The sequence below is a fragment of the Prenolepis imparis genome, unplaced genomic scaffold (assembly GCF_030444845.1).
Source record: "Prenolepis imparis isolate NDT839.2.m4 unplaced genomic scaffold, iyPreImpa1.0 SCAF_99, whole genome shotgun sequence".
Classification (NCBI taxonomy): Eukaryota; Metazoa; Arthropoda; class Insecta; order Hymenoptera; family Formicidae; genus Prenolepis; species Prenolepis imparis.
This window is the reverse complement of record NW_028141257.1, coordinates 25,176-96,899: the sequence shown is the minus strand read 5'-3', so window position 1 is coordinate 96,899 and position 71,724 is coordinate 25,176. Positions and strand designations below refer to the sequence as shown.

General features: G+C 48.2%; 4 protein-coding genes and 1 pseudogene across 4 annotated transcripts; 4 read left to right on the top strand and 1 right to left on the bottom strand.

Moving 5' to 3' along the window:
• Positions 1–19,348: 19,348 nt before the first annotated feature.
• LOC145947561 (uncharacterized) lies at positions 19,349–20,777 on the top strand. Its single transcript, XM_083057356.1, has 3 exons — positions 19,349–19,593; positions 19,642–20,198; positions 20,266–20,777. Exons 1-3 carry the CDS (start codon positions 19,349–19,351, stop codon positions 20,775–20,777), a joined length of 1,314 nt encoding a protein of 437 aa, XP_082913482.1.
• Positions 20,778–38,061: 17,284 nt separating this feature from the next.
• Positions 38,062–38,670, top strand: LOC145947560 (uncharacterized). The gene has a single exon (XM_083057355.1). The coding sequence runs from the start codon at positions 38,062–38,064 to the stop codon at positions 38,668–38,670; it is 609 nt and encodes a 202-aa protein (XP_082913481.1).
• A 1,750-nt stretch (positions 38,671–40,420) lies between these two features.
• Positions 40,421–40,786, top strand: LOC145947559 (uncharacterized). The gene has a single exon (XM_083057354.1). It carries the CDS (start codon positions 40,421–40,423, stop codon positions 40,784–40,786), a length of 366 nt encoding a protein of 121 aa, XP_082913480.1.
• Positions 40,787–42,741: 1,955 nt separating this feature from the next.
• Positions 42,742–43,152, bottom strand: LOC145947558 (uncharacterized). The gene has a single exon (XM_083057352.1). The coding sequence runs from the start codon at positions 43,150–43,152 to the stop codon at positions 42,742–42,744; it is 411 nt and encodes a 136-aa protein (XP_082913478.1).
• An 11,872-nt stretch (positions 43,153–55,024) lies between these two features.
• On the top strand, positions 55,025–58,060 carry LOC145947554 (uncharacterized; annotated as a pseudogene).
• Positions 58,061–71,724: the final 13,664 nt, after the last annotated feature.

Sequence of the window (71,724 nt, the reverse complement as noted above, 5' to 3'; positions counted from 1 at the left end):
AACATTTATAATATTTTGTGCTGTATGAGTAGCAGACGATATCCATAACGAATTGCAATAAAATTGGATGATCAGAATATTCATCCAATAGATATAATGTTAAGTAGATTAAGTTTTAGGAATTATTTTCTATATCATTTTATTATTGCTCTCCTCTTTTCACGTTTTCACAAGTTACAAAATAATTTAAATCTGTTCTCTATCTGTCTTATAAATAGAATAATATGCAATAAATATGTGTGTTTAAAGATGTTTCTAAAATATTAGTTTGGTTACAAAATTCAATTAATGTAATCACGTTTTCAAATTTAAACACTTTAACGAGAATAGAAACGATATTATAACAGAGATATCGAAGATAAAAGTGTGGCCAACATTCTTGAAAAGCCTCGAACATCAAGCCAGTTCAATAGTTTCATCGCCTTATATACTTTCTTCGCCAAATTCTTACTACGGAAAGATTTGTGGCAACTTTACCGTTAATGAAGAAATCATACTTATCGATTTTACCGATTCAGTTTTATTTACCGTCATTATACATTTATACAATTCATTGTTTTATTGATTTAATATTGATTGGCAACGATTTTCTTATTTATTGAAAACATAATTCATATTATATATTCATTCTTTGTTTGCTTACAGTCCTGTAAAGACATGTTATTAAGTTGTTTAAATACATATATCTAAATTACAAAAGTCTCTATCATTTACGAACAAATTCCACAGATTGTTTGCCGGGGAGCCATCTCGCAGTACAATGGCGGTACTAACTGTACCAGCGTAAAGCACTCGCGAGAAACTCACTTTAAAATGCAAAATCAATCTAATATTGAATTTCTAAACAAACTAATAAATATTGACATTAAAAATTATTTATTAAATATTAAATTTCGAAATAATTATTTATACTCTGAACGAGTTTATTAAGGTTATAATATTTTATAATAAAAATAAAGAAAACACGAATTTATAGAAGATTCAAATGTATTAAAGGTATATGTATATATATATATAAAGGTAGTTATATATATATATATATATATATATATATATATATACCGGGTGTTCAAAATAAAGCGTTACAAATTTTTATCTCCAAAAATATTGTTTTTAGAAAAAAATGTTTCAAATAAAAGTTGCAGTATTTCAAGGGCGAGATAAGTTGATGTTATAGAAATGTTTGTAGAAGACGGTTTTCAAGGTTATTTTAAGGTCAACTTGATTTTTTAAAATGGAATTACCCTAAATATTTTATATAAATAGATTCCTTGTAAGAAAGAAAATACATACTTGTTTTTGAGAAAAAATATGTAATGCATGTTGCAAATTGTATATTTTTTCTGTAAAATAAGTATGTATTTTCATTATATCAATTGACTTGTCTAATTATTCTATATATAAAAGTATTAAGGTAAGATAATTGAAAACTAAATAATTCACGAGATATTTTGTATTTTATATCAAAATATGTCATTCCTTGTAAGAAAGAAAATACATACTTGTTTTTGAGAAAAAATATGTAATGCATGTTGCAAATTGTATATTTTTTCTGTAAAATAAGTATGTATTTTCATTATATCAATTGATTTGTTTAATTATTCTATATATAAAAGTATTAAGGTAAGATAATTGAAAACTAAATAATTCACGAGATATTTTGTATTTTATATCAAAATATGTCAGATATTAAGATGTAAATATCTCGTGAACCGTTCGATTTTGACTATCTTACCATTATAATTTTTTATGCAGAATGTTACAAGAAATCTATTTACATAAAATATTTAGGGTAATTCCATTTTAAAAAATCAAGTTGAGCTTAAAATGACCTTGAAAACCGTCTCCTACAAACATTTCTATAACATTACCTTATTTTCCCCTTAAAATAATGCAACTTTTATTTGATACATTTTTTTCTAGAAACAATATTTTTGGAAATAAAAATTTGTAACGTTTTATTTTGAACACCCGGTATATATTAAAAAGTATTAATATAACGAGCTAATTAAATTATAAAAATTAGAATAGCAATATGTTATAATACATTTGCCTCGATTATTATTTTTTAACAGAAATCAGCTGATTAAAACGTTAATTTGTTAATTAAATTTAAAAATAATAGTATGTAATAAAAATTATAAAATAAAAATATGCTTTAAATAAAATATTATAGTACTTTAAACTTGATTAATATTTTTTGACAGTTATCAGCTAATTTCTGTCAAAAAATATTATTCGAGTTTATAGTATTATAACATATTATTTATAAGATTATTTTAATTTTTATAACATTTTTATTTTAAAATTTAATTAGCAAATTAATGCTTTAATCAGTTAATTTCTGTCAAAAAATATTAATCATGTTTAAACAAACTTTATATAAAAATATCATTTTTTTAATATAAAATCGAAAAATGGCGCGCGCCTAGCGCGCGCTTGTGTTGTTCTAGTACGTACAAAAAGTGCGGTGTCCTTTATTATTGCAATGTTCTTCACGTAGGAAATAACAAATAATTAAAGACTGAAACAGTGAATAGATCGTCAAAACAATTTTACGAAAAGGATTTACATTTTATACATTTACTACGTTTACGCGAGTGCTACTTCTGTAGAAACTTACTCAATAATTTGAGTAACTTACGATAATTCACTTCGCGTCATGAAGTACAGACTAGACCCCCATTTACGCGAAGTGAATTATCGTAAGTTACGATAATTTAAGTTACTACAGAAGTAACACTCGCGTAAACGTAGTATAATTATATTATAAACACTTATCTGTTATAAGTTACAGATTGCAGTTCTTGCTACTATTTCACTATAATTATCGATTACGAGTGAATATCTGTCAAATGTCTTTCTGGCTCAAAGTCTCTCAGACGACTAATTCGAGATTTTTGTTTACATTGCTGAACGTGTGGATTAATAGGAGAATAATGTTGTGAATGTTTTGATGCTCAAGCGGTACGGTAGTAATTGCAATGTCATGCGGTCACGCAATGATGATAAACCTCCCAAAGCACATCTTTTAATTCAAAACATTCAATTGAAAATTAAATTTTTTATTACATTAAAATTTTAATTATAATATTTACTCACAATCCTGCGCGACGGTGCAACTCTTAACTCTCCTTCAGTATCCGCCTATACTCTTATCTCACTACTGCCGCTACATTAATTGAGTTCGCTCCTTATTGCATGATTCTCTTAACCTGTAAATAACCACAACTTCAGACTGCTATATAGAGGAAATAATTATTATATAAAGAACTTTTTTATACTTATCTAATTATAATCCAGTCTTCTGTTAATAATTTTATCCATCTACGCGCGCCTCTCACAGGGCGTCGTACTGCTCCAATCCATCAGAGCGCCTCCGAAAGGGCGAGCGATCCTTGACATTCTCCTGCTCTATACCCAACTCTCGGGAAGCGCCTGTATAAGGGTGAGCCTCCGGCTATCCTCAAGGTCACGTCTCTCTCAGGGCGCAACGCACTTGCTTCTCTACCTGCAATTAATAAAAGACTGAACTAATTATATACTAATAAATAAAGTCAGTAAATACACACACACACACATATATATACAGGGTGATTCAAAACAACCGTTTGTCCTTAAAATGTCGTATTCCTGACTGGATTCTAAGACGATTTTTCCTTTGCCAAAATTTGATCCGAAGCTTAGTTTTCAAATTATTAAAAGAAATATTAAGCGAATTACGGCACGAGTACGGGCGGTAGGCAGGAGCGGCGCAACTCATTATCCGACGCGGGCGACTGTGTGAGGCACTCACTGCGATCAGCTGTTCGCTACACGCGATGTGTTAGTGTTTGTTTGTGTCTGTGTTTTGCGTGTGTGCGTACATACACACACACACACTCTCTCTCTCTCTCTCTCTCTCTCTCTCTCTCTCTCTCTCTCTCTCTCTCTCTCTCTCTCTCTCTCTCTCTCTCTCTTTCTCTCTCTCTCTCTCTCTCTCTCTCTCTCACTTACTCACTTTTATTCTTACCTTGTAGAGGTGTTTGATGACTTTTACTTCTGATGAATAATTGTTGCACGACTGTTAACAATGAGATATTCCCATCTGACACACCGAATAATAAACAAATTTTTCTTCTTTCAGAAATTGTATCCACATTTAGAACGAATACACTCACGCACTTGATCGAAAATAAAGAATTTATTTATCGATTGTAACAGTTAATCACAATCTCGGTTACTACTGATTGATTATTAAAATCACTCACAAAAACGCGTTAAATGCAAAGCGCACGTTACTCGATGCGGATGACAATAGTCTGCGACGATGACAACAGACTGCAGTGACGCGACGCGACGCGATGACGCGACGCGACGCGACGCGACGATAACAATCACGGCGTTGCCGAACGTGAACGTGTACATGTACATACATACATTACATGTGATAATAATATGTATAATTTATAAGTTATTAAAAAAAAACATTATAACGTAATACGTTATACTTTTTTTTTTAATAACTTAACATTATCTACTGTTTTGCTATTTTTCGCAAGCGAGATATGAGAAAAATTAATTTTATGTTTTTGCGAACAAGATGTTCCACGTATGAATGTGTTGGTCGCTATGAAAAGAGCGAGTTGTTTTTTGGTCGCTCTGAAAAGAGCGGATTGACTTTGGTCGCTCTAAAAAGAGCGGATTTTTAGTTTCAAAAAAATTTATAATAAGTGCTCAAAATGACCACCATCGATTCTAACGCAAGCTCTCAGGCGTTTTAATAGATTTCTTTGGACGTTCTCCATTACTAATAGGAGACTTCTTTTAAAAAATCCGATATTTGGAATGTCGAAGAAGAAGTAATGGAGAACGTCCAAAGAAATCTATTAAAACGCATGAGAGCTTGCGTTAGAATCGATGGTGGTCATTTTGAGCACTTATTATAAATTTTTTTGAAACTAAAATTCCGCTCTTTTCAGAGCGGTCAAAAAATAACTCGCTCTTTCCAGAGCAACCAACACATTCATACGTGGAACATCTTGTTCGCAAAAACCTAAAATTAATTTTTCTTATGTTTCGCTTGCGAAAAAAAGGCAAAACAGTAAATGTTGTTATTAAAAAAAAAAAAAAGAAAAGCATAACGTATTATAATACGTTATAATATGTTTTTTTTTAATAACTTAAAAATTATACATATTATTATCACATGTAATGTATGTACGCGTTCACGTTCGGCAACGCCGTGATTGTTATCGTCGCGTCGCGTCGCGTCATCGCGTCGCGTCGCGTCACCGCAGTCTGTTGTCATCGTCGCAGACTATTGTCATCCGCATCGAGTAACGTGCGCTTTGCATTTAACGCGTTTTTGTGAGTGATTTTAATAATCAATCAGTAGTAACCGAGATTGTGATTAACTGTTACAATCGATAAATAAATTCTTTATTTTCGATCAAGTGCGTGAGTGTATTCGTTCTAAATGTGGATACAATTTCTGAAAGAAGAAAAATTTGTTTATTATTCGGTGTGTCAGATGGGAATGTCTCATTGTTAACAGTCGTGCAACAATTATTCATTAGAAGTAAAAGTCATCAAACACCTCTACAAGGTAAGAATAAAAGTGAGTAAGTGAGAGAGAGAGAGAGAGAGAGAGAGAGAGAGAGAGAGAGAGAGAGAGAGAGAGAGAGTGTGTGTGTGTGTGTGTGTGTACGCACACACGCAAAACACAGACACACACACACACAAACACATCGCGTGTAGCGAACAGCTGATCGCAGCGAGCGCCTCACATAGTCGCCCGCGTCGGATAATGAGTTGCGCCGCTCCTGCCTACCGCCCGTACTCGTGCCGTAATTCGCTAAATATTTCTTTTAATAATTTGAAAACTAAGCTTCGGATCAAATTTTGGCAAAGGAAAAATTGTCTTAGAATTCAGTCAGGAATACGACATTTTAAGGACAAACGGTTGTTTTGAATCACCCTGTATATATATATATATATATATATATCTTACATCAATTTAACATTATTTCTTACCACAAGCAATAACATAGTATATAAGAGGTCTCGTATTTATTACTTACACTTCCTTCCATTGCAATCATACACGCACCCATACTTCAGCGTGCATATTAATTTTCACTCAAGAATAAATATGTCGTCCTGGCACGTCGCGTTCTCCACGTAAGCCCTGACCACGCGTGTTTTACCGCTTGGCCCGCGAGCCAGGCATACTATTGCGTACCTTTGTAGAGTCAGGTCAGAACGCGTTAAAAACTTCCCACTAGGCCGTAACATATCAAAATTGGTTACAGCGAGGTGAGATATCGACACTCATCCGAAATTATTAAAAACAAAATAAAATAATAATTTATTTTAACGCGATTCGACAAATCCTTAACACACATTTTTAATACATAATACATATACATTTATAAGTAAATTACATTATATATAATACACATAATATTAATTGACACTACATAATAACTAGTAATTATTTCGAATATTTATAACAAACATATACAAACGCGTAATTATAAAAAAATGGATTGTTCAGAGGACACTTCAAATTATTCCGCGAAAAACGAGGATCGTGTCAATTATGAAACCGCGTTCAAAGAAATGCACGAAAAAGAAATGGAGCTTAGCAAACGTACCGAAATGTTGGAAAATATGAATCTTACTTTTAATTTTCCAAATTCGCCAACGCAAACGGCAACCACGATGAATAGTATTCCTCAAACAACGGGATATCCGAAATCGTATCTCCGCGATGCTCTCAAACTAATAACAAAATATAATGGGCACAATATTCCCGTCTGGCAGTTCGCAAGAGCCTGTAAAAAAGCAAAAGAGTCAGTACCGTTAGTGGACAAAGCACTCTTCGTACGTATGTTACGTAATAAGTTAACTCACCACGCGTATCTCGCCGTAGAAGATGAAATTCACCCAACGGTAGAAAAATTCGTCGACTGTCTCAAACGCACCTTCGGACTCGGTAGAAGTTTCAATTATTATCGCGGACAATTAAGTATGACCTATAAGAAACCGAACGAATACATCCTTGATTACATTGGTCGAATTAAAGATTTAAGAACAGCTATAATTGAGAGAGATCAGACTAACCTTAACAGAACCTTAACAGAACACTAAACGAAGTAGAACTCGTGTTCATCGAGTCACTCTAGAAACTTTTTATAAAGGCCTCCCACGAGAATACAAAACTGAACTTCGCGCGGAAAGTTACAACGGCTTCCTCGACGCTTGCTCAAAAGTGCTCGTCATTAATAAACGCCTAGAAAGAGAAGAAGCGAGAAATAAAAACCCTCGCAATTCTCGAGATAACCGCGCACCTGTGAATTCAAAGCAAATACTGCATCGTAATCCTCCTACCTCCTCGAACGCACTATCTAGTCCTCCAGTCTCCGGGGCGCAGAAAATCTGTAGTTACTGCAAAAGATTCGGACATTTAGTACATGAATGTCGCACAAGACAATACCGCGAAAGATTCGGTAACAATAACCATTATAATAATACTAATCATAACAGGAATAATAGTTATAACCATAATAGCAATTATAATAACACTGGTCAACATTTTTCGACTTTTTTATGTCACAAAAGGAATGACAGGTGATTTCGATAGGATTTTTCCCATAGATTACGAATCTGAAATGCAAAATGTTCCATCACGTCACGTTTTTGAGAAAAATGGGGTCAAAGTGTCAAAAAACCCGTTTTTGGCACTTTTTGAACCTCTGTCACAAAGAAACGGCACGTGATAGAATACTTTCTGTGGGCTCAAATTAAAGCTTGAATCTTAAACTTTAATGTTATAAAGCAAAAGAACATGTGACAATACTGTGAAGTCGTGTAGCACAGGTTTTTTGACTGGCCGCGCGCCAATTTTGATCTCTTAAGTAAGTGGAGTTTTAATATGCTGGCTGACTACTGTTGGACTTAAAAGAGACTTTCCTGAACCAAAATACTTTAGAAAATCATAAAATTATAGTCCCGTAATTAAATTACGGGTCTCATCAATAAAATGATTTCTCTCGCCTCTCACTATTATTAAGTAAATCAAAAAAATTTATCAATTGAACAAACTAATTTAAGGCTATAATTTTATGATTTTCTGGAGTATTTTGCTTCAGGAAAGTTTTTTAAGTGTCCAACAGTAGTCAGCCAACATATTAAAACTCCACTTACTTACGAGATCAAAATTGGCGCGCGCCCAATCAAAAAAACCTGTGCTACACAACTTCACAGTATTGTCACATGTTTTTTTGCTTTATAATATTAAAGTTTAAGGTTCAAGCTTTAATTTGAGCCTACAAAAAGTATTCTATCACGTGCCGTTTCTTTGTGACAGAGGTTCAAAAAGTGTCAAAAACGAGTTCTTTTGACACTTTGACGTTTTTCTCAAAAACATGACATGATGGAACATTTTAGATTTCAGATTCGTAATCTACGGGAAAAATCCTATCGAAATCACCTGTCATTCCTTTTGTGACAAAATTAGTGTTGACCAGTGTAATCATAGAAATAATAATAATTATAATAATTACAACAATAATAATGATCATTATAACGCACCTCCGCGAAATACGGGAAACCGCTCAGAGGTTTCGGACAACAGGGCACTCCGAGACCTTGGCAAAGCCCTGTCAACGCATTACATGGAGAGCAACCCAGGTCCCTCCATATCCTCAGGGGAGACGACGAAACAGTACCCGCTGTCGAACTCGAATCTCCATCCTTCAGAGGACCCTTTGCCTTTATGCTCGACACAGGAGCACAGTCTAATATAATAAAAAAGGGTGTATTAACCCAGAAGTTTATATCAATAATAAAGATATAATTCAACTCACCGGTATCATTGAAAATGTTGTCAATGCTTTAGGCTCCATAGTAGCACATATCTCTTACGCACCGGTGACGTTCCACGTTGTACCCGATGAATTTCCTATAATAACACAAGGAATTCTAGAATCAACATTTTTTACAGAACATAATGCATGTATAAATTACGGTAATCAATTATATGGCACAATTGCTTATTTAAGAATAAAGAATCAGTAATTGTATCTCCGCGTACAAATTCATGAGTTACAATTCGTATTTCGAACTCAGAGATCAAAACTGGTTACATCCCTCGACTAAAAATAAATCGTGATGGAGTTTATGCCGGAGAATCGGTTGTAATCTGTATAAATGATAAAGCATACATTAGAGTCATCAATACTCTAGATGATCCAATTAAATTTTTCATACCAACAATTACAATTTTAGAAATTGCGGAAATCTAAAAAAATCCGCCTAATAATAATAATAATAATAATAATAATGATAATAATAAAAATTCAGAGAATTTATTTCAATCCGTAGCAGAGACTGCACACAAATACGCTGAATCCGCTACAAATATGCAAACCATGTCCAATCGACCTAAAAACAATTATAAAAATAACTATAAAAATAATTCTAAACAATCACGCACCAAAAACCAAACACTAAATAATAAATGCAATTGTAACCTTACTCCTTTTGGCGCGCAAACGCGAGCCGCTGATTTAGATCAGCATCTTCACGGGCAGGAGCACTGCTTTACTTTTGCCGCATTAAGGTGCGTCGTCGATTCAGATCCACATCCCAAAAATACCTCTCCACTCCTCGTATCCTCTCTTGAAACAAAAATGATTTCCAAATCAACAATTGTCTCCACACATGCAAACAAATCTTCCTCTATTCTTACTATTTCTTCACAAATTATCGCCGCAAAAGGCACCCCCTATCACGCCAGCAGACCACGCCGACGTACTCGCTCTGGTGCAAACTCTTTTTCAAGGTGATGACCTGATGAATCCAGGCACTCCTTCCCTTACTAATTATTCTTTTCACTCTCTCCCTCTACTCGCAATCGCGAACTATTCCTTTTCATATGTGGCTGCAAACAAAAAAGGAAATCAGTCTAATATAATTAATGAGAATTTGCAAACCTTTTCAGAAACGATCGTCGAAAACGAATCGAAAATTAATCAACATCAAACAAATATTACCGCCAGGAAAAAGGGTGATAATATCTTAGTAAATAAAAATAAAAATAAATATATCAATGTGTGTAATTACCAAGAAATTTTGCAAAATGACAGTAACGATAATAATAATAATATTAATAATTTCAGCGAACCGCTATTTAGTAACGATGCATATGATGAACAAATTGTAAAACCAATCAAGGCTAACGAGTATTGTAATAATCTACATGATAAAAAAATTGTAATCACGAAATACAATTTAGATCCCGGTGAAAATTGTAATATCAAAAGAATAGACAAAATCTTACAATTATTATGACTCGACCATCATAATGCTATAGAGAAAAATAATATCATTACATTAGTAAAAGAAAATAGCGATAGATTCTACTTATCAGACAAGTACTTGGGAGAAACAATAGACAAGATCTTACAATTATTACGACTCGACCATCATAATGCTATAGAGAAAAATAATATCATTACATTAGTAAAAGAAAATAGCGATAGATACTACTTATCAGACGAGTACTTGGGAGAAACAACCGCGATAAAATATAAAATAATTACCAGCTACGAAGTGCCGATACACACGAAGCAGTATCGATTTCCTCCGATACATCGTCAAGAAATAACTAAATAAGTAGATGAACTTCTCCAGAAGAAGATTGTGGAACCATCGACATCGCCGTATAATTCACCTGTATGGATTGTTCCAAAAAAATCAGATTCAATGGGAAACAAAAAGTGGCGCATGGTTATTGACTATAGAAAAGTAAAATAAAAAATCTTTAGGAGATGCTTACCCTCTACTAAATATCTACGACATATTGGATCAACTTGGTGGAGCGAAATATTTTTCGATACTCGATCTCGCCAGTGGATTTCATCAAATACCAATGGATCCAGCTGATGCTCACAAGACAGCATTCTCAACGCCACATGGTCACTATCAATTCTTAAAAATGCCGTTTGGTCTCAGAAACACACCCGCGACGTTCCAACGATTGATGGATCAAATACTGACCGGCCTGCAAGGAACAGAATTATTAGTTTACATGGATGACATTGTCATATATGCAAGCTCCTTACGCGAACATGACATTAAAATGGGAAAATTAATGCAACGACTCAGAGCAGCTAATTTAACTCTACAACCAGACAAATGCGAATTCTTACGACACGAAGTCGCTTACCTCGGACACATAATCACGGATGACGGAGATCGACCAGACCCGCAGAAAATTACTTCAGTCAAGAACTTTCCCGTTCCACGCAACTTGAAGAACGTACAATTCCTTAGCTGGATACTATCGACGCTTTATCCCAGACTTTTCAAGGATCGTCAAGCCACTATCAGATTTTCTGAAAAGGGACAAGAAATTTATATGGACCGAAAGAACACAAATCGCATTCGACTTTACGAGAATTATTATGCAAGGAACCAATATTGCAGTTCCCCGATTTTAATAAAGATTTTGTGCTTACCACAGACGCATCTGATTATGCAATAGCCGGTGTATTAAGAGTACTCAATGCAGCTGAAAAAAATTATTCGACTATAGAAAAAGAACTTCTCGCTATAGTATACAGCGTTAGTCATTTTCAACCATACCTACATGAGCGCAGATTTACTCTTGTCGCGGATCACCAACCTCTCACTTGGATACACAGAGTTAAAGATCCTACTTCTCGATTCATGAGATGGAGTCTGAAATTAGAAGAATATGATTATACAGTGATATACAAAACAGGCAACTCTAATAAAAACGCAGATGCCTTATCACGAAACCCGATAGATAACGTTACTTATCTTTCAATATGTACTGTCGAGAAACGATCCCGAATCCTATTCGAAACTGGAATGTTCGAAGATTTTGACGAAGAAACCGACGAAGAAGCTCTCGAACCGCCACTGAAGATTTCGACGAGCAATCTTCCCGCACTACATTGCGAAGCTCCAGACGAAAACTCTGATACATCGGAAGAAATCTTTACAGTTCCACGAGAACGACCGTCTGCGAAACCACTTGATAAACATATAACAATCTCGAAAACGGAAATGTCAAAAAAAATTCAAATAGGAAATTCGATAAAAGTTGTACACACGAATAAAATAAGAAAAGCGTACTATAGCGAACCAGGATGATATCTCCTTTGTTACAGATGCTTCTTCCAATTTGTTTCATTCTCCTGGCTTGTTTCAGCGACGCTCTTGTAGGATACGACTGTGAAACGTCGTACGATAATGGCACCACTGTGTCGTTGCTCGAAGATGATATTTGTTATTTTGGCGAAGGAAATCTTGTATTCCGCGATGTATATATTGTTGTGTGCCGCGTAACGGCACTGGGGTTGCGCCGAATTTAAGCATAGGGACTCTCAGGTCGTGCAGGACTTCGTAGGAAGTTAGGAGTGTTGTACTCTTCTTGTTCTTTTAAAATACACTTTTATTTGAGTTGAACAGGTTTACACTTTATTGGTTCTTCTTTCCAGTTAAATAAATATATAATAATCGGTGATTAATTAACAAGCGTAGGTCTTTCCTAGCGTTTCTCCGTCTTAGTCTTTTAGATGCTAAGTCTGTTAGCAACTGCCCTCGCGGGCTGACTCTCGGTCTTATATATTCTTTGTTTCTTGGATTTCTTTTGGGAGAGGCCCTTGGAAACAGGTCTCTGATTGTTTAATAGTATTCACGCGTTTTTGGTCTAAGTGCAAGCGAAGCAGGTCGAAGTCGCAGGTCTTTGCATCTCGCGATTTCCGGTGCTTAGCGCGTGTCTCGCTGCGTTAGCGTTTTCGCGCGACGAGCGTTTGGCGAGAGCGCTCTTTTATAAGTAAAAATATTTTATAATGCTTTATAATAAATTCTTAGTTCTAATACTATTTTAATATTGGTTATAGGGCTATAACAATATAGAATTGCTTTATCACCCCAGAGTCATTACGGTAGATGTATTAACCTGCAGAATCGAAATCAAATATGTTATAAATGACTCTGATTATAAAAATATTAATACATTAAGAAGAAATTCTTAGTTCTAATACTCAATATTTTAATATTGGTTATAGTTCGGGCTATAACATCCCTCCCCCGTAAAAAAAAGAAAAACGGAGGTACGAAGTTTTTCGCTTTCTTTCTTATTTTACGTTAAAATTATTTCAAATGCTACGTACAATTATAATTCCCGTTTACACTATAGTATTATAATCGTTTTTTATTCCTAAAATCTAGTACTTTGACTTTTTTTAAATATTGATCTTGGTATGTCAAAGTCATCGACTACCGCCGTGACCCTGGTGAGGAGGACGATTAAGTAAGTATTAGTTTTCTATAAATAGCTTTAATCTATTTGTATGCATGCGCGCTGCTTTTCTTCCCTTTTTTGGGACTGTGTAGTTTACGTCGGAATTCTTTCCGGTTATTACGTATGGTCCTGTCCATAGCGCGTCTAATTTTTTCGATCGTCCCCGTCGGAGCGTCTCGTCGTATACGAGTACTTTGTCGCCTATCTTAAATTTTGTTTCTTTGCGGATTTATCGTAGTACTCTTTGGCTTTTATTTTTTCTTCTTTAATATTTTCTTTCGCGAGCTGGTTTGTCGCCCGTATTCTCTGTTTTAATTCTTGCGAGTAGTCATCGTAACTATATGTTAGTTTAGGCGGTCTCGCTAGGGCTGTCGGTAGGTCCGCTTGATGTCCGTATACTAATTCGAAGGGTGTATACCCCGTAGCCGTGTGTGGGGTCGTATTATACGTAAACATTGCGTAGGGAATCCACTCGTCCCAGTCTGTCTGGTCGGCATTTATATAGTGTCTTAAATATTCGGCTAAAGTACGGTGTGAACGCTCTAATACTCCGTTGCTTTCGGGGTGATAAGCTGTTGTCTGAATTTTATCTATTTTAAATAATTTGCATGTATTTTTAAATATTTCACTTACTTTGTTCCTTGGTCGGTTAGAATTTTTTCGGGAATCCCGTATTCAAAAATTATTTTCGTGGCAAATTCTTTCGCGATCGTGTTAGCTTCTTGGTTTGTGATCGGTATCGCTTTGCTAAATTTGGTTAAATTATCTTGAAAAGTTAGTAAATATTTATTTCCGTTATTAGTAATTGTTAACGGTCCGACTATATCTAGCGCGCATTTCTCGAATGGTTTACTCGGCGTGTCCGTAATAATGAGGAGTGCTTTTACTCGTCGCGATGATTTATTTTTCTGGCAAGATTCGCATTTCGAGATATATTTTTCGACATCTCTTGTCAACCCTGGCCAGTTATGATTTAATCGAATTCTTTTTATTGTACGTTCGATACCCTGATATCCTCCTGTGGGCGCATCGTTATATTCGTAGAGTATTTGTTGCTTCTCCTCTTCGGTATATATTCTTGCGTTATCGGCGAGTTTTTCCTCTTCCTCGTCTTCCTCTTCTTCTACTTTGAAGATTTCTCTCTTTCTTCCCTCGGTGATATCTCGAGTTACGTGTCGGCTTAGCGCGTCGGCGTTCGCGTTTGCCTGTGCGGCCTTGTGAATTATCTCGTAATCATACTCTTCTAATTCTAATCTCCAGCGGATGAGTCTTGATCCGGGGTCCGTGACGTTAAATAGCCAAATTAGAGGTTTATGGTCGGTTATTATTTTAAATTATGTTCCATAGACATACGGTCGAAAATGTTTAACTGCCCATACGATCGCTAACAATTCTTTTTCGGTCGTATTATAATTTTGCTCCGCGCGAGATAACACTCGGCTGGCGTAAGCGATAGGTCGGTCATTGCCTACCGGTCCCTGTGACAGCACGACTCCGATTGCATAGTCGGAGGCATCGGTGGTCACGTTGAATTCTTCGTTGAAGTCCAGATATTTTAACACTGGCGCGGTCATTAATTTTTCTTTTAGGGTGTCGAACGCGATTTGTTGTTCGTTTCCCCATACGAAAACTTCCGTCTTTTTTGTTAGTTTTGTTAACAGTTTCGCGATTCGCGAGAAATCTTCAATGAATTTGCGATAGTAGCCCGCTAGTCCGATAAACGATTGTATGTCTTTTACTTTTCGTGGCGTCGGGAAATTTTTTACCGCGTCTAGTTTCGACGGATCGGGTAATATGCAGTTCTCGGAAATAATATGCCCTAAGTATATTACTTCTTTACGTAAAAATTCGCACTTTTTCGGTTGCAATTTTAAATTATGTTTTCGTAATCTCTGTAGTACTTCAGCGAGTCTTCTGTTATGATCCTCTAAGCTCCGTATATAACGATGTCGTCGAGATAAACGAGACATCTGAACCCTTGTGTCCCTGTTAGTACCGAATTCATCAATCGTTGGAAGGTCGCAGGCGCGTATTTTAATCCAAACGGCATTCGGTTGAACTCGTAGTGTCCATAGGGAGTTGAAAAGGCGGTTTTATTTTTATCGCGTTCGGCCATCGATATCTGGTGATAACCTGATGCTAGATCAAGCGTCGTAAAATATTTGGCGTTCCCTAACTGGTCCAATATTTCGGTAATATTAGGCAGAAGGAATGAGTTGCCTATAGTTAAATCGTGAACTTTTCGGAAGTCTACTACTACCCTGAGTCTTGGTTTTTCTGACGCATCGGCTTTTTTCGGCACTACTAATAATGGAGCATTCCATTGGCTTACGCTTGTTCTAATAATTCCGTCTTTTAGCATTTCTTAAACTTGCTTATTTACCTCTGCTTTATGCTTCTCGGGAAGGCGGTATGGTCTTACGTTGGCCGTCGAGGTGTCGGTGCGCGTATTTATCTCGTGCTTTATCGTCGCGGTGCATGTCAGTAGTTCTCCATTTAAAAGAAATATATCGCTATATCTTCGCATATCCGTTGTACTGAGCGTTTTTCTTCGGCGTTTAGATGATCCGTGCGTAATAATTGTCAAATTCATTCGTCGCGCGTTGAAGAGTTATGAATATCGCCCGTGTGTATCATATATACTTCGTGTGCGTTATCTTCACATATGTCTTCTACGGTTACGAGCGGCGTACTAATCTCTACGGTCTCATCGGTCGTATTAATTATACTGACGGGGCACAAAAGATTTTTGGGTTCTACCAGACACCGTCCGATATATATTCCCGGTGCTGTTTCTTCGGCCTTTATCACGTCAATCTTATTACGATTCGTTGCCGCTTGTATTATTGTTTCGCTACGCGGTTTTAATTTAATTTTGTTGTACGGTCGTAATTTTAATATGGCGTTTCCTATTTGAAGCTCCTGTTTTTTGTAATCGCACGCGACTTGTTGCTTTTGTAGAAAATCAATTCCTATGATCCCTTCGTACTCCATTGGGAAGTCGTCCTTTACGACATATATCGCGTGTTTGATTTTTCGGATGCCTAAATCGATAGTCGCGTAGAATTTTCCTGTTGTTCGCGCTTTATGCCCGGTTATGCCAATCAAAGTAATTTTGTCGTTATATGTTGCGTATTAACATCGGAGTGGAACGCTTGTGTGTATGTATGTATGAGAGGGTGTGCGCGCTTACAAATTGTGCCGAGATTCTCTTATTATATATCGCGTTTAAATAGCGCGCGCGAGAGCCGCGCTACTCGGCCCGCGCGCCAATCGCGACCGTCCACGCTCTCTCGATTGCGCGCTTTGGCGAGAGGCGCGCTCGACACAATAGACTCGAACGGTCGCCGCGTTCGAACGCCCGCGCACAATAACACTTTTCGAAAACACTGTTGCCCTCCAACCGTCTCAAAATTGCCACCGCCTTTGTCTTGAAGCTAACATCGTCTTGTTATGTCGCTCATAGATTCTTCTAGAAGGTCGGCGAAATAAAGGCGCGTGTTCGATGCTCCAGACTCATCACTATCGTTTCTGCCCTCGTAAGCGTTCGATTAGTAATCTCGTTGCTCACACAGAATTCTTGTTTCGTACTTCCTTCGAGTCACAAATTGTAACGCCGCTTCTAACAGAACGTCGCTAAGAATAAAGTTGTTATTTCTCTCCAAAGTGTAAGAAAAGTTCAAGCCAACTTCCTTGTCACTCCCACACTCCACTAACGCGCACCAGACCGCGAACGCGATCCCGTGATTGCACATTCTGGTCCTTCGAACCGGATAGGCCTCTTCGTGGCAGCGGCACCCCTTGCAATCGTCGCGCCTGTCGCATCCCTGATGAGTCAGTGCTTCTGTGATAGAGTGAGTGAATATCCTGCGGAAGACAATGGATAAATTAATAGCGTCTCATGTAGAGCTGTTCGGGCGTATAGCCCGATCTTACGATAACCTGAAGAAGGTCGGTGCCGCTAAGTTGTCGATCTCCTTGATCCAGTCGGCACTAGCTATCCTGGAAAAGAAGTGGGATAAGTTTGAGGAACAGCACGACATTCTAAAGACCGAGTTCCATGACAAGCTCGATGAGACAGATTACATCACCTCAGACCTCGTTAATACCGCCGAAGCTACTTTCCTCGAGCAGCAAGCGAAGTTACTGGAGATAGAGAGGAGTCTCGCTGGTCCACGGAAGGAAGATAAGCCCATCCAGGCGGAGGCCAAGTCACCGCGTAACGTCTTGCCGCGGCTCCAACTGCAATTCTCCGGCAAGTTCGAAGACTGGCCTACTTTCCGAGATCTGTTTCAGTCCATCGTAGTCGAGGAGCCGTCACTATCGAGAGTACAAAAGATGCAGTATTTGAAGGTCGGCATAAAGGGCGACGCCGAACAGCTGATACGGAACCTACCTTCGACGGAAGAGAACTTTGAGTGCGCCTAGGCCACCCTGACGAACCACTTCGAGAACAAAAGGTTCCTCGTGAATGCTTACCTGCCTGCCCTCACCGCACTTCCGCGAAAGAAGGCCCCGGCCGCTGCCGGACTCCGTAAAATCTTCCACTGTGTGGTCTCCGTCGGAGGGCATTGGGCGTCCGATTTCAGAATCTACGGATCTCTTCGTCCACTTCGTGATCGAACTGCTCGATCCGAAGACCCGTCGAGATTGAGAGAAGTCGCTAGGGAGATCTGCCGAGCCCCCTTCCTATGAAGATCTGCGCGATTTCCTGGAAGAGCAGCTGATGACACAGAATGTGCTACAGAGCATCTCTGCGGAGCAGTACGGGAAATTCGCCGATAAGTCTAGCCGGACCGCACGTGCCAGCCACGTAGGAGGTCGAGGATCGGACTCCAACCGAAGCTCCCCTCTCTGCAAAAAAGAGCATTTTTTGGCGTACTGCGACTAGTACAGGAAGAACACTGCTCAGGAGAAACGAGAGGCAGTGGGCACTCACCAGCGGTGCTGGAACTGCCTAGGTCGCCACCAGCTCAGCAATTGCACGTCAGCAAAGGTATGTGCCAAGTGCTCAAGTCGGCATCATACGACCCTGCACTACGCTTTCACTGCCGTTGCACTAGCGACGGCCGGGCCCAGCCAGTCATCAACCGTCCACGTCGCCAAACGCCCAAAAGTGGAGTGCGGGCCCGTGCTTCTCGCGACCGCTCGCGTTGTAGTGCAAGATCACCACGGGAATCGCCATGCCGTTCGCGCTCTAGTGGACTCTGAAACGTCCTTGATCGCGGAGTCGCTGGCGCAGCGTCTCCGCCTGCCGCGAACTCCGGCTTCAGTGGCTATATTCGGGGTCGGTGATATTCAGACGGGTTCGTCGCGGGAACGGATCACTGTAATCCTCTCAGCGCGTTCCGGGCTCTTCTCGTTATCTGTGTCAGTCTTGGTACTACCGCAGCTATCCATCTATAGTGGGGCGCCGGGAAGTGGACATCGCTCCTGGCCGTACGTAATAGGCCTCGAGCTCGCGGATCCTGAGTTCCAGCGCCAGGACCCGGTGGAGCTTCTCCTCGGAGCCGAGGCTTACGCCAGCATCGTTCAGCCAGACCTGCGTCGCGGGGGACCGCGGGAACCTATCGCTCAACAAACCCGCCTGGGTTGGGTACTCCTGGGTGCGATGGAAGCTCACCACATCGCTGCTTCCGTATCGTCGCTCCAGTGTTCCGCCGTGCTGCAACTGACAGACCTCATGCGCCGAATCTGGGAGGCGGAGGAGCCGCCCCGCCCCACCTTGCCTATGACTACTGACGAGCAGGCGTGCGAGGATCATTTTTCACGCTCGTACGTGAGGTTGTCCAACGGGCGCTACCAAGTGCGCCTGCCAGTCACACTAGATCTACAAGATCTCAGATCGACTCGCCTCGCCGCGTCCCGCCTGCTGGACGTCATGACGCGCCGATTCGATCGCGACAAGGACTTCGGGGATCTGTACCGCGACTTCATGCAGGGCTACCAGACCATATGTCGCCAGTAGAAGAGACGTTGCCCGCCCCCGGGAGCAGGACGTGCTACCTGCCCCACCACGGAGTGATGCGGGCCTCCGACGCCGGTACGAAAATCCGGGTGGTCTTCAATGGCTCTTCGCGCACCGCCACCGCTTCTCTCAACGCCGCTCTGTTCACCGGACCAAACCTGTTGCCGGCGCTAGTCGACATCCTGACCCGTTGGCGACGGTACCGCTACGTCTTCGTCGCCGACGTGGAGAAGATGTATCGCCAAATCCTCGTGCATCCAGACGACCGGGATCTGCAGCGGATTCTGTGGGAAGACAAAGGGTAAGTGTCAGAATTCCGGCTAAACACTGTCACGTATGGCCTGGCGAGTGCGCCCTACCTTGCCATACGTGTTCTCCATCAACTTGCAGCGGACGAGGAAGGTCGCTTCCCGTTAGGCGCTGTAGCGGTGAGTCAGAATACGTATATGGACGATATACTCACCGGGTCAGCCAGTTTAGAGTCGAGTCGACGGCTCCTGGGGGAAGTAGCCTCTCTCTGCGCGGCGGGTGGCTTCCCGCTGCGAAAATGGGCCGCCAATCACGAAGCCCTCCTGGAGGACATCCCGCCAGAACATCACCTGACAGGTCCTACGGGCGTCATGCTGCCAACGAACGATCACTCAGTCTTAGGGTTGAGGTGGAACCCGGAGACCGATGAGTTTGCGCTCACTATCCGGAAGTTACTCAAGGCTTCCCCCACGAAGAGGACTGTGCTCTCCCAGACGGCGCGCCTGTTCGACCCCCTGGGATGGCTAGCACCGATTGTGGTCCGGGCGAAGCTGCTCATCCAGACGGCATGGCTCCAACAGCTCAACTGGGACACCCCGCTGGCTAGAGAGGAAGCATCAGCCTGGATCAACCTAAAGGAAGAGCTTGCTGGAAGGAGTGCGCTTGCCGCGCTGGCTACGTTGCGGGACCTCGTCGACCACCCTGGAACTCCATGGCTCCTCAGATGCATCCGAGCGAGCCTACGCTGCAGTGGTGTACTTCCGGTCCACCAACGAGCAACCCAGCGTATCCTTGATCGTCGCTAAAACCAAGGTCGCCCCACTCAAGCGAGTGTCGCTTCCTCGCTTAGAGCTCTGCGCGGCGACTTTGTTAGCCAAATTGGCGGAGCACGTTCGGAGCATGCTGGACGTGAAGAAGACATCCGTCAACCTATGGACCGACTCCACTGTCACGCTTGGTTGGATCCATGGACACCCTGCAAGATGGACAACTTACGTAGCGAACCGAGTCGCTGAAATTCAGCGGATAAACCAGGATGCGAGATGGCTTCACGTACCTGGTCGAGAGAACCCAGCCGACTGCAGTCCCGCGGACTGTCCCCGAAGGAACTGTTGGTACATCCTCTCTGGTGGCAAGGACCTGATTATCTCAGGCAGCCCCCTGATGCATGGCCAATGGACACCGGCCACAAAGAGGCCGAGCTTCCTGAGCAACGATCCACACGCTGTCACGTGACCGATGACCTACGGGAGCCCGAAGAATTACGGCGATTCTCTTCCCTCCAACGCTTACTGCGGGTCTCGGCCTGGATGTGGCGCTGGCTTGATCGTCCTCGCGATGCGATAGACGGAGCACCCGCAAGAGCGCCACATTCCTTCCTGGGTCCAGAGGAGCTCCAAGCCGCGACCACTCGCTGGATCAGGGTGGTGCAATCCATGAGCTTCAGCCGCGATCTGGAGGAAATCCGCTCCGGAAGGCCGGCGCTCGGTCGAAGTCCCCTCAGGAAACTGACGCCTACGCTCGATGGCGAAGAGATCCTACGGGTCAAAGGGCGACTTAAACACTCGCTACTGGATCACGACCAGCGACATCCAGTAATTCTGCCGCCGGAATGCGCTTGCGCTCGCTGCCGAAAGCCTGCCCTTCGATCATGGATTCGTACAGTTCCATGGCTAAATTATCGACGCGTAGTCCGTATTCCCGGGCGCTTTCGCTGGGTTTTTGCTTCAGGGTGTTGAATTCCACCTGAAGATGGGTAGTGCTCCTCTTGCTTAGATAGCAGATTTCCAGTTCCCTTTTAAGTTGGGCGAAGTTGTTTATGTCGCGTGTTTCAAAGTCGAGCATAGCCTTCCCCTTTAACTTGGTGCAGAGTATCGCTTCTATTAGCGTCTTCTCGTCTACCGGGTTAATATTTTTATAGCGTAGGAGCTGGCGCTTAGAAATTTTTAAGTCTGGCTTGGGAGGTTCCGTCGAACTCAGGTATCATGTACCGCGCTTCTTTCAGCCGTAAGAAACCATGCAGATGTGCGGTTTGCCTGCGCACATTGCTCACGGTTCGTCCATATGAGATTTCGGCATAGGGGTTTTCGTGTATTATTCGCGTTCTATTTAAGTCTTCCCGGTTAGTACGTAGGTCCTGCATCTGGTCGCGGAGGTGTCTCATTTCCTCTTGCATTTCTCGGAAGCTCTGCAAAACCTCGACTAATACCGCGTTGCTCGGATCTTCGCTAGGACGTCCGGCATCCTCGTAATGGGCGGCGGCGCCATGCCTAGTCTGCGTTCGCATACGCTCGATTTCTCTATCTATGTCGTTGGACGGGATCGTGGGGTGTGTCATAGTGTTTCCGTCAGGTATCTCAAAAATACTACTATCGTACGACACGGGGGAGTAGTTTCGTCTTACCGAAACGCGATCAACCGTTGTTCGATCGATATTGCTCGGTCCTGCTTCGTTATTATTATGCGGCGAGGACTGGTTGTCTGTTACGCCTTGGGTTTCGGGTTCGCGAGCTTCCGGTTCGCGCGGATTTACGCCTGGGTATTCGGATTCGAGATTCTTTCGTACGCTATCGCGAATATCGCGGGCCGCTTCATGCACGGGTGTTACGAAGCCGAATCTATTTGTTAATTTCGCCGGTGCGCTTAAGAAATGTGATCTTCTTTTTTGACGGTGCCGACATTCAGGCTATGTTATTATACACTATGCTGACTTACAGTATAACGATGGTACGCATTCTTCTTTCGCTCGATCGTTGTTCCCGCACGGTCAGCTGTTGGTCGGCGCCGCAGAGTCTTCTGTCGCACTCCGCGGCGTTCCCGAATTACTGGGGTCGTTTTCTTGCGCTGTTTTGTGGTTGCGCACTCCTGTCCTGGTCCGCTGGAGCTTCTCTCAGTTTTCTGTTTGAGGTCCTCGAGCACTGACGATGTTGGCAGATCCGTACTTGGCCGGGGCCCACTTCCCCGTTAGAGCCTCGGCTCGTAGGTGGTAAGGGATGGCGGCGACCTGGAATTCAAACGCCCGGTGGCGTGGCACCGTTAGGAGAGGACACTGCACGGCGCTTGTCCTCCCGCCATGCAGTCTGCGGCCTCGGCCGCTGGGGTTCTGTGCCGTGTCTCTGGGGGGGGGTGTTTTTCGGGGTCTTTCCCGGGGGATGTCCCCCCGGGGTCTCGGGGTGGGATTTTCGGCGGCGGGGGCCGCAGGGGGAGGGGACCAGCCGTGACTACCCGAGGGGCCTTGCCCGGAGGGTTTACCCGAGGGGCATTGCCCGGAGGGAGTCACGGCGGTCAGTCGCCGGGGCCGCTCGGACGTTTCCGAGCCGGGGCCCGGCGACGAGAGTAGAACCCCAGGGTGCTGGTTGGGGGTCTCCAGGCTGGGTAGCCTGGGTCCTCGTCCCAGCGTCCCTGGGGCTGCCGTTCCCGGGCAACTCGGACATATTCCGAGCTTGGGCTGAGACGGCGGAGTAGACCACGCGTGGTTACCCAAGGGGCTTTGGCCGGAGGGGTTACCCAAGGGGCATTGCCCGGAGGGTGCCACGCGGGTCTGCCGCTGGGGCTACTCGGACGTTTCCGAGGCGGGGCCCAGCGGCGAGTGTTTGTACTCCTGGCCGGTCGGGACCGTTTCCCCTTCCGAACCGGCCGGTCAGGAGAAGGTGTGTCCCTTCCACCGGACGTGATTACCGGTGGGGGGACGTCTGGTCGCCACGGCGTGTAGGGCAGGGCCGGGGAGCGGCGACCCTGTCCGAAGAGTCCGTGGGGCCCCCCGGGTGGCGCCACCCGCTGCGGTACCCCCGTTGTCGAAGGCGGGGGTCCCCTGAAACCCCATGAGGGAGTCAAACCCCTCATTGGGGAGTAAGGGGCTCGGGGTGCGGTATCCCCCGGCCAATGACGTATGTCCCCTCCCCGGGGGAACTTGGAGCCCGGCCTTGGGGTGTGGCCGGTCATGTTTCGGGGCACCCCTTGGCCGGTGGGGGTATACCCTGGGGGACGGAGCCGCAGCGGGATAGTGGGAAGAAACAAAATGAAAGTACAAATGCAGAAAACAAATAAGAAGAACTCTAGCTCAGATGAGCCTTTTTTTACGCTGTGGAAACCATCATGGTACCCTCGCCCTCCGGGTAGAGGACGAGGGTTATGTGGGACTCCTTGTTCCCCTTGGCCGGTCCACTGGTGGATCGGTCAGGGGGCCCAAGACCTACCGCACTAAAACCACAGCGTGTGCCTGCGCTGGCGCTTACGGTGATGGCGGGGAACCAGCAATTGCATCACTTCCCGCCATCATCTGGCCCTATCTGTCCCGGGAGAGCATCTTCCCCGAGAGGAAGATACTCTCCCCCGTCATTGTGCGGATCCTACCCGGTTGCGACGCAAAGGGGCACAACCTCCACGCCGCGCCCTGCCAAAAAGTTTGGGGGGCGGGGTCACGGCTCGAGTTTTCCCGTTCGAACCGCCACCCCCCGCCACTTGAACGAGGCCCACTCTCTCTCCCAAGAGGGAAAAGAGATTCGGCCAGCGCACCGGGAGCCCTACTTCTGAGAATTCTGTCCGGCGTGGGCAGAGGAGCTCCCCAGAAGGGGGGAAAACCCGTCCGCAGGCAGTGGTGCCCTCTCACCGGCGCTCTAAGGCACCGGTGAGAGGGCCCCGGTCTGCCGCGTCCCTACCCGGGGAGGACCACGTGCAATGGGGCTCCTAGTGAGCCCCGGTGTGGTCCCCCCTGCCCCCGGGCCGCGGTTTCCACCCTATCGGGATTCGACCATCGACCCGGGGGAAGCGCCGAGACCCTCCACTGGGGGAGGAACTCGGCATGGGCGGGGGCAGACGCCGCCCGACTCCCGACCGCAGGGCTTACGCCGTGCGGCCGCCAGCCGGGCGGCACCCGCCCCCGCCCTTCTCCTTGGACTGCTCCACGCTAACGTGCCTCCTCCTCCACAACCGGGCGAGGGGGGCACCGCGCCCCTCGCCCAACCTCCCGTCTTCTACTCCGTCCCCTCCGGGGGGCGTCTTCTTCTCCTGCGACGGGGGGGGGTCCGCCTCCGCGTCCCCGCCTCCGCGTCCCCGCCTCGGCGGGCTGCCCCCGCCACCTCCCCATCTACCACGGGCACCTTCTCTCCCTCGCGCCCTCCCGGCCACTGACCCCGCGGGCCCGACCCGCCCCTGGCCCCAACCGCGGCGATTTCATCGCCCAGGCAGCCAGGAGGGGTCGTCCCTCTCCCCCCGGGATTCAGAGGGAGAGGGAGTCTCCCCCTTCTTCCCCGCCTGTCCCGCTCTCTTTCGGCCTCCTCCTTCTGCGTCATAACTTTGAAGCAGAAGGAGGAGTCTGCCTCCCACGCTTCCTCGCTCCCGACCATCTTAGCAGCGATGGTCGGGAGCGCCAGATCCTCCCCGATAATTTGGACGAGGACACGGCGCTCCTCTGCCCACGCCGGACAGAATTCCAGCGTGTGCTGCGCCGTGTCCCTGTCCCCGTCACAATGATAGCACTGCGTGGTGCGCTCTTTCCTTATCTTACACAGATACTCGCCGAAACAACCATGTCCGGCGAATATCTGTGTAAGGTGGTACGACATCCGTCCGTGAGGCCTATCCACCCACCCACTCTTTCATTATAGGCCTCACGGCCCCCCTCCCGTTATCCGCCACCTTGTCATGGTGGGGGGGCTCACCCTTCGCAAGGGGATAGCTTTGCGAGGGATGCTAAGAGCGGATAGTGCCTCATATCATAAGGCACACTTGCCCCCGGTCTCTGGGGGCTCCCCCTAGTTTCCGGGGGTTCCTCCTTGACTGCGGGAGTCTTCCCGCAGTCTTGGGGGACGGGGCCCACTTCCCCATAAGAGCCTTGGCTCGTAGGTGGTAAGGGATGGCGACCCGGAATTCAAACGCCCGGTGGCATGGCACCGTTAGGAGAGGGCATTGCACGGCGCTTCGGCGCTTGCCTTCCCGCCATGCTTTTGCGGCATTGGCCGCGGGGTTTTCTGTTCCGTGTCCCCGGGAGGGGGGGTGTTCTCGGGATTTCTCCTGGGAGTGCTCCCGCCGGGTTTCGGGGTGGGTTTCTTTGTGGTTGGGGCCGCGGGGTGGGAAGACCAGCCGTGACTACTCGAGGGGCTTTGCCCGGAGGGTTTACCCGAGGGGCATCGCCCGGAGGGTGTCACGGCGGTCGGTTGCCGGGGCCGCTCGGACATTTCCGAGGCGGGGCCCGGCGACACGTAGGGCCCCGGGGTGCTGGTTGAGGGTCTCCAGGCTGGGTAGCCTGGGTCCCCGTCCCAGCGTCCCTGGGGTTAGCCGTGCCCGGGCCACTCGGACGTATTCCGAGCTCGGGCCGGGCGCGGCGCGGAAGGTCACGCGTGGTCACCCGAGGGACTTTGTCCGTAGGGGTTACCCAAGGGGCATGGCCCGGAGGGTGCCACGCGGACCTGCCGCCGAGGCCGCTCGGACATATCCCGAAGCGGGGCTCGGCGGCGAGAGCATGTACTCCTGGCCGGTCGGGACCGTTTCCCTTTCCGAACCGGCCGGTCAGGAGAGGTGTCGTCCCCCCGCTGGCAGGTGATGTCGCCGGCGAGGGGACGTGCTGGTCGCCACGGCGTGTAGGGCGGGGCCGGGGAGCGGCGACCCCGTCTAAAGCGTCCGTGGGGCCCCCCGAGTGGCGTCACCTGCGGAGGTGCCCCCGTTGTCGGAGGCGGGGGACCCCCGAAACCCCATGGGGAAGTCAAACCCCTCATGGGGGAGTAAGGGTCTCGGTGTCCTGTGCCGGGGGTGTGGTATCCCCCCCGGCCCGCGGCATAAGCCGGCCCCCCGGGTGTCCCCGGGGCACCGGTTTGGGAGTCGATTCCGGGGGCACGATTCCGGTCATGTTTCGGGTCGTGTTTCTGGGTCGTCCCCTGGTCGTTGGGAGATACGTCGGCCGATCGAGCCTTCGCAGGGAGTGGGAATAAAAAGAATGAGCTGCAATAACATAACCAATAACTTAAGTACTAAGGGGGAGGAGGAGACCAAAGGTTCCAGACCGGGGCCGCGGTCTTCTAAGGTCGCTGTAAAGGCGATGAAATTGGTGAGGGAACCGAGAGTGATCTTCCGGAGAGAGGAAGCTGTACCACGCAAGGAGCCCACGGTGGCGGAATCTCGACAAGAGATGTCTAAGACCGAGAAGGAGGGAGTATCGATGGAGGTCATCGCCCAGATCCCTCTACCAGAGGCCGATACGTACGACTCCGATTGGGGGCAGAAACCCCTCCCCAAAAGGAAGAAACGACGGCGCCCCGTTATCACCGGGGAGCATGAGAAAAAAAAGGTCAGAGAGTCTGAGCAGCTCGCTGAGAAAGAGCGCAGGGAGGAGGCAGAGATGCTCGACCCTGCCACGCCAGTGTGTGAAAACCAGGCGTGGCAGAGGTTTGAGCAGAAGACTGCCGAATTCAACGACGAGGTTTCGCAGGCGCAGACGCTTGATGTCGCTGCGAGGGGATTGGAGTGCGTTACCGTATTAAAGGAATGCGCGATAAAAAGCAAGAGACTAAAAGGTAACGTGCAAAAAGAAATATCTGATGCGGCCTGTTACCTGCAGGCCGCCATAGCCGCTCTGGCCGCGACAAGTTCGTCGCAGGCCACAGTGACTAATAATCCGGAGGGGGAGAGCGAAATAAAGACTCTACAGAATGAAAATAGGATACTCATGTCAGAGATACTCCAATTGAAGAACGAAGTTCAACGTCTCAAATAAGGGGAAGGCAAAGCCAAAGTGAAGAAATCCACCAAGAACTGCGCCACCAAAGGCTATAAATGAGGGGGTGAACCCTTACGTGGTAAGGAAGGATATTACCTCCTCATCCGCCACAGCAAGAAAGGAAGTAGAGGTGGACGCCGCAATGGATGTGGACATCGCTATGGATGTCCCAACACCAGCGCCGCCACCGGTCAACAGACCCCCTGTAAAGGGAGCTGTCAAGAAATTAGAGGATTACCCTCCTGGCATAGGGCAGGAGGATATGAGCGCATACGAAGAGTTGACCGCGCGTATTCAGGGGCTGCTTGACATGAAGGAAAAGCTTAAGAAGGGAGCCAAGGGCCCGCCTTCAAAACCTCCCCCGAGCAGAGCAGTCCCCTACGACGCCGACCGGCAGTACGACGTGCCGCCGAAGGGACCGGTCCCTGCCAAGGACGGCGCCGGGAAGAAAGGAAAGAGAAAGGGTAACTCCCAAAAGGGTGGAAACCCTCTGGGAGACCCAGGAAAGGATGGGCCGAAGCCAATAATGGCGATGGCCCAAACAAGGGGTTACTCCCCTAACAATCCTCCCCCGCTCCCGCGACCTTCGGATGCCCAGGATTCCGCCTGGGTGAAGGTCGTTGGGAGGAAGGAAGCGAGGAAGAGTCGGGCGCCGGTACCAGCGCCCGCTAAGCCCTCCTCCAAGAGCAGTAGCGGGATCAAGAAGTCTCCCCCCCTCTCGGTTAAAGAGAAGGCCGAGGGAAAGGCTGCCCCAGGCGCTACTGTGAGGAGGTCCGGGAGGAACCCCAGGACGGCGGCGATGACTATTCACTGCCCGGAAGGCTCATACGGCGAGACAATTGCCCTTGCCCGCCAAAAGGTGAGTCTAGAGGAGCTGGGCAATAAAGACGTTAAGGCTCGCCGAGCAGCCACCGGGGCCATCCTATATGAGATTCCGGGGGAAAATAAGGGGGAAAAGGTAGATCTCTTCGCGGAGAGGCTGAGACAAGCGCTAGACGGAAAAGAAGGAGTCCGGGTGACCCGCCCTTGTAAGAGGGGCGATATCAGAATACACGGACTCGACGACTCAGCTACCGTCGAGGAAGTGAAGCAGGCGGTAGCTAAGATTGGAGGGTGCCAGGCCTCCGAAATCAAAACGGGCCAGATCCGTTTCAACAAGGGGGCCATGGGCACCCTTTGGTTGCAGTGCCCAATCGCGGCCACGGTCAAGGTGGCCGCGGCGGGTAAAGTAAATGTGGGATGGGTGGTGGCCAGGGTAGAGCCGCTCAAAGCGCGCCCTCTCCAGTGCTTCCGGTCAATGGGAAGAGGGCACGTCAAAGAGCAATGCAGCAGCCCGGTTGATCGAACTGGCTGCTGCTATAACTGCGGCTCCCTTGGCCACAAGGCCATAGAATGCAAAAATAAGACGCACTGCGTCTTATGCGCAGAGGCCGGCTTGCCGGCCTACCATCGCGCCGGCGGTGAGAGCTGCCGCGCAAAGAAGGGTGGAAGGGTCGCCAAGAAGGGCGGCAGACAGATAGAGAAGAAGGGAGGAGCTAAGGGGGGTCTCGGGGATGGCGTAGCCTCCCCCGAGCATTCCCAAGGCAAGCAAGGAGAGGAGAAAGGAGGGGCCAAGGGGGGCTCCGGGGATGGCCTTGCCTCCCCCGGGCTCGCCCAAGGCCAAGTTAAGGAGGCGCCCAAACTCCAACGTAGACGTAGAGAAAGGGGCGCCTCCAAACAGGTGAAGATAGGAGGAGACGCGCCTCCAGCTCAAACCAATGAGCTTATGGAGGTGACCATGGAGGAGGTCTAAGCGTCGCCAATTATGGCGAAGCAAATAGGCCTCCTCCAGGCAAATCTGAACCACTGTGCCAGGGCCCAGGATCTTTTCTTACATACCCTGGCGCAGTGGAAATGCGGAATAGGGATCGCGGCCGAGCCGTATCGTGTCCCAGCCGATAATCCGTGCTGGGCCACGAACGATAGCGGCTCGGTCGCGATCACGTGGAGACAGGAGACAGGCTCCCCTCCGTGCACCAAGATCGGAGGGGGGCGAGGGTATACAGCCGTGGAGTGGGGCCCACTGTGGGTAATCGGGTGTTATATCCCCCCCAGTGTAGACCCTGCCACGTTCGGGGATATCCTCGACGAGATCTCGCTCGTCGTGTTGAGGAGACTCCCCGAACCAATTGTGGTCGCCGGCGACTTCAATGCCTATCCGGCGCATTGGGGTTTCCGGCGAACGAACCGCAAAGGCAGGGTTTTGGAGGATTGGGCAGCGGTTCTCGGCCTCTGTATCATAAATCAGGGCAGCACCCTGGTCAGGCCGCAGGGGGAGTCCATTGTTGATTTAACATGGGCGTCTCCCTCTGCGGCAGACAGGATTAGGGACTGGCGAGTGATGCAAGAAGAGACCCACTTCGACCATCTATACATCCGGATGAGGGTCGACATCACCCGCCGGGGGGTGCTGAACCGCGCCCAAGGGGGGGACCTACCCAAAAGGTGGGCCCTAGCCAAGTTGGATTCTGACAGGTTGGTGGCAGCCATGCTCTCTGCCACCTGGCCTGGTGCAGAAGCACCGCAAGGGATAGGGGACCAGGTGGCATGGCTCGGGGAAACCATGAGGGATGCTTGTGACATCTCCATGCCCCGAGCCAACCCGAGGCCGCAGAGAGCGGCGTACTGGTGGACGGAGGAGATTGCGGACTTGAGACGCACCTCCGTCCAGGCCAGACGCCGCTTCAAGAGGATGAGAAGAAGAGGCCTCGGCGACGACGGCGAGGTCGTGGCTGAGGCGCTCGAGCGTTACAGATCAGCTCGTAACGCTCTGAGCGCTGCCATCAGAGCATCAAAGGCAAGGTCCTGGGACGAACAGCTCCAGGGCCTCAATGCGGACCCTTGGGGCGTCCATATAGGGCAGTAATGAAGAAACTGCGAAGATGGACGCCGCCCGTGACGGAGGCGCTGGACACCGAAGTATTGGAAAATATACTATCGACCCTCTTCCCACAATGCGACAGGGTTCGTGAACTACATGTAAGGAAACCCGTCGCGTGGGAGGAGGAATACGAGGTGTCCAGCGCCGAGCTGGCCGGGATTGCCAAGAGGCTCAGAGCCCGGGGCAATAAGGCCCCGGGGCCTGACTGCATTCCCGGAAGGGTCTGGCTATATGCCATGACGCACCTGTCGGAACCAATGAGAAGGCTGTATACCGACTGTCTCAGGGAAGGAGAGTTCCCCCCAGTCTGGGGTAAGGCCAAGTTGGTACTCATCCAAAAGGGGGCAGAACAGATGGAGCGCCTTCCGTGTATAGGCCCATCTGCCTGCTCGATGAGATCGGCAAGATCTTCGAACGAATAATTGCCGACCGACTCGTCAGGCAGATGCGTGAAGTGGGGCCCGACCTTCACGAGGACCAGTTCGGATTCCGCGAACATAAGTCAACGACGGACGCGATTCTGCGCGTCCGATCGTTCGCGGAGTCCGAAGCTGAAGAGGGTAGGGTGGTGGTTTGTGTATCGTTAGATATAACCAACGCTTTTAACACCCTGCCTGGGGGAAAGGTGAGGGGCGCCCTTGAAGAACATGGCGCCCCTCCATATCTCGTGGAGGTCATAAAGGCCTACTTTAGAGACCGTGGAATAGAGTACCGGGACAAAACCGGTGCTCAACGCGGAAGGAAGGTGTCGTGTGGTGTCCCACAGGGGTCAGTGTTGGGCCCCCTGCTGTGGAACATCACGTACGACAAAATGCTCCGTTCTGCCCTCCCCCCGGCTGCCGTGTCGTCTGCTACGCAGACGACACAATAGTTCTGGCCGGGGGGAACGACTGGGGGGACGCAAAAGGGAAGGCAGACTTAGCGGTGGCCTGCGTGGTGCGCGCTATAAAGGAGTTGGGCCTTAAGGTGGCTCCCCACAAAACGGAAGCCATCTACTTTCATGATGGCTCCCAGGGGAAGCCACCAAGGGCCCAAGTTATCGTGAACGGCATCCCCGTCCAGCTGGGGCCAAGTATTAAGTACTTGGGGCTCTGGCTGGACGGTACTTGGCGCTTTGGCGAACACCGGTCGTCTGGCCGAGAAAGCCAACGGGGTAACGGCGGCACTCAGTCGCCTGCTGCCCAATCTTGGCGGGCCAGACGACCGGGTTAGGAAGCTGTATGCGGCAGTGGTGAACTCGGTGACCCTGTATGGGTCACCGGTGTAGGCGGACGAGGCGGTGGCCATCCGTAGAATAAAGGATATCCTCCTTAGAATACAGCGGAGGATGGCCATCCGCGTCGTCCACGGGTACCGAACAGTGTCGCATGCAGCGGCCTCGGCCCTTGCAGGACTGCCCCCCATGGAGCTCCAGGCGTACGCCTATAAAAGAGCGTACGAAAGAGTTAAGGAGCTCCGTGGGGAGGGCTTCAAAATAACAGAGAGGGTCCGAGGCATCGTAAAGGCGCAAGCCCGACGACGAATGATGGAGGAATGGGGGGATTGACTAGAAAACATCCCCCCATCCAATTCGGGAAAAGAGGGTCGTCGGGGCTGTGAGGCCTGTCCTAAAAGAGTGGGTGAAGACAGGCCTCACGGCTGGATGTCGTATCACGTGACACAGATGTTCGCCGGACATGGATGTCGGCGAATACCTGTGTCGAATAGGGAAGGAGCGCACCGCGCAGTGCCACCACTGCGACGAGGACAGGGACACGGCGCAGCACACGCTGGAGTTCTGTCCAGCGTGGGCTGAGGAGCGCCGTGTCCTTGTCGAAAAAACTGGGGAAAATCTGTCGCTCCCGGCCATTGTTGCAAAGATGGCCGGGAGCGAGGAAGTATGGGAGGCGGTCTCCTTCTGCTACAATGTCATGACGCAGAAGGAGAAGGCCGAAAGAGAGCGGGAAAGACGGGGAAGAGGGAGGAGACTCCCTCTCACCCCTGAATCCCGGGAGGAGAGGGAAGACCCCTCCTGGCTGCCTGGGCGAGGAAACCGCCGTAGTGGTGGCCGGGGGGTGGAGAGCCCGTGACGAGCCGGAAGACGGTGGCGGGGGAAGGGGGAGAACACGAAGACCCCGTCACCGTCAACAACAGCAAGCCCCCCCATGACAATAACGGGGAACTTAGGTTCCCCAAGTCACACGGGGGGGCGCCTTTATATGAGAGGCGGCCAGATATAACGGGATGTTGGGCGAGGGGCGCTATGCCCCCCTCGCCCAAAATAGAAAGGGGATGAGGCCCATTTGGGCGGTGTGGTTGGGCGGGGGGCGCTGTGCCCCCCGCCCGGCATTACAAAGGAAGCCCCTTAGGGGCGGACTTGTAGTCCGAAGAGGAGGGCGGGGGCGGGTGTCGCCTGGCCAGCGGCCGCATGGCGAAAGCCCTGCGACCGGGGGCCGGGCTGCTTCCGCCCCCGCCCCTGCCGAGTTCCTCCCCTAGGGGAAGGCCTCGGCGCTGCACCCGTCCGATGGTCGAATCCCGCAAGGGAGGGAACCGTGGTCCGGGGGCAGGGGGACCACAGGGACTCATTAGGAGTCCCATTGCACGTGGTCCCCCCGGGTAGGGACGCGGCAGCGGGTGTCGTCTCACCGGTGCCTTAGTGCGCCGGTGGGAGGGCATCACTGCCTGCGGACGGGTTTTCCCCCCCTCCTGGGGGAACTCCCAGAAGTCGGGCTCCCGGAGCGTTGCCCGAATCTCTTTTCCCTTTGGGAGGGAGAGGGAGCCTCGTTCCGGAAGCGGGGGGTGGCGGCTCGAACGGGATACTCAAGCCGTGACCCCGCCTCCCAAACTTTTTGGGAGGGCGCGGCGTGGGGGTTGTGCCCCCCTGCGCCGCAACCGGGCTGGACCGCACGATGCTTTCGCGGGGGAGAGTATCTTCCTCTCGGGGAAGATGCTCTCCCGGGATAGGTAAGGCCAGGTGATGGCGGGAAGTGATGCAAATGCTAGTTCCCCGCCATCACTGTAAGCGCCAGCGTAGGCACCCGCTGTGGTTTTAGTGAGGTAGGTCTTGGACCCCCTGATCGATCCATTCGTGAAACGGTCAAGGGGAACAAGGAGTCCCACATAACCCTCATCCTCTACCCGGGGGTGGAGGGTACCATGATGGTTTCCACAGCGCCAAAAAAAAAAAAAGAAAAAAAGGCCTCACGGCCCCGACGACTCTCTCTCCCGAGTTGGATGGGGGGATGTTCTCCAGCCAATCCCCCCATTCCTCTAGCATTTGTCGTCGGGTTTGCGCTCCGACTATGCCTCGGTCCCTCTTAGTTATTTTGAACCCCATCCCACGGAGCTCTCTCATTCTTTCATACGCCCTCTTGTAGGCGTATGCCTGGAGCTCCATGGGATATAGTCCAGCGAGGGTCGAGGCCGCTGCATGCGACACCGTCCTGTAACCGCGGACGACGCGGTTGGCCATTCTCCTCTGGATCCGGCGAAGTATATCCCGGATCCGTCTCCTTGCCACCGCCTCGCCCGCCCATACCGGTGACCCGTAAAGGGTCACAGAGTTGACTATTGCCGCATACAACCTGCGCACCCGGTTGTCCGGCCCGCCAAGATTGGGCAGCAGGCGGCTAAGTGCCGCCGCTACCCCACTGGCCCTTTCTTCCAGACGACCGAAGTGCGCGTCGAAGTGCCATTTGCCGTCCAGCCAGAGACCCAAGTATTTGATACTCGGCCCCAGCTGAACGGGGATGCCGTCCACGATGACATGAGCCTTTGGTGGCTTCCCCTGGGAGCCATCATGGAAAAAGATGGCCTCCGTTTTATGGGGAGCCACCTTAAGGCCCAGTTCCCTAATTGCACGCACCACGCAGGCCACCGCGAGATTTGCCTTCCCTCTTGATTCCCCCCAGTCATTCACCCCTGCCAGGACTATCGTGTCGTCCGCATAGCAGACGACTCGACAGCCGGGGGGAGGGCAGAACGAAGCACTGTGTCATAGGTGATGTCCCACAACAGCGGGCCCAAAACTGACCCCTGTGGGACACCACACGACACTTGCCTTCCGCACTTGGTACCGGCTTTGTTCCGGTACTCCAGGCTCCGGTCCCGGAAGTAGGCCTTAATGACCTCCACGAGATATTGTGGGACGCCATGGTCTATTAAGGCGCCCCTCACCTTTCCCCAGGGCAGGGTGTTGAAGGCGTTTTTAATGTCTAGTGCAACGCCGACAACTACCCTGCCCTCTTCAGCCTCGGATTCCGCGAACTGACGAACGCGTAGGATCGCGTCCGTCGTTGATCTGTGTTCGCGGAATCCGAACTGGTCCTCGTGGAGGTCAGGCCCCACTTCCCTCATCTGCCTGACGACTCGGTCGGCTATGATCCTTTCGAAAATTTTGCCGACCTCGTCGAGCAGGCAAATGGGCCTGTATGCGGAAGGCGCTCCGTCCGTTCTGCCCCCTTTTGGGATAAGGACCAGATTGGCCTTACCCCAGACTGGGGGGAACTCACCCGACTTGAGACAGTCGGTTAGCAGCCGTCGTATTGGTCCAGACAAGTGCTTCAAGGCGTATAGCCAGACCCTTCCGGGGATGCCATCAGGCCCCGGGGCTTTGTTTTCCCCGGGTCCTAAGCCTTTTGGCACCCCGGCCAACTCAGCATTGGACACCTCGTACTCCTCTTCCCACGCGACGGGCTCCCTGACGTATAGCTCGGGAACCCTGTCGCATTGTGGGAAGAGGGTCTCTAAGATGTTTTCCAGCACTTCGGCGTCCAATGGCTCCGTCACGGGGGGCGTCCGTCTCCACAGCTTTCTCATGACTGCCTTATATGGACGCCCCCAATTGTCGGCATTGAGGACCTGGAGTTTCTCGTCCCAGGACCTCGCCTTCGACGCTCTGATGGCGGCGCTCAGAGCGTTACGAGCTTCTCTGTAACGCTCCAGCGCCCCTACCATGCCCTCGTCATCGTTGCCCAGGCCTCTTCCTCTCAACCTCCTATAGCGGCGTTTGGCCTGGACGGAAGAGCTCAGATGAGCCTAAAGAAATGGAGGAGGGAAATGTAGAGATAGATCTCCCATTAAAAAGGACGAATGATCTCCTAAAATAAGGACAAGGCTAGGCGGAAGCCTTGATGAAAAACAGGGAGGGACGGGAACAAGCACCAACATGCTTGAGTGCACGGTTCCCATCAGAAGAATGAAAATGAGCCCGGCGAGCAGTACAAGCTCTGCTAACATCACAGTCGGAACTAAGGAAGGACAGGAGCAAAACATTCAAGAACAAGTGGTGTCCGCTAATAAACAACAGGATGCAGAGACGTACTAGGACCAGTCAGACTCTGTCGCTGACACGGTAAGTCTCAGCGGACATGAGACAGAGGAGGTGGAAGTCACCCAAATGAGTGTAGACAGACTTCGTAAGAAGAAGAAGGGGGGAAGGGAAGGATTCCCACCACTGGCGCCTATTATTTAAAACAGGAGAAGGAGGAAAAAGAGAAGAAAGAAAGATTTGCACAGATTGAGAGAGACATTCTCGATAGTACATCGAAGCCCTACGACACGAGGGCGTATCAAGAATTTCTCTTATCCATGAAGAATCTAGAGGAAGAGATGAAGCTGACTCCGATAGTAGATATAGAGTCAATAGTTGCGGAAGAAACCACCCAACTCTACAAAGTGGCTAAGGACTCGGGAAATCTGAAGGGAACCTTTCAGAAGCAAATCAAGGAATCGGCCGCTAAGATGAGTGCGGCAGCGACGATCCTTACAATGAAATTGGAAGAGACCGGCAGCCCCTCAATCATCGAGAAGAGATTGGAGGAAGTGAGCAAGGAACTAAAAGCCTTGAGAGAGGAAAATAGTAAATTAAGAAGGATAGTAGATAGTATGAGGTATAAAGAGAAAGAGAGGGAAAGATCCCGTGACAAGGTCTCGGATATGGACGAATGGGGACATATTGGATGGGAGGAAGCCTCCGTAACCCCTCTTCCATCAAGCGATGGGAGGTCACGGTGGCGGAAAAGGGAGCTCCACCTCTACCCGCAAAGGGTAGGGAAGCCCCCAAGAAAGGATATCCAAGGAAAGGAAGTGTTGGAGAAACCCCACCTCTGCCAAAGAATGGCAGGGGAGCCGCCCCAACACACGAGATAGGAAATATTGAGGAAACCCCACCTCTGCCAAAAGGCAGGGGAGCCTCCCCAATACCAAAGACATGGGAGAGGATGGAAGTGGAGGAAGGGAGTACACCACAGCCTCAAGTTCAAAAAACAGAGGATGAGGAAAATAAACTGGAGGAAAAAATAGAGAAAACGCTCCATAGAATACTCTACGGTGAGTTCTTCCCAATGATGGAGAGGATGATTGGAGACGCCACCGCCACCGTGGCCAAGCCACTAAGGCCACCTCTTAGGTCGGACGAGATGCCGACCGAAAGAGACAAGAGCCTGAAAAGCAGAGCGAGCGGGCAAAGGGTAACAATCCTCAACCCGCCCGCTCGTAACCCGACTCCAAGAAACCCAATTCCCAGTAACATAGGAAAAAAGGAAGGAAAGAAAAACAAAGAAAAAGAAAAAGAGAAGGGGAAAATCAAAGCAACAGAAATAGTTGCGAATCCAGAAAAGGAAAGTAAAAAGAAAGGGGAGGAAGAGAAAAAGAAAGAGGAGGAAAACAAATGGACCAGTGTGGTCAAAAGGAAGAAAAACAATAATAAAGAGCAAAATGCTCAAGAGAAGGGGAAGACCTCCACAAACGGACAGCCCCAAAGGGAAGGTCCAAAGATAAAGAAAGAGAGGCTCAAGAAAATCCCGCGAACAGTTGCGGTGATTCTGACGTGCCCGAAAGGGACATATGATGAGAACATGACGGAAGCAAGGAAAAAGATAAAACTGGCGGAACTGGGTTCCCGGAGGGAGAGGGAATCCAAATTAAAAGAGCCCTCACGGGAGCGATGAAATTTGAAATTCCCTCAATACGAGGGAAGGAAGGAGAAGTAATCCAATCTGGAAAAGAGCTAGCCGATAGCTTTGCTATGAAGCTCCAAGAGGTGCTCGCCGGGAAGGAAGTGTGAGAGTGGATCGGCCCACCAAGACCGCTGAATTGAGAGTTAAAGACTTGGAGGGGTCGATCTCACTCTCAGAGATAATAGAGGCGATCGCGGAAGCCGGAGAATGTGACGCAGAGAGCGTCAGAGTGGGGGACATCAGGATGTCTCCTGCAGATATGGGCACAGCCTGGGCTAGATGCCCACTAGCGGCTGCAAAGAAAATAGGAGAGAAAGGGAGGATCACAATTGGATGGGCAAGGGCCAGAGTGGAGATACTCCAAGACAGGCCCTTGCAGTGCTTCAAATGTCTGGAGGGGGGTCATGTGAGGGACAGGTGCCCAAACAATGTAGACAGAAGCTCCCGCTGTTATAGATGCGGGAGCGAAGGACACCCCTTCAGAACATGTACAGGAAAGGTGAACTGCCCGGTCTGCAGTGACAAAGGACTCCCTGCTAATCATAGGGCAGGGAGTGGTGCATGCGGACCGGTGCAGAATGGCAGCAGGGGAATCGGATTAGGTCCAAAACCCCTAGAAAAGAAGGAGACCCCAGCGGAAAAGGGGAAAAAAGAAAAAAAGGAAAAGAGTACAACACAAGGAGTAGGAAAAGAGAGAAGAGAAAAACCTCGTATTGTTGAGGTGAAGGAGGTGGCACTGTCGATCACCACTAACACTGCCAGACCCCCTAACCCCTCAACGTCCAGAATCCCTGTCATAGGGATGAGGACAAGGGCAAGGAAAGAAGAGGAAAAAGAAGAGAGACAAAGGGAAGGAGGAAATAAGAAGCAAAGACTAAGAAAGAATCTGAGTGAGGACGGTCCGGATGCAATGGAGGTGGGACCAGAAGAAAGGCCAAGCAAAAGCTCAACATGAGCTGCCCAGTGCTGCAGGGAAACCTGAACCACGCCAGAAGGGCTCAGGATCTGTTTATACAGAACCTTGTTGAACGTGGTGGAGGACTTGGCATTGTATCCGAGCCGTACCGTGTTCCCGAAGATAACCCAAACTGGGTGGGAAGCACGGACGGCTCGGCTGCCATTCTATGGAGAGGGGCAACTAACTCCCCTCCGGTTTCGAAGATCGAAGCCGGAGTAGGATATGTCGCGGTAAGATGGGGGGCCATTGTCGTCGTAAGCCTCTATGCCTCTCCAAATATGGGATGCATGGAGTTCGATGAGAGGTTAGGGGCAGTGGGAGAATGTGTAAGGAGGCATCTCCCACTGCCAACTATAATTGCGGGGGACTTCAACGCCAAATCTGACGCTTGGGGTTCCCCGCAAAATAATGCAAGAGGGAGAGTAGTCCTGGACTGGGCGGCGGAACTGGGGCTCTCCGTAATGAATACGGGGAGCACCAGCACATGTGTTAGGATGCGGGGGGAGTCGGTCATAGACCTGACATGGGCGACTCCCTCCGCAATGGAGGTTATCGGAGGGGTGGAGGGTGGCGACGGAGGCGGAGACATTGTCCGATCATAGGTACATTGAATTCTCCGTCTCCGTCGTTCCGCCCGAGGTGCAGGACCGCCGCCGAGCCCAGGAGAAGATGCGATGACGATGGTCCCTCAAAAAGCTTGACGAGGACATGTTCGGAGCTATGCTTCAAGCGGCTCTACTAGCCAGGGGAGTAGAGGGGGGGTCGGAATCTGCAGGAGCATTTGGGCTGGATGCTAAAAACAGTGGAGGCGGCGTGTGACGCCTCCATGCCTAGAGTTAGATTCCGACCCCCCAAATGCGCCTACTGGTGGTCGGAAACGATCGCCGATCTAAGGCGATTGACCGACCAAACCAGGAGACGACATCGAAGAAGGCGACGGGGAGAAGACGTGGACGAGGACGCATGGAACGCGTACCGAGCCGCGAGGGATGAATTGCGTGCAGCGATAAGGGAGGCAAAGGCGGTGGCCTGGAACGAGTTGCTCCTCTCTCTTGATAGGGATCCGTGGGGGCGCCCATACAAGATGGTTCTCAATAAGCTGAGGAGAGGGGCGTCCCCGCTGATTGAATCGATAGACCCCTGTTTCGTCGAACGGATCATCGATGTCCTATTCCCGCGGGAGATACAGCGGGTTGGGGAACCGATCCCCCGCAGGGAATTCGAGTGGTCCGGCGACGAGATGGGGGTCACGGGAGGGGAGCTGAGAAACGCCGTCAGGAAGATAAAAAGGGGCAAAGCCCCAGGTCCTGACGGCATACATGGTAAGATATGGGCCACTGCCTTTGCCCATTTAGAGAAGGAAATGTTGCAAGTGTATGACGGCTGTTTTAGGGAGGGAATATTCCCCCCGGTCTGGAAGAGGGCAACGGTAGTTCTTCTTCCAAAGGGGGGCAGACCGCTGGAGGAGCCCTCTGCATACCAGCCTATCTGTTTACTCGACGAGGCGGGCAAAATCCTATAAAGAATTATTGCCGACCGCCTCGTCGACCATCTCTCGCGGAGTGGTCCTGATCTTAATAAGGACCAGTATAGCTTCCGGGCTGGGCGGTCCACCATAGACGCTGTCTTCAGGGTCCGCTCAGTTGTGAAGGCCATCACTGAAGAGGGCGGGGTGGCATTGGCTATATCTTTGGATATATCCAATGCATTCAACACCCTGCCCTGGCGAAGGGTAGGTGAGGCGATGGAACATCACAGAGTGCCTCCCTACCTCTTCGCCATAGTGAGGGACTACTTCCGCGAGAGGAAGATTGGTTATATCAACCGCGAGGCTGAGGTATGCGAGAGGGAGATGTCGGGTGGGGTTCCGCAAGGTATTCGGGCCATTGATGTGGAACCTCACCTATGACACGGTTTTGCGGACTGCCCTCCCCTCCGGCTGCAGCATAGTGTGCTATGCGGATGACACACTTGTTGTGGCCGCTGGAGTAGATTGGGGGGAGGCTCGTGCTAGAGCAAATATAGCGGTGAACCGCGTGGTGCGCGCAGTAAGGGGATTGGGGCTAAAAGTGGCTCCCCGAAAAAAAGAAGCCGTATACATGCATGACGGCTCTCACGGGAAGCCACCGGAAGCCCATATTAACGTAGAAGGAACCCCTGTCTTGGTGGGGGCCCAAATTAAATACCTGGGCCTCCACTTGGATGGTAGATGGGCCTACAGGGAACACTTTCGCCGGGTAACCCCTAAAATAGAGAGGGTCTCTATGGCCCTGAGTAGGTTATTACCAAATATGGGGGAGGCCCGACGGAAGGGTTCGAAGATTGTATGCGGCCACGGTCCATGCGATGATCATGTACGGGGCCCCTGTGTGGGCGAACAAAGTCACGGCCACCCGCGATATTAAAGCAAAATTGCACCAGTTGCAGAAACGGGTGGCCGGTCGTATATGCAGGGGCTACCGGACCGTCAGTTGGACGGCGATGGGGATCATTGCGGGGATACCCCCCGTGGAGCTGTTGGCTCAAATGTACGCCGAGGTTTACCGGCGTACATGCGAGCTGAAAAGGAAGGGTGTCCCAATAACGAACCGTGACCGACACGGAATTAGGGCCCAAGCTCGACGGTCCCTGATGGAGAGTTGGACCGGTATGCTCGAGGATCCGAGACTACCGGGACAGAGGACTGTCGAGGCCATCCGGCCCCACCTAGAAGAATAGAGGGATAGGTGGGGCTAAGGGGGGTGACTTATAGAATGACTCAGGTGCTTACCGGGCACGGTTGCTTCGATAGGTACCTGAGTCTAATAGGCAAAGAGCGCACCACGCGGTGTCACCAATGTGGAGCAGAGGAAGACACCGCGCAGCACACTCTAGAAGAGTGTGCTGCGTGGCATGGCGAAAGGGAGGAGCTAAAGGGAAAAATAAGTGGAGACCTCTCCCTCACAGCAGTGGTGGGGGAGATGGTCCAATCTAAAGAAAAATGGGGAGCCTTCTCCTCCTTCTGCGAGAAAGTAATGTCGCGGCAGGAGGAGGAGGAAAGAGAAAGAGAGAGAAGGGGGAGGGGAGGAGAAACTCCCCCCCTGACATTGGAAATGGGGAGGAAGATGAAGGAAGCGGCGGGGACGTTCCCCCTCCTTCTCCGACGGATGCGGATAGTCCCGCAGACGGCGGAAATCGGGGGGGGGCGAACCCACACCCGGTTCGGCGCAGTTAAGCGTCGACCCGGGATGAGGCCGTTGGGGGGGACCCGGGACATTTAAAGTCCCGGAACTCCCCTCCCCACGGCTTCACGGGAGGGTGGGGGCGGCTCTCCTTTTTCTCCCATCGTCGGTGGGGGTGTCCACTTCGGTGGGCATCCCCATTTGTGGCGGCGGGGGTGGGGGGAGGCGTCACCAACATAATACCTACGCCACACAGGGCGCTGGGCGGAGGTGGTGGGGGGGGCTTTTTTTTGGCGCTGTGGAAATCTCATGGTACCCTCATCCCCCGGGTAGAGGATGAGGGTTATGTGGGACTCCTTGCTCCCCCTGACCGATCCACGAATGGGTCGATCAGGGGGGTCAAGACCTACCTCACTAAAACTACAGCGGGTGCCTACGCTGGCTCTTACGAGGATGGTAGGGAACTACCGAGCATTGCTTCCTGCCATCCTCTGGCCCGATCTTCCCGGAAGAGCATCTTCCTCGAGAGGAAGACACTCTCCCCCGCACATCGTGCGGTCCTATCCCGGTTGCGGCGCAGGGGGGCACCGCCCCCACGCCGCGCCCACCCAAAAAGTTTGGGGGGCGGGGTCACGGCTCGAGTGTTCCCGCTCGAGCCGCCACCCCCCGCTGCCGGAACGAGGCTCCCTCTCCCTCCCAAAAGGGACGGGAGATTCGGCCAACGCTCCGGGGGCCCTACTCCTGGGAACTCCCCCCAGAAGGGGAGGGAGCACCCCCACAGGCAGTGGTGCCCTCCCAACGGCACTCTAGGCATCGGTGAGAGGGCCGCCCTTGCCGCGTCCCTTCCCGGGGGGGATCACGTGCAATGGGGGCTCGGTAGTAGCTGAGCCCCTGTGATCCCCCCCGTGTCCACAGGCCGTAGTTCCCTCCCTTAACGGGATTCGACCGTCGGCCCGGGGGCATCGCCGAGACCCTCCCCTGGGGGTGGACCTCGGCAGGGGCGGGGGCGGATGCCGCCCGACTCCCGGTTGCAAGGCTTTCGCCGAGCGGCCTCCAGCCGGGCGACACCCGCCCCCGCCCACCTCCATGGACTACAACTCCATCCCCGGAGGGGCCTCTTTCTTATTGCCGGGCGGGGGGGCACAGTGCCCCCCGCCCAGCCTTAGCGCACCAAAGAAGGGGCCTTCCTCCTCCTCCTCTTCTCCACCGGGCGAGGGGGGCACAGCCCCTCCCCAGTCTCCTCCTGTTTGGCCGCCTCTTAGGGAGGCGGCCCTTTCCCGGTGACGTTTAGGGGAACTTGAGTTCCCCCTCAGTGTCACCGGGCCTGCCTTTGTTGGCGACGGGGTCTCCTCACTCTTCCTCTCGTTACCCCGCCGCCGTCTCCCGGCTCGCCACTGGCTCTCTTCCCCCCCGGCCCCCACCACGGTGGTTTCCTCGCCTAGGCAGCCAGGAGGGGTCGTCCCTCTCCTCCCGGGATTCAGGGTTGAGAGGGAGTCTCCTCCCTCTTTCCCGTCACTCCCGCTCTCTTTCCGCCTCCTCCTTCTGCGACATTACTACTACGACGGCGCAGAAGGAGGAGACCGCCTCCCATACTTCCTCGCTCCCGGCCATTTTTGCAACGATGGCCGGGAGCGATAGATCCTCTCCACTCTTCTGTACGAGGACACGGCGCTCTTCTGCCCACGCTGGGCAGATCTCCAGTGTCTGCTGCGCCGTGTCCTCGTCCTCCTCACAGTGGTGACATTGCGTGGTACGCTCCTTTCCTATTCTACACAGGTACTCGCCGAAGCATCCGTGCCCGGCGAATACCTGTGTAACGTGGTACGACATCTTGCCGTGAGACCTGTTCACCCACTCCTCCAACACAGGTCTCACGGCCCCGACGACTCTCCTGCCCGATCTGGATGGGGGGATGTTTCCCATACTTTCCCCCCATTCCTCGATCATGAGCCGTCGGGCTTGTGTCCTGACGACCCCTCGGACCCTCAGTTATCTTAACACCCCATCCACGGAGCCCCTTGATTCTCTCGTACACTCTCTTGTGAGTACGAGCTTGGAGCTCCATGGGAGGCATTCCCGCGAGGGCCGAGGCCGCCGCATGCGAGACCGTGCAATATCCGCGGACGACGCGGATGGCCATTCTCCGCTGGTTTTTCCGGAGATCATCCCTGATACGTTTCTTGGCCACCGTCCCGTCCGCCCACACCGGTGACCCATATAGGGTCACCGAATTCAGCACGGCCGCATACAGCCTTCTCACTCGGTCGTCTGGCCCGCCAAGATTGGGCAGCAAGCGGCTAAGTGCCGCCGCTACCCCGTTGGCCTTTTCAGCCAGACGACCGCAGTGGTCGTCAAAACTCCAAGTACCGTCCAGCAAGAGGCCTAAATATTTAAGATTTTGCCCCAGCTGGACGGGGATGCCGTCCACCATGACATGGGCCCTCGGCGGCTTCCCCCGGGAGCCATCATGGAAGTAGATGGCCTCCGTTTTGTAGGGAGCCACCTTAAGGCCCAATCCCTTTATGGATCGCACCACGCACGCTATAGCTAGGTCCGCTATTCTTTTCGCGTCCCCCCAGTCACTTCCCCCGGCCAGGATTATAGTTTCGTCCGCGTAGCAGACGACACTACAGCCGGGGGGAGGGCAGAACGGAGCACACTGTCATATGTGATGTCGCACAGCAAGGGGCCCAAAACTGACCCCTGCGGGACACCACACGACACAGCCCTACCGCGAAGAGCACTGGTTTTATCCCGGTACTCTAGGCACCTATCCCTGAAATAGGCCTTCACCACCTCCACGAGGTATTGAGGGGCGCCATGTTCTAAAAGCGCGCCCCTCACCTTCCCCCAGGGCAGGGTGTTAAAGATGTTGGTGATGTCCAACGCTGTTGCAATCACCACCTTGCCCTCTGCAGTCTCGGATTCCGCGAGAGAACGGACGCGTAATATTGCGTCCGTTGTTGATCGATTCTTGCGGAATCCGTACTGCTCCTCGTGGAGATTCGGGCCTACTTCATTCATCCGCCTTTTTTTTTTTTTTTTTGGCGCTGTGGAAACCATCATGGTACCCTCCTCCTCCGGGTAGAGGATGAGGGTTATGTGGGACTCCTTGTTCCCCTTGACCGTTTCACGAATGGATCGATCAGGGGGTCCAAGACCTACCTCACTAAAACCACAGCGGGTGCCTACGCTGGCGCTTACAGTGATGGCGGGGAACTAGCATTTGCATCACTTCCCGCCATCACCTGGCCTTACCTATCCCGGGAGAGCATCTTCCCGAGAGGAAGATACTCTCCCCCGCGAAAGCATCGTGCGGTCCAGCCCGGTTGCGGCGCAGGGGGGCACAACCCCCACGCCGCGCCCTCCCAAAAAGTTTGGGAGGCGGGGTCACGGCTCGAGTATCCCGTTCGAGCCGCCACCCCCCGCTTCCGGAACGAGGCTCCCTCTCCCTCCCAAAGGGAAAAGAGATTCGGGCAACGCTCCGGGAGCCCGACTTCTGGGAGTTCCCCCAGGAGGGGGGGAAAACCCGTCCGCAGGCAGTGATGCCCTCCCACCGGCGCACTAAGGCACCGGTGAGAGGACACCCGCTGCCGCGTCCCTACCCGGGGGGACCACGTGCAATGGGACTCCTAATGAGTCCCTGTGGTCCCCCTGCCCCCGGACCGCGGTTCCCTCCCATGCGGGATTCGACCATCGGTCCGGGAGCAGCGCCGAGGCCTTCCCCTAGGGGAGGAACTCGGCAGGGGCGGGGGCGGGAGCCGCCTGGCCAGCGGCCGCATGGCGAAAGCCCCGCCCCCGCCCTCCTTTTCGGACTACAACTCCGCCCCCTAAGGGGCCTCCTTTGTAATGCCGGGCGGGGGGCACAGCACCCCCGGCCAAACAACACCGCCCAAATGGGCCTCATCCCCTTTCTATTTTGGACGAGGGGGGCATAGCGCCCCTCGCCCAACATCCCGTTATATCTGGCCGCCTCTCATATAGAGGCGGCCCCCCCCCGTGTGTCTTGGGGAACCTAAGTTCCCCGTTATTGTCATGGGGGGGCTTGTTGTTGTTGACGGTGACGGGGTCTTCGTGTTCTCCCCCTTCCTCCGCCGCCGTCTTCCGTCTCGTCTCGGGCTCTCTTCCCCCCGGCCCCCACTACGGCGGTTTCCTCGCCCAGGGTCGTCCCTCTCCTCCCGGGATTCAGGGGGAGAGGGAGTCTCCTCCCTCTTCCCCGTATTTCCCGCTTTCTTTCGGCCTCCTCCTTCTGCGTCATGACATTGTAGCAGAAGGAGGAGACCGCCTCCCATACTTCCTCGCTCCCGGCCATCTTTGCAACAATGGCCGGGAGCGACAGATTTTCCCCAGTTTTTTCGACAAGGACACGGCGCTCCTCAGCCCACGCTGGACAGAACTCCAGCGTGTGCTGCGCCGTGTCCCTGTCCTCGTCGCAGTGGTGGCACTGCGCGGTGCGCTCCTTCCCTATTCGACACAGGTATTCGCCGAAACATCCATGTCCGGCGAACATCTGTGTCACGTGATACGACATCCAGCCGTGAGGCCAGTCTTCACCCACTCTTTTAGGACAGGCCTCACAGCCCCGACGACCCTCCTTCCCGAATTGGACGGGGGGATGTTTTCTAGCCAATCCCCCCATTCCTCCATCAATCGTCGTCGGGCTTGCGCCTTGACGATGCCTCGGACCCTCTCTGTTATTTTGAAGCCCTCCCCACGGAGCTCCTTAACTCTTTCGTACGCTCTTTTATAGGCGTACGCCTGGAGCTCCATGGGGGGCAGTCCTGCAAGGGCCGAGGCCGCTGCATGCGACACTGTTCGGTACCCGCGGACGACGCGGATGGCCATCCTCCGCTGTATTCTACGGAGGATATCCTTTATTCTTCGGGTTGCCACCGCCTCGTCCGCCCACACCGGTGACCCATACAGGGTCACCGAGTTCACCACTACCGCATACAGGTTCCTAACCCGGTCGTCTGGCCCGCCAAGATTGGGCAGCAGGCGACTGAGTGCCGCCGCTACCCCGTTGGCTTTCTCGGCCAGACGACTGAAGTGTTCGCCAAAGCGCCAAGTACCGTCCAGCCAGAGCCCCAAGTACTTAATACTTGGCCCCAGCTGGACGGGGATGCCGTTCACGATAACTTGGGCCCTTGGTGGCTTCCCCTGGGAGCCATCATGAAAATAGATGGCTTTCGTTTGTGGGAAGCCACCTTAAGGCCCAACTCCTTTATAGCGCGCACCACGCAGGCCACCGCTAAGTCTGCCTTCCCTTTTGCGTCCCCCCAGTCGTTCCCCCCGGCCAGCACTATTGTGTCGTCTGCGTAGCTGACGACACGGCAGCCGGGAGGGAGGGCAGAACGGAGCACTTTGTCGTACGTGATGTTCCACAGCAGGGGGCCCAACACTGACCCCTGTGGGACACCACACGACACCTTCCTTCCGCGTTGAGCACCGGTTTTGTCCCGGTACTCTAGGCCACGGTCTCTAAAGTAGGCCTTTACGACCTCCACGAGATATGGAGGGGCGCCATGTTCTTCAAGGGCGCCCCTCACCTTTCCCCAGGGTGTTAAAAGCGTTGGTTTTATCTAACGATACACCAACCACCACCCTGCCCTCTTCAGCTTCGGACTCCGCGAACGATCGGACGCGCAGAATCGCGTCCGTCGTTGACTTATGTTCGCGGAATCCGAACTGGTCCTCGTGGAGGTTACACGCATATCCTCCTGGCCTATGCCAGGAGGATAATCATCTATCCTCTTAACGGTCCCCATTACCGGGGGTCTGTTTACCGGTGGTGGCGCTGCACTCGGTGTAGGCATCACCGCTACGTCCACCTCCATTTTCACCATCATCGGGGCCGGCGGGGGTAGAGGACTACTCTCCATGACCCTATCAGGGTTCTCCCCACCAGATGTTTCCCCTATCGGCTTAACTTGGGGCTTTTTCCCCTTGTTTTTGCCTCTTCCTTCTTTAAGGCGCTTCATTTCGCCCTCCAGAATGAGCACCTTAGTTTGGAGTGCCTTATTCTGGAGCGCCTCCATCTCTCTACCGCCATCTTGGTCGCTATGCTCCGTGGCCGCGGCCGGCGTGGACATCACAGCCAGAGCGGCTATTGCGGCCTGTAGGTAGCAGGCCGCCTCCTTCATATCCTTTTGTACAGTTCCTTTGAGGTTTCTGCTTATTAGAGCGCACTTCTTTAAGAGTGTGGCACTCTCTATTCCCTTTGCCGCGACCTCGAGTGGCGGCGTTTGCGCAATCTCTTCTGAGAGATCAGCAGTCAGGATTTCCATTTTTTGCCACGCTTGCCTATCGCTCACCGGCGTGGTAGGGTATAACATATCCATCTCTTCCTGAGCTGCTTTTATGGCCAGCTCTGCCTCTTGCTTAGCCCGGCGTTTCCTGAATTCCCCGGTCGTTTCGGGGCGTCCACGCTTCCTCTTCTTAGGGAGAGGTCCTCCATCAGAGTCCGGGATGCTCATGTTGTCTCCAACTGAGGCGTCCTCTGTCATTTCCCCTTCGGTCTCCGCGTCTTTACCCTCTGGTAGGGGTATCTGCGCGGGATCTATCCAAGGTGTGATGCCTACTCGTTCTAAGGAAACAGACACTTGTTTTATGCCCTTAAGTTTGATCTTAGAAGATCGCGGACCCAGGGGGCCCGTGATCTCCTCGTCCCCCTTGTTAATAGTAGTTTAATTGATATTTGTGCAGCTCATTTTAACTTATTCCCACTCCCTGCGGACGCTCGACCGGCCGGCGTATCTCCCACCGGCCAGGGGACGACCCGAAACATGACCGGAATCGCCCCCCAAGCCGGTGCCCCGGGGACTCCCGGGGGGCCGGCTTATGTCGCGGGCCGGGGGGATACCGCACCCCCGGCACAGGACTCCGAGCCCCTTACTCCCCCATGGAGGGTTTGACTCCCCCATCGGGTTTCGGGGGTCCCCCGCCTCCGTCAACGGAGGCACCTCCGCAGGTGACGCCACTCGGGGGCCCCATGGACGCTTTGGACAGGGTCGCCGCTCCCCGGCCCTGCCCTACACGCCGTGGCGACCAGCACGTCCCCCCGCCGGTGACATTGCGACCGGCGACGGAGGTGACCTCATCGCCCAGTCGACGCGTACCAACTCCTGGTGTGGAGATGCAGTCTCGTGTGAGACTGCAGAGGACCAGCCATGCTGAGCACAGGGAGCGTAGCAGATCTCGTGGTCCATCGTCGTCCGGATCTTCGACAAAATAGAAACATTGATGCAATATGACTGTTAGACAGTCATCGACTGAACGCATAAATGGCGTGTATTAATTTTAAGGTTATTTTTAGGACTTGGCGTGATATGTTATGTATGCCAAGAAAGTTATATTACGTTATGACTTATGTAGGTAAATTTTGCCACATCAATATCAGATTTATGTTTTTATGTTGACTACATTTCGAAAGTTATCTCTCTAGTCTGCGGCAGTAAGCTGTGATATGGTTTTATATTTTTATATGCAAAGAGAGATAGATAGATATATATATATATATATATATATATACGGCAGCGTTATGTTTCCTGAAAATAAAGATATTTCCTTTGATACTTACCTTGTGTGTTGTAACTTTGTTAGTCCTATCCATGAGCGGGTTAATTATGTCACTATATAATTTCATTTTCATAATTGAAACTTTATTTGTACTTACCTTTTATAATACTTGCTATTCTTATTCTTGCTATTAAAATTATAGTTATTTTGAATTATATTTGGGGAAACTTACATATCCAATTGTTATTCCTATGTGGTTGTGCGAGCTGCAATAATGTGTTATTTATATGCTTTAATTATAATATATTTATTGTAGGGCGACTAGAGAGTATTTAAGCATGAAGTATGAATAATTGAACGACGCGAGTAGAAGGGTATGCATATGTTTGGAGCGTTACTGTTTTCTGCAGAGATGTGTATGCGGTTCTGCGAAATACTTTTATTTACTTGATTCTGGTGACGATGTATGACTAATATTACCCATCGGATTGTTCATTAGTGTCATGCGGTTATTTATATGCGATAGAGTATGAAAGGTCAAGAATGACATGCAATTATTTATCGTCGGTATTAAGTGATGGATCAAGATCGGCATGCATTAATTAACTCTGGATAATTTATGACAGGGTCTAGGTTGTAATGGTAAGGGTCAAGATCGGCATGCGTTAATTAACTCTGAATAATTTGTGACAGGGTTAAGGTTGTAATGGTAAGGGTTAACTTCGGCATGCGATAATTTACTTGGTATTAATCTTGACGGGGTAAAGGTTGAAATGGAAGCGGTCAAGTTTGTCGCGGGTAATATTAGCCATGAATTAAATATGGTTCCCCGGATTCAGAGCGTATGCGCAATGGCGATGCTCCGTAACAAGTGTTGGGCGGAGCCTGAGGTTATATAAACGCGAGACACGCACTGATCGTGGTCAGTCGGCACGAAGTCAAGTACGGTCGTTAATTCGGCAAAACTCGTTAGTCGAATAGTAAATTCACAAGTCATTGTACGACAGTCGTTGTCCCGGGACAAGTGTCTCGTTAAATAGAGATAGTTAGCTGAACGTGTCAGCCTGGTAGTCTCGGGGTTGTCGTGCCGCCGGTTTATACTAACTAAATCGGGTATATCTGCGGTCCAGCGTTTCGCGTAATCGTGAATCGAGCGCTAACTGCCTCGCGCTGCGGAGCCGTACATATATTGAGTCTCCACGCTTTACCGCGGCGCTTAGCGAACATTGTAAGCGTGACGTCATCGCGACGCACGTCTGTGAAAGCGTGATCACGTGAACTTGCCGTGTGTGCAAAGGAATGTGTTGACTGTAACGAGACGTCGTACAGCAACGACCTTGGGGTCAATGATGCCCTGTGTTTTTCCATAAGTGAATCCGGTGGATTCCATCTTGAGGAATGTTCCTCTGATAATAATAAATAATATTTGATATCTGAAATAGAAGTGCGTGTTTGAACTCTTTCTTCCTTCAGATCCTTTCTGTGTCTAGTCATTTTCCGCCGTCAATAATATTAATGTAATAAAGCGGCATACCAGGAGAGTGAACGACGTTGAATCGAGCGGGAGAGTATCGTGGCCAAGATACTTACACCCGGAGGAAAATTAGTCGACGTGGCGCACGGGCGTTTCGGATACCCTTGGAGTTTGGTAGGATAAAACTTCTGGCGATCGTGATGAACAACCTGAAGCATATACATATAAGGTGAGTCAGTGTACTCGGAACCTCGTATTATTAGCCGTATAGGCAGAAATATTGAAATCTGTAGACTCGCGTCATAGCGACCGGTCACAACATCACCTGCCAGTGGGGGGACAACACCTCTCCTGACCGGCCGGTTCGGAAGGGGAAACGGTCCCGACCGGCCAGGAGTACATACTCTCGCCGCTGGGCCCCACCTCGGAAACGTCCGAGCGGCCCCAGCGGCAGACCCGCGTGGCACCCTCCGGGCAATGCCCCTCGGGTAACCCCTCCGGGCAAAGCCCCTCGGGTAACCACGCGTGGCCTACTCCGACGTCTCGGCCCGAGCTCGGAATACGTCCGAGTGGCCCGGGAACGGCTGACCCCAGGGACGCTGGGACGGGGACACAGGCTACCCAGCCTGGAGATCCCCAACCAGCACCCTGAGGCCCTTCTCTCGTCGCCGGGCCCCGCCTCGGAAATGTCTGAGCGGCCCCGGCGACTGACCGCCGTGACTCCCTCCGGGCAAAGCCGCTCGGGTAGTCACGGCTGGTCCCCTCCCCCTGCGGCCCCCGCCGCCGAGAAGCCCCGAGACTCCGGGGGGACATCCCCCGGGAAAAACCCCGAAAAACACCCCCCAGAGACACGACGCAAAAACGGCGGCCGAAGCCGCAGACTGCACGGCGGGAGGGCAAGCGCCGAAGCGCCGTGCAATGCCCTCTCCTAACGGTGCCATGCCACCGGGCGTTTGTATTCCGGGTCGCCATCCCTTACCACCTACGAGCCGAAGCTCTGACAGGGAAGTGGGCCCCGTCCCCCAGGACTGCGGGAAGACTCCCACAGTCGAGGAGGAACCCCCAGAAACTAGGGGGAGCCCTCAGAGACCGGGGGCAAGTGTGCCTCGATATATAAGGCACTGTCCACTCTTAGCACCTCTCGCAAGGCTATCCCCTTGCGAAGGGTGAGCCCCCCCACCACGCCAAGGTGGTGGACAACGGGGGGGATGCTCAACCATCCATAGTGACTGCGGCACCAATCTAGTGGGAGCCGATCAAGAGCTGAAGCGACTCTTCAAGGCCAGCTCACGCGAATGGCATCACATCGCTTCCGCTCTCGCCAACGACGGGGTTTCGTGGAAGTTCAACCCGCCTTCTTCACCTCATTTCGGTGGGAAATGGGAAGCCGGCGTGAAATCCGTAAAATTTCACATCCGCCGAGTCGTAGGAGATACCATTCTGACCTATGAAGAGCTCACCACCCTCCTAGTACAGATAGAAGCGACACTCAACTCTCGACTCTTCTGCGCCCTTTCCGAAGAACCATCAGACCTCACCGCCTTAACGCCGGGTCATTTTCTCATAGAGGAGGCCCTCACCTCCATTCCAGAGGCCTCGCTTAGTGAAATTCCAGCAGGACGTCTATCCCGTTGGCAACTTTTAAGAAAAATGATCGAAGCGTTCTGGACGAGATGGTCTACCGAATACTTGCATCACCTGCAAGTCTCTAACAAGTGGCTCAAGATTCAGCCAACACTCAAAATCGGAACGTTGGTCCTCGTCAAAGACGAAAGACTGCCACCGTCGAAATGGGCCCTCGCTCGAGTAATCGAGGTTCATCCGGGAGTAGACGGACTCGTCCGCGTCGCCACTGTCAGAACACAAAGCTCCATTCTGAAACGACCCCTCGTGAAATTATGTATATTACCGTCTGAATCGTAACTCCAATGGAAATTAATCCATCTTTCACGAAAAACGCGTCATCCCATATTTCGACAACCACCAGGTTGTCAAGGCTGGCGGAATAAATGTTCAAAAAGCTAACGATTATTTCAATCCAAATTAGCGGAAACTATGCTCCCGTCATAGTATTCGTTATTATATCCGTTCGGATTCAAGCGTCCTTAAGAGACAGAAAATTATTTGTTACACAGTGTTTCCTTGTTCTTAAAACCGTAAATAGACGTTAGATCTCGTATTAGTTTGGTGCCTCTTAAATCTCTCACGAGTCGAGTGTTTACTGTTTTTTCAACACTCGCCTTTGTCAACACCGAGTCGAACAGCTGTACGCCTCATTTTATTGTGTACGGCACCGCTCGAGCAGTACATCGGTAACAGTGACCGAATAAAGATCTCCGTAAAACGTATCGTAATCTATCTCATGTTGTGCCTCTCAGGGTACAACGGGATTTGTAGGATACTTTGAGGGGTCCGTTCGTCTTAGGAGTTAGGACTCCGAGTGTCGAGGGTGGTGAAAAGAACACTTTGGTCACAAGAGAAGAGTTTATTCCAACTCACGTGTACAATTCTTTGGTATGTCGAATCGCAGCGCGTCCTCACAATAGATTAGATGTAATTACTTGTCGCCCTCGGTTCGGAATACGGCCCCGAGGAGTTAATCAGGCGCGCTTATATTACCCGAAAGTAGGTTTTGTTTTTCGGTTAATGTGTCGCATGTATGCAATCGTTTTGCATCGTCTGCGTTTTACGATCTCGAATGTGTCGCGATGTCTTAACGCGTGTATCGGTTGCGTTTTTGATTTCGAGGCGCGCGCTATATCTTTTGAAATGCTGATTCTGCGTTCTCTTTTGTGGGTTTTTAGGTCGTGGTTGGGTCATAGTGTTTACGGTTACAACACTCATATCAATTAGTGAATCGATCCTATCTCTGTTAATTCGTCTCCGATGTCACCGGCGCCTTAACGGTCTCTCTATTATCGTTTTCCTTCAACCGGACGGAAAACAAACGAAACAGCACCATCTTATGTCCCCTCTTGGATCAAATAATATAACTTTATTTGAAATGTTTTTCCGTATCGTGCATATTTTACGAGATATTTGTGTGCAATAGAACACCTTGTATATGTATAATAAAATTGACATAAAAATTTTTCAACCATAACGCAGTCTTTTGTTTATATTTATATAAAAAAAATTTATTTTATTTTATAGTAGTTAGTGCCAGAGGCGATCTATTCGTGAGCTGGCTGTAACACCAGATGCGCTTTGCATGTGCGCTCTGGTTATTACTTCCTATCAGAGGCGATCTATTCGTGTGCTGGTTATTTAAAAGAATCCAGAGGCGATCAATTCGTGTGCTGGTTATTGAAAAGAATTCAGAGGCGATCTATTCGTGTCCTGGTTATTAAAAAGAATTCAGAGGCGATCTATTCGTGTGCTGGTTATTTAAAAGAATCCAGAGGCGATCAATTCGTGTGCTGGTTATTTAAAAGAATCCAGAGGCGATCAATTCGTGTGCTGGTTATTTAAAAGAATCCAGAGGCGATCAATTCGTGTGCTGGTTATTTAAAAGATTCCAGAGGCGATCAATTCGTGTGCTGGTTATTTAAAAGAATTCAGAGGCGATCTATTCGTGTGTTGGTTATTTTAAAAAATCCAGAGGCGATCTATTCGTGTGCTGGTAATATTTTATGTAAAAAGCAGTTTGCATCTGTGTGTGCTCTGTTTACTATAAAATATAGACATTTATTTTCAAAATATTTTTTGTAGTATAAAATAGTTAATTTTCTGTATTAGATAGATTTATAAACAAAAGACTGCAGTTATTTTTTTTAATTATAAAGTAATAAAATTATTTCTTCTTTTTGTAGTAATATTTCACAAAATATTAATCCATTTATTTTTCTTAGTAGGCGACAACAGTTATTGAAGTCCAGCAGTACGCAAGAGGCAAATTACTCCAGAAGCACAAAAATTAGTACTGACAATGAATCCATCGACTTTCAGAAATCAGTTCAATCAATTTCCGAAACGATGGATTCAGAAGTTAGTACTGAAACAATGCAATGCCAGAAATCACATTCAGAAACAGGTATGTATAAAGAAAATGTCGAACTTTGCGAAGATAACAATTATTTTGTTATCGAGAATGGCCCTCCGGATACATATCGTATCCAGGAAAGCATGCTTCAAGGCCGTCGCATTGTCGATATTTCTTATATGTTGAATGAACTCCAGAGATCATTCAATAATTATATGAAAGGAATAGAGTGCCAATTGAAAGATTGGAAACTCATGAAAACTCTAACCAAAGGTCAAGAGGAAAATGACTTTAGGAATAGCACATGTAAGGATGCTAGCAATGAATCCATCGATTTTCAAAAATCGGGGGAATTATTCTCCGATACGATGGATTCTAAAGTTAGTATTCAAAAAGTGCAATGCCTGGAGTCAATTTCAGAAACAGATATGTGTAATGAAAATGTCGAACTTTGCGAAGATAACAATTATTTTGTTATCGAGAATGGCCCTCTGGATATAAATCGTATCCAGGAAAGCATGCCTCAAGGCTGTCGCATTGTCGACTTTTCTCGTATGTGGAATGAACTCCAGAGATCATTCCATAATCATATGAAAAGAATAGAGTGCCAATTTAAAGATTGGAAAATCATGAAGCCTCAAATCAAAGGCCAAGAGGAAAATGACTCTAGGAATAGTACATATAAGGATACTAGCAATGAATCCATCGATTTTCAAAAATCGGGGAAATTATTCTCCGATACGATGGATTCTAAAGTTAGTATTCAAAAAGTGCAATGCCTGTAGTCAATTTCAGAAACAGATATGTGTAATGAAAATGTCGAACTTTGCGAAGATAACAATCATTTTGTTATCGAGAATAGCCCTCTGGATATAAATCGTATCCAGGAAAGCATGCCTCAAGGGCGTCGCATTGTCGACATTTCTCATATGTGGAATGAAATCCACAGAACATATTATGATCATATAGCAGAAATAGAGTGCCAATTTAAAGATTGGAAAGTCGTAACAACTGAAACCAAGGGGTTCAAGTGCCAAATGTGCAATACTAAAGCAAACATCTGGTCAGAACCCGAAGATCCAAAAATATTGGACATTAATAAGGCTGCTGTAGCCGGAACTATTACAGTGGGAATTGGTTATGCCCAGTTGGAAGAGCTGTGTGCAACCATGAATATTCGATGTATGTCCGATAAAACTTATATTCAAAATCGAGATATGTTAGTAGATGATTTTGAGAAAACAGCCATGGAAAACATGAAAATGGCTGGCCAAATTGAAAAGCAACTCGCTCTCGAAAGGAACGATGTTATAAACGGTATTCCGTATATAACTGTAATAGCGGATGGTAGTTGGATGAAATAATCGTATGGCAACGCCTACGATTCTCTTTCCGGTGTTGGTGCTATAATTGATTACCACACGAAAAAGATTCTCTTTGTCGGTGTCCGCAATAAATATTGCACGATATGCAATGTAGCGGAACGAAACGGAATCGAACCAAGAGACCATAAATGCTATAAAAATTTCGATCGTAACGCAAGCTCCACAAAGATGGAGAGCGATGCCATTGCAGAAGGCTTTAAAAGTAGCCTGGAAATGCATGGATTAATTTTTAGAACAGTTATTGCCGATGGTGATAGCTACGTTTATCAGGCCATTATTGATAGCAAACCATATCGAGAACAAATGGTGACCGTGAAAAAAATAGAATGTACAAATCATTTGCTTCGCAATCTATGCAAAAAGCTGTAGACAACTCAGCAAAAACGCATAGAAAGCGCGGTTTCGTCCAGCTACGAAATGTTGTAAAGATCAACATTTTGAACATACGAAAAGAAGTGATAGAAGCAATTGATTTACGAACAAAACAAGAGCAACCTCACCATGATAAAGCTAGAGAATTACAAAAAGATATATTAAACATTCCTAGTCACATATTTGGTGAACATAAACGATGTAAGGAACGCGGTCGTATATGTGACCTTGATGAAACGAAGAAAAATTACGTACCGTTTCTCAAGTTACACGATCTTTACCAAAGAGTAGAGAAGGCTATCATATATTTAAGCGCTTATTCCGACAGTTTGTTGTTCAAATTCACCAACAATCCTGCAGAGTCGTTCAATTCGATAATCTGCAAAGAAATTGGTGGTAAGCACATTAATTTTGGTAATCGAGGCTCTTACAATGCTAGAGTTGCGGGGGCAGTTGTGCAATTTAATACGCAACAAGTTCTTACGGAAGTGCATAATAGCATGGGTAAAAATGTTCCTCCTATTGTCGAGATTGTGGAAAACCGACGACAAACAAAAGTTGCAAAAACTAGAGAATCTCGGAAAGTGAATTGACGGCAAAAATGTAAAAGGGAGTCAGGAACAGATTGTCATTACGGTCCGCAATCACAAAAACCTGATCTTCTACCCGATGTTTTTGAACAACTTCGACAAAATCATTTGGAAAAGTTGTTTGAAAATGTGAAAAATTGAAGACAAATCGAACGTAATACAATAGAGCAAAGTGATTCAGATTTGTGGCATTCATTGAGACAGGAACTGTTGACGGCGTCTAATTTTGGAATCGTATGTCGCATGAGACCGACAACGTCTTGCGCCGCGACTGTAAAAAACATTTTATTTCCTCCCTCTATCGATACTGCGGCTATGAAATATGGTCGCGAAATGGAAAAAATTGCGAGAAAAGAATTGGCCGTAACATTAAAGAAGGAGATAAAAACTAGCGGATTATTTATTGATATTAAAAATCCATGCTTGGGTGCTTCTCCTGACGGACTCATAGATGAAGATGGTCTGATAGAAATAAAATGTCCTTTATCAGCTGAGCATTTAACAGCGGAAGAAGCCATAAAAACATTGCCCCAACTGAAAGGCATCTTTGATAAGAAAAATCCAGATAAGATGAATCAAAATCACCGATTTTTCTATCAAATTCAAGGCCAGTTAAATATAACGCAGCGAGATTATTGTATTTTCGCTGTGTGGTGGACGCCAAAAAGCTTGAAAATAGTACGTGTTAATAGGGACAATGTATTTTGGAGTAATCAAATGCTGCCCTTTTTAACATGTTTCTATTACGATTGCATGCTTCCGGAAATCTTGGATAGTCGGCATAATCGACATATATCAATTAGAAATCCAAGCTATATAATAGAAGCTCAACAAGTATCGAATCAAATATTTTATCAATGGAAGCAATTATAACTGCTTTGAATGTAGAACAAGATGATGATTGCATCGTAATTAGTTACTCAAAAAATACACAAGAACTAACAGAACACGATATGGCAAAGCAAAAAGAATTTTTAGATAATTCGGTTGCTCCTTTTTATTTAGTAAAGGAAAATGTATTACCTTTACATAGTAAAATAAATGACGAATCATTGGACCGATTTTTGCGCGTCATAAGACATATTTCTTGTTTTGAAACACAAAGTGTGCTATATTTGGAATATCCTCATATAATTGAAGCAAGTCGTAGCGACAAAAGCTTACAAATTATTGGAGGAAATTGTAGTGATCCTGGCGATGTATTTCTTTTGACGGCACCAAGCTTCGAGTATACGATAGTCTGCCCAGTTGTACATACAATAAATTGGTGCCTAAAGAAAAAAATTACATTCATCGCAGTTATCCACAAATAAATAAAAATATAATATTTGAAAAGGTTCAAGCACAACCTGATAGCATGTGTTATGGAATCTATGCTGCAGCATTCGCTACAACTATAGCTTTAGGAGGAAATCCTTGTAATGAGACATATTCTACTGATGTTAAACATATGAGGCAACATTTTTTAAAAATTGTAGCAGAAAATAAATTGTCGCCTTTTCCTAACTAATAAAAATTTATTATTATTTTAGAAATGTGAAATTCTAATAAATATCGTTGCCAAAAAGTGTCTAATGCAAATGTCTCATTTGCAATTAAAATCGGAGAGACGAAAAAAATACATATATTATGGTTGCGTTCTCACGGGAATGGGCGATGGAATGGCCCATTTCATAAAAATATATTGTATATTATTAAATAATATTCTGTTATATTATATAACATTTAATCTAGTTTAAAAAATATATTCCACAGGCGATCTATTCGTAAGCAGGTTGTTTGCTATTTTCTCAATTATTGATAAGAGGAGAAAAGCGAATTGTGCGTACTGCATACATTGTAATTTATAGAAAATTACAGGTAATATCAATATATGTACCATACACATGTATGTGTATATGTATTTGTATATATGTATGCATCTATGCATGCATTTATATATGTAAGAAATATATACATATATATACATGTATAGATGTATATATCCATGCATAAGTTGACCTTGAAATTACCTCTAAATTTGACCCCTAGGTCAAAGTCACCATCAAGTGCCTTATTTTCCCTAGAAAAAATTTTTTATATACAGGGTGTCCGGTAATTCGCGCCCCACCCGTCAGATGCAGGTAGAGTAGGTTAAACCTAGTAGAAAAGTCCTCTACCATTTTTCGATATTCGCAATAATTATTGAGAAATTAATTGAAATAGATCGGCCAATTCGCGCGTCCTGCAAGCGCGTGGCGAGATGAGACAGCCCAGTCTTATACAGTTACCAAGTACGCGGCAAGAAGAAAGTATAATATTACGATTGCTAAGCGCGGGGAGGAGCGATCGACAAAAGATAATAACATTTACGAATGTCGCATGACGCTGGACCTCCGAGTGGGCTGTCTTTTCTTGCCGCGTGCTTGTCGGCCGCGCGAATTGGCCAATCTATTTCAATTAATTTCTCAATAATTATTGCGAATATCGAAAAATGGTAGAGGACTTTTCTACTAGGTTTAACCTACTCTACCTGCATCTGACGGATGGGGCGCGAATTACCGGACACCCTGTATACAAAAAATTTTAATACAAATTTTAAACAAAATAAGACCGTCTGACATCGATTTTGAGCATGTGGAGGTTTTTAGTGATGTGTTCGTCCACTCTAGCGTTGACAAAGAATCTCACGCACGTATTGATGGTTCTGTGAAGTTTAAGGTTCTGCTCAGCTGTCATGTCGGTGTAGGCAACACAGCAGTAGTCCACATACGGCATAATCAGAGTGGTCACGAGCCTGTATTTAAGAGCTGTTGGAAACAGGTATTTGCAGAGCTTAAGACGGTATAGAGCTGACCGAATCTTATTGGTTGTATTATTCGCTTGACTTTCCCAGGATAGGTTGTTAGAGATGGTTATACCGAGGTATTTGACAGATGATGAGTATTGAATTGTAGATGTTCCAACCATTATTTTTGGAAGAGAGAGTAAGTCTATAGAATTGACGTATCTTGAGGTGCCAATAATTATAGATTGTGTCTTGTCAGGATTCAACATGAGGCATTAGTAGTCGACCAGTCGATAACAGCTTGAATGTCATCATTAACTCGTTGTATTGCTTCAATTACCCTATGAGGTTCAAGATGTAAATATATCTGCAAATCGTCGGCGTAAAAATTGTACTTGCAGTACCTCAAAGCGTGTCGGAAGTCGGACAAGTACAATGTGAAGAGTAGCAGTCCTAGGACCGAACCCTGAGGAACTCCCATTCTGACAGAAGATGGAGACGACAAAGTGCCCGCCGCACGATCCTTAACAGACTGAGTGCGACCCATCAAATAAGAGTAAATCCAGGATAGTGTTGAGTTGGAAAGATTTAGGTTTTTAAGTTTTCTTATGAGAGTTAAATGGTCAACTCTGTCGAACGCCTTGGAAAAGTCGAAAAAGACACAGTTACCATCCTTCGATCAGCCGCCTGTCTAACCTCATCAAGCATACGAACAAGGCAAGTCTGAATGGAATGACTCCTGCGGTAAGCGGACTGACAGGGATCCAGGAGATTAGAGTCCTCGAGGTACCCACAGATCTGCTCGCAGACCGCTCGCTCTAAGATTTTAGACAATGTCGGCAGTATGGAGATCGGCCGATAGTGTTATGCCGCCGTGGGGTTTTTGATTTTCGGTACTGGGCAGATGAGTGCCGACTTCCACGCAGTAGGAAAAACTCCACTCTGCAGGGAGAAATTGAAAAGATGCTCGAGGACTGGTAAGATAAAGTACATGGTGAGCTTTACGAATCTTAGCGGTATACCGTCGGAGCCGACCGCGTTCGATTTGGTATTAGAGATTAATTTAGCGATAATTAGCGGTGGAATATGGCTCCAATGGAATCTTGTATCGGCATACGTTCCTCCAGAAGTGCCAAGAAAGAGAGTTCATGATTCTCATAGTCAACCTCCATTGCGTCGCCCGCAAAAAACTCGTTAAGTTGGTCCACGGAGATGGATAGATTGGCATCTGAATCCTTACCTTTGATCAGCCCCAGGTGCTTCAGTGTGCCTCAAACTGCGTTAGCCTTGTCCAAGTCCCCGAAGATGTTCAAGTAGTACGTTCTTTTCGCAGATCGTATCATACTCTGAGTCCTATTGCATAATACCTTGTATCGATCATTGTCTCGATCCTTTCTTTCTACGCCAAGTTCTCCTTGCCAAGTTCCTCTCACGCATACTCCGGCGGATATGATCTGTCAGCCATGGAGCAGGAAGGTTTTTGAAATGACGTCTTCTTGCAGGCGCGTGTGTGTTAAGCAACTCCACAAGTTTGTAGTTAAAAATGTCGAGCTTCTCGTCAATGCAGTTAGTAAAAAATAGGCTGCTCCAATCAAGGTCACGAACGCCCAGTAGCAGCGCAGACTCATCCAGAGCGCGCCAATCTCTGCAGTCCACGGACCTGTCCCGCCGACGCTCGACCTTGACACCATACTTGATATAAATCAAGTCGTGAGCCGACAAAAAGGCGACTTCATGCTGTCCAAATTCAATGAGTTTGTCCGAGTCATCTAAGATGCAGAGATCTAGGAGCGTGCTGGAATTTCTTAGGTGATGTGTAGGTCCGAACGGAACGAGATGAAGGCTGGACGAGGCAACAAAGGTGAACAGCTGCTGGCTGTCGAATGTACACTGGAGCAAGTGTTGCGGCATTGAAATCTCCCATGATGATAGAGTGTCTGTAGTTCGTCTGCAGCTCCAAGAACAATCAAAAAACCTCATCAAGGTATCCTACGTTAGGCGGCCTGTAAACTACGGCTAAGAGTAATTTGGCAGATTCCTTGAAAGCGATCTCGGCGATAATGTATTCAGGTCTACAACCAGAAGACCCGGAAGAGCTCGCGAGCACCGAGACCCGCAACGTGTCAGAGAGATAGAAGGCAAGTCCTCCCCCGTTCCTCCCATCCCTGTCACATCTGAAGAGAGTGTAGCCAGGGAGCCTGATCATGTTGTCAGAGATGCCATGTCGAAGCCATGTTTCAGACAGGCAGATGATATGGTAGTCAGCATTGTTGAAAAAGAGTTGAAATTCGTCGAAGTGCGCATATAGAGACTGGCAGTTCACATGGCACATCTTAAGGTCCTCGGAATGAAGTGACGATCTACCCATAATTGGTGTTCGCGATCTTGTCCTTAATTTTCCTGCAGAGAATGGGGCACAGTCCTGGTGTTTCTTGCAGTTCATGCACTCAGGCGGTCTATCTCTTGCATCGAAATCCCTCATCTCGTGACCCTTAGCACAGTATCCACAAGAAGGCTGTGCTTTGCAGTTCTTAGCAATGTGTCCAAATTGCAGGCATCTGTAGCACTGCAGGACTCTTATATGATCCGCGAAGGCGCACTCAGCGTATCTGAGGTAGACACGTCCGAGTCCAAGCAGGGCGCTACGTATTTCAGGCGTAACCTCCAGTACACAACTGGTGGTGCGCTTATTTTGTTTGGGTGGAAAGATATAGATTACTTTTAGATCTCCGCCGAGATCACCATCGAGATTCTGTGCGACGAGCTCGTCCTTAATTTCCTCCGCCGACAAATCCACAGGAATTCCATGTACTATCAGCTTAGGGTTGATTTTAATATTCTCCCTCACGATGAGGCCAGCAGTAACGAGACCTGGATGAGACCTGGATGATCTTTATTTTTTCCAGATCGGGTGACAATGCCTCGATTTTTACCGCCTTGTTATGCATGAGTGAGACCTTATTGACCTTTAAACCGCAGTCCAATGGTTTAAAAACTCTATGTAACGCATCCTTAGTCGCCTGTGACGAAGCATATTTATCTGTATGCCTATTATCAGGCTCCACGATAAAACTCGTGGTGTTCGTAAGCTCAATCGTGGGTCCCCCTGAAACACGGACCTCCGTGCCGGCAGAGCCCACAACGGACACATAGGATTCGGGCCGCTTAGCAGAGGAGGATCCCTCCCCCCGACCCTCAGCCCGCATCCCGGACGAGCACAGACCGCCGTGCGCCTCCATAACCTCAGAAACCGCACGCTTGATTTCTCCCACAGTGACGCCCGCGCACGCGGACCTCTCCTCGAGCAGATCCAGTAGAACGACCGAAATCTCCTTAAACGCATCGCGGCATGCACGAAAAGCTGACTCAATAGTTGTTCTTTTGTCGAGCGAGTCCTTGCTCCCAAGGAGCACTCTAGAGATCGACTCTGTGTGGCGGTTGACAGTCGCTCTAAGCGCATTTACTCTTGAGGAGTTCACCGTGTCAAATCTCTCTGACTCACCTGACATATTTAGAGTCGAAGCGTTGGAAGACTGCCTTTTTGGCCCTCGCCTGCCGACGCCACTGTCATCCGGTCCCTGTGTGCCCGCGCCACTGTAATCATCTGTGCCGTCTTTGTTGCGAATATCCATATCGACGGTTAAAGTCGTGTTGGTAAACAAATAGGCCAAACCAAGGAAACGTCAACCACGGAATGTCAGACGGCGAAAAATGACTGGTAAGCGTCCGTGAAAATCCTTTTGTGCGGTCAAGTGTCCCTCCAAGATATACATAAAGACAGGTAAATCAATAAAATCAAGCTTAGAGACCAGAAAGGCAGATTACGGCAGAAAAGCAGCAAGTAAGTACGAGCGACGAAAGACACGTCTATCTACACTCACCTGAGAGAGAGAGAGAGAGAGAGAGAGAGAGAGAGAGAGAGAGAGAGAGAGAGAGAGAGAGAGAGAGAGAGAGAGAGAGAGAGAGAGAGAGAGAGAGAGAGAGAGAGAGAGAGAGAGAGAGAGAGAGAGAGAGAGAGATTGATTCATTGATATTTATTAGCTTTCTCAGCTATTTGTAAAATACAAGTCTAATTTACATTAATTACAATATACTCCTTTAACTCTCGCTTAAACGCTTCCAATTCTTCGATTCGTCTTATTTCAGCTGGTAAGGCATTGTACATTTTCACTCCCTCATAAAACACTCTTCTGTGCACTCGTTGTTCTACGAAACTGTACTACAATGTCCCCAGCTTGCCGTGTCTGTCTTTCATTCTCATTTCCCACTATTGTTAACTTATTTCTTAATTGATCCGGTAACATATTCTTTAAAATCTTAAAGATAAATATACACACATTATAATTCAGCCTCTGTCTTATGGACATAAACTGCAGCGCTTGCAGCATATTCTCCACTTTGGTATATCTAACACATTGCAATATGACCCTCATGGCCCGGTTTTGCGCTTTTTGCAATTCATTCAGTTGTGTTTCTCCCATATCAATTAACAGCGTCGCACAATACTCAAAGTGAGGCGCTATGATTAACTTATATATAATACATCTAGTGTATGCCGATATGTAGTTACCTATTCTATTTAAAAAACTCACTTTTTTCCCTATTTTCTTTAGCATATAATCACAGTGGTTCTTAAATCTTAACCTATCGTCAATAATTATGCCTAGATATCTCATTCTTTCCACACGCTCTATCTCCGTTCCATCCAAACATTTCAGTGTAATGTTACCTCTCAGTTCTTTTCTTATACTTCGAATTATCATATATTTCGTTTTCCCTGCGTTCATTTTTAATTTATTTGTATTCATCCATCTTTTCACTGTAACAAATGCCATATTCATTTTTCTTTCTAATTACGCACTACTCCCTCCAGTCACATACACTAGCGTATCGTTTGCAAACATTTTTATACTACATCCCTCCGGACAGACTTTAATTATATCGTTTATATATTGCAACGGACTTTTCCTTCTAGTGCCGCGCAACTTCGTCACTTTTCTCGGTATCTCTACACACAAAAATTCGACAGATTGCTTGGGCGCCAGGTACGGTCAGGCCGCACCACTCAAAATAACACGATAATTAATTCTACGACAGTGACGGTTTAAGCTCGGTAACTCAGTTTCTTAATTGGCAGAGGGGCGGGATTCTTGATGCGGGGAGTCGTACTCGGGGCTTCGGAGAGAAGGAGAGTCATTAAATCGGCACATTGACATATTTAAATAAAAGTTAAATAAATATATTTCATATTAGAAAATTGATTGCGGTTTCACATTACTTATTTACGGCCTCGTGACTCGGTAGATCCTCGAGGTGTTACAACACAATTATGGTTCGATATTTATCGCTACCGAGGGGAACATATCCCGGATTATATTTCAATCGAGGAGGCGGGGGAGAAAGACATTCCCAAATTACAAGACTTAAAGACTCGACACAAGACAATCAGAAGAACGAAACTAATTAGTCTAACATTTATACACAAAATTCTGGACTGTCGACTCGGTACGGCTCTCCACGGAGAGAGAGAGAGGCTGCGCAGTTCTTACTTTAATGGCGAATCTCGGTACGGGCCTCGCGTTTCGGACACTCCCGAGTGCTCGGTAACGAAAGTAATTAATAATAGCATCGATAACAATTTTAACCGTGTTACTAGAGACGCGAGTCCCCGCCGAGTTCGCTATTACCGCGACTTTGAAGTGGTGGCCTTACAATATTCTGTCGTCCGTCGGTGTCTCACATGGTTCGCACGCCGCAGTCTCGTCGAACAGTGTACGACTCTGGGCTCACGGCACGCCGGTAGCCGGCGTCGATGGCGCTGCGCGCGCCGCCTATAATCGATCCTTGATCCTCTGTCGACGATAGTCGATCCTTGTGGGCCTCGTTGTCCCGGTATTTTCGAAACTGCTCTCGGTACTTTTCGGAATGTTGGTGCGGATAATGTGGCTGCTCGCTGCACGTTCCGAATAACTGCTTCTCTCCTTCTCTACTGGCTGTCGACTTGCGGGGGAACCCGCCGAGAGGTGATCAGTCTCCGACGGTTCCGCTTTCTTCGGGACGGTGCCGGCGGCCCCACTGGAGTAGCCATCCCTGTCTCAAGATATCGGTACCTTTTGATGTGCTCCTCCGCTCAATTCCGTCCGCTATCCGAGGCTGTAAAACGTATCCGGCAGTAACGGGTCCTTGCTTATTTATTCTAGTTATTTTACAATAAATACTTTACTTGATCGTGTTATCCGGCGTCCCCGAGCGCACCGCTTCCCAGCTCGTCCACTCTTGCTGCATTTTCCGCCATCCCACGATGGCTGCTCCCTTCGATACATTAGGGCCTTCTCTGACCACTCACTTCCACTCGGTAAACCTACGGGACTTAAATAACTAAAGGCGAGTCGACGAAGAAAAGTTCGTCGCTCGCCGACCCAAAATTCGTCCTCTCTCTCGACCCTTCCTCGGCCGGGCCGTGCCGGCCCTGTGACGGGCGTAAAAACGTCACGTCACAAGATATTATAAATAACAAAGGTCCTAATACAGATCCCTGTGGTACTCCATATTCTGTGGCCAATAATGTAGACCATTCATTGTTAAATCGTACCTGCTGTGTTCTATTCTTTAAATATGATCTTAACCATTCTAAAGCTGTTCCTCTAATTCCGTATTGATATAATTTCTCTAACAGTCTTTCTCTATGTATCGTTTCAAATGCTCGCTTGAGATCCATGAAAATTACCCCCACCATTTTTGCCTCACTAACTATCAATTTCCATTCGTCAATGACTGTTTGAATCGCTGTTTCACACGAATACTGTTTTCTAAAACCTGACTGATCTTTTGTTATAATACAGTTATCTTCTAAATACGCCTCAATTTGCTTTTTAACTACTAATTCTAATACTTTCTCAAATATTGGTAACATATTAATAGGCCTAAATTCACTTGCTTTTCTGGCTTTTTCTATTTTTGGAATCGGTATTATCGTAGACGTTTTCCAACCTTCTGGACAGCAACCTTTCTTCAAAGAGTTATTTCTTATATCAATAAATTCCTCTTTTATTACATAAAATACTGCTTTAAGTATATCACTAGTTAATCCCTCTTCCGTACCTTTCTTTTTTGGTAGTTCCGTAACAATTTTTTGTAAATGCTCTATTCTAATCATCTCAAAATTTTCCATTATTCCCTCGCTTTCAATAACAAAAATAATTCTTTTACCTGGACTTCCTAACTTATCTCTACTTATAGATTTTACTATGTTATCAATACTCTGTATATAATATAAATTAAATTTATCAGCTATATTGCACCCTTCAGTATTATTTAATATTTCAAAATCTATATTCTCTATTTTTTTTGTACCCGTTGGTTCGCCCCTTATTATTTCTTTTAAGGTTTTCCACATAGTCGGATTTCCCTTGTTATGATCTATCATAATTTATTTTCCATTAATTTAATAAATTCATCTACATTAAACTCTTTAAAATTCCTAGCACTAAATTCTCTGTATTTATTATCAATTTTATTCGCATTAAGATCAACTTTTAACCACGCATGGTCCGTTATTTTAGGTTCATGAATTACTTGCACTTCTATTTTATTATTAGCGTAAATTAAATCTATAATTGTCTTACTATTTTTCGTAATTCTCGTTGGTTTATTTACATATTGTTTCATGCCTAAGCTCAACATTGTCGTTTGTAACTTCTTTGTATAAAACGAGTCCAACATAATATCTATATTAAAGTCTCCTATTACTATACATTCTCCCCGTATTATTAATTCTTCTATTATATCCTACAGAAATCTCACGCAATCACCATGCGATGAACTCGGTGAATGATATATTACTGTTATCACTCCTTTATACAATTTATTTTTCACCTCAATCGCAGCACACCAACAATCCGCTTCTAACTTTTTTACTAATACTATTTCATATTTAATATCGTCCCTTACATATAAAAGAACCCCTCCTGTATTTCTGTTTTCAGCATCACATCTAATCATACTATACCCCGGTACGTTCACTTCACAGTCTTCAATTTCAGCAATCACTCTGGTTTCTGATAACGCTATGAACGCAGGATTCATTTTCTTCATAATCTGATGCTGTATCTCGTCTTTATGCGCCATCAAACTTTGCGCATTTGTATATAGTATTAATTCCGTTTCCTTCTGTAGTTGCTATTTATCTTCCTCCCATCCGGCCCTCCTCTTCTCCTCCTGTATCGCCCTCTTGAAAGTCGGACATTCCGGATCAAGTGCGCCATGCTCATCATTTATTGTCAAATTGTATGTTTGAATCTTAAACATACAATTTATACATCTTTTCCTTGTCGCTGTACATTCACTCACCTTGTGATTTCCTGCACATTTGTGACATGTTTCATTACGCGTACAATTCTTTGCAATATGATAATAACCCCAGCATTTAAAACATCTTTTAATGTTAATGTGATTGAATGCAGGACACTTTCTCCATCCTACATTCAGTTTCCCTTTGCTCAACATTACTTCATGAGTCTCTTCATCTGCTTCAATTATTACGATACCATCTTTTCCTCTTCTTCCGGACTGATCTTTCTCATTTCTTTTCTCTTTAACTATTTTCTTCACTATTCGCATATGAATTCCTTCATTTTTCGCGTCAATTTTGTTCTTCTTCATTGTACCTATTAAATCATCATCATTCAACTCCATTTCTTCCTCGCCAATATTGACAATTTTTATCTTAGGTTTCATCCGCGGTGACTCAGTAACGTTAAAATTCTCGCCCAGCTTGGCTTGTACTGTCGCCTTTAGCTTTTCCATTTCTTCTCCAGTCTCACAGCCGAGAATCACTGTTCCCTTACTTCCTTTTTTTAACTTCGTTATTCCCATAGCCATATTCTTGATATCTACTTTTTCTTTTATCAGTTTTTTAGTTGCTTCACTCTCCTGTTGCACCTTGGGTTTGACAATTATAATATTTTCTTTTTTCTTCTCTTTAACTGCTTCACTATAACATCTTTGAACTCCTCCTGCCAGTCCACCCGCTCCTCCTTGTATAATTCTTCTCAAGTCTTCCAGATCTTGTTTAATACTTCCAAATTCTTCTCGAAGTATTTCCTTAACCATCATTTTAATTTCCTTCTTACATGCTGTTTCGTCTTTTATTTCTTTCACAGTTTTTACAAGCGAATCTATTTTTACGTCAATACTCGATGATCCACTCGCTCCTGATATTCTATTTCCACTGCTTGATGTCGTAAACGAACCCGTAGATCCTGTAGATCCTTGTCTTTCCCTGCTGCTCCCCGCTGCTGTCGGTGCCTTCTTCATATCTGCTTCACTTTCAATTATAAATTTCTCAAATGGGCCAGGACACGACACCAGTTCGCAATTTCTATCATAAATTTTATGTTTACTTGCACATCCTGGATGGTAAAACAGCTTAACACACGACTTGCATGCAACAACCTGATTTTTTATTGCCTTCTTACATGCCGAGCATCGATACTCGTTATATTCATCGTTCATATCGATAATTACCGGCCGAAGCTGTTAATATCAGCATAGACGGTCAATTACCTTTGTCCAAATTTACACGTCAGCGCTTTGTGTCCACCTTTAATGTTTACCTGTCGCGTGAGATCTCAATGCCTCATACAAGAAATATAACTCTCACGCTCACAAATCAGCATATTCCTGCTAGATAACACTCATGTCAATTCCCGGTCTATGCAACTATTACTTCAATACTTTTTCGTCACTCTCCCTCACTATATAACCACTTAAAAGTTATCACTTTTGCAGAGCGATGTTTGACACGTCTTCTTCTCAGAGAGAGAGAGAGAGAGAGAGAGAGAGAGAGAGAGAGAGAGAGAGAGAGAGAGAGAGAGAGAGAGAGAGAGAGAGAGAGAGAGAGAGAGAGAGAGAGGAGAGAGAGAGAGAGAGAGGGAGGGAGGGAGGGAGAGGGAGGGGAGTGGGAGGGGAGGGGAGAGGGAGAGGGAGAGGGAGAGGGAGAGGGAGAGGGAGAGGGAGAGGGAGAAGGAGAGGGAGAGGGAGAGGGAGAAGGAGAGGGAGAGGGAGAGGGAGAGGGAGAGGGAGAGGGAGAGAGAGAGAGAGAGAGAGAGAGAGAGAGAGAGAGAGAGAGAGAGAGAGAGAGAGAGAGAGAGAGAGAGAGAGAGAGAGAGAGAGAGAGAGAGAGAGAATATATTTATTTATGCTCTGGGATGTCTCCCTTGAGAGCAATAAGCAACAGTATACAATATACTTACATAAAGATCAATTCGATGTTTGTACCCGAGTGGTAAAGCTATACTTTAGTATTGGTACATGTGGTAACCCGTAATTATAATTGTGAATTTACAACAATAATAAGGAACAGAGAAAAAAAAACAAAAAAACAAAACAAATACAACAGACAAAATAAGTGATTTCGAGAATGGGCAATGCTAGCGAGAACAACAAAGAAATTTGATGTGCTGACTTATTGACTTATTGACTAAAATCGCGAGCACTCGTTTAGACGGCTTATAAGGTGATCATACAAGGCGTTACTGAAAAGTGCTTGACTAGATTGCTTCCTGATTGATTCAGGAAGCTCATTCCAAAATTCCGCCACTGTATGCAAACGAATTTTTGTATTTTTCTGTTCTGCAATGAGGCAAAACGAAGACTTGATATGACACTCTTGTGGTCCGGATGTCAAGTCCGAAACTGAACGTGAAAGAGTCTAATAGATAATTAGGCCTTCCGGTTTTTAATATTCGAACATCAATGTGCCCAGAAAGTAGGCAGGAATTTTTTGCATATTTTGAATCTATATAAAGTAGTGTTTATCTTCTTCACACAGCTGATCACATACTCATTCCAGTCCAGAGTGTTAGTAATAATCATGCCTAAGTATTTTATTGATCTTGAGAAGGTAACAGCATTTTTACACACCAGAATGTTATTTATGTTGTCAAAATTTATGGCATTTAGGTATCTCGCGCTCCCGACAATCATCGCCTTAGTCTTTTAATCATTCAGGAGAAGATTGTTCGTTTCTGCCCAGGATTGTATAATCTTGATTTCGTTGTTTACAATGTCGATACTCTCACGAATTCTATCTGGCGGGCAGTGTAGATAGATAAGCAGATCGTCCGCATAATAACTATATTTACATTGATCGATTATGTCACCGAAATCGCATAAGTATAAGTAGATATACTAGGCCGGTTCTAACTCAGGGGCAATGAGGGGGGGGGGGGGGTGATGGGCGAGGGGAACCCAGGCGCGGGGAAATGACGTCACGCGGGGAGGGGGAATGACGTCACGCGGGGAGGGGGAATGACGACACGTGGGGGGGGAATGACGTCACGCGGGGAGGGGGAGGCGTCCGCGGGGAGGGGGAAGCGTCCGCGATTTTGGTACCGGGTCCGCGAGGGGTCCGCGGGGAGGGGGAGGCGTCCGCGAGGGGGCCGCGGGGAGGGGGAGGCGTCCGCGAGGTTAGGGTCCGCGAGGGGGCCGCGGGGAGGGGGAAGCGTCTGCGATTTTAGGGTCCGCGAGGGGTCCGCGGGGAGGGGGTGGCGTCCGCGATTTTATGGTCCGGGAGGGGTCCGCGGGGAGGGGAGCGTCCGCGAGGGGGACGCGGGGAGGGGGAAGCGTCCGCGATTTTAGGGTTCGCGAGGGGTACGCGGGGAGGGGAGCGTCCGCGATTTTAGGTGACGGGTCCGCGGGGAGGGGGAGGCGTTCGCGAAAGACCGCATGAAGCTTTGTTGGTGAGGGGTCTGCGGGGAGAGAGGAACGCGAAGGAGAGCGCGAGGCGCACGCGAGAGAGATGACGCAAGCGAGGCGTATATGCAAGAGCGAGAGAGATAGTGCGAGATGGTTAGGTAGCGAGATGATGCGGCGATTGAGAGCGCGAGGTGTTGCAGCGAGGCGTATATGCAAGAGTGAGAGAGATAGCGCGAGATGACGAGAGGTAGCGAGATGACGCGAAGGAGAGCGCGAGAGCTGATGCAGCGAAGGAGAGCGCGAGGTGCACGCGAGAGAGATATCACAAGAGCGAGAGAGAGATGTTGCGAGATGATGCGGCGATTGAGAGCGCGAGAGCTGATGCAGCGAAGGAGAGCGCGAGAGGCGGACGCGAGAGAGAATTTTTTAAATATTTTTTTTTTATATTTTTTAAATTAATATTTTTAGGATGAGGAAGGAGAGAGGACCTATTCTAAAATAAATACATTTTTTTTTAAATATTTAAAATAATTTTTATTATATAACTATGTGTGTGTGTGTGTGTGTGTATATTTTACAAAATGTTTGTGTGTGTGTGTGTGTGTGAATTTAAAATTTAAAATTTAAAATATAATAATATATAAAATATAAAATATAATATAAAATATAATATAAAATATAAAATATAATATAAAATATAATATAATCAT

Bases quoted from the DNA above. Each gene is read 5' to 3' on its own strand.
- LOC145947561 (XM_083057356.1), top strand. From the start codon at position 19,349: ATGCGGGCCTCCGACGCCGGTACGAAAATCCGGGTGGTCTTCAATGGC. The intron at 19,594-19,641 runs GTAAGTGTCAGA...TGGCCTGGCGAG, and splicing joins ATTCTGTGGGAAGACAAAGG to TGCGCCCTACCTTGCCATAC. The intron at 20,199-20,265 runs GTGCGCTTGCCG...ATGGCTCCTCAG, and splicing joins GGAAGAGCTTGCTGGAAGGA to ATGCATCCGAGCGAGCCTAC.
- LOC145947559 (XM_083057354.1), top strand. From the start codon at position 40,421: ATGTACGGGGCCCCTGTGTGGGCGAACAAAGTCACGGCCACCCGCGAT.
- LOC145947560 (XM_083057355.1), top strand. From the start codon at position 38,062: ATGAGCTGCCCAGTGCTGCAGGGAAACCTGAACCACGCCAGAAGGGCT.
- LOC145947558 (XM_083057352.1), bottom strand. From the start codon at position 43,152: ATGGGAAACATCCCCCCATCCAGATCGGGCAGGAGAGTCGTCGGGGCC.